Source organism: Lupinus angustifolius, unplaced genomic scaffold (assembly GCF_001865875.1).
Source record: "Lupinus angustifolius cultivar Tanjil unplaced genomic scaffold, LupAngTanjil_v1.0 Scaffold_182_17, whole genome shotgun sequence".
Classification (NCBI taxonomy): Eukaryota; Viridiplantae; Streptophyta; class Magnoliopsida; order Fabales; family Fabaceae; genus Lupinus; species Lupinus angustifolius.
In genome coordinates this window covers 1-62,168 of record NW_017726703.1, presented here as the reverse complement: position 1 = coordinate 62,168, position 62,168 = coordinate 1, and the positions used below count along the sequence as shown (strand labels likewise).

At 31.9% G+C, this 62,168-nt stretch overlaps 2 protein-coding genes across 3 annotated transcripts; one reads left to right on the top strand and one right to left on the bottom strand.

The window, feature by feature from the left end:
• Positions 1-8,854: 8,854 nt before the first annotated feature.
• On the top strand, positions 8,855-17,147 carry LOC109340508. Its single transcript, XM_019578220.1, has 4 exons — positions 8,855-9,294; positions 12,515-12,589; positions 13,066-13,206; positions 16,603-17,147. Exons 1-4 carry the CDS (start codon positions 9,031-9,033, stop codon positions 16,903-16,905), a joined length of 783 nt encoding a protein of 260 aa, XP_019433765.1. The 5' UTR covers positions 8,855-9,030; the 3' UTR covers positions 16,906-17,147.
• Positions 17,148-39,128: 21,981 nt separating this feature from the next.
• On the bottom strand, positions 39,129-47,573 carry LOC109340509 (eukaryotic initiation factor 4A-3). Of its 2 annotated transcripts, none has more exons than XM_019578223.1 (8): positions 47,152-47,573; positions 42,474-42,714; positions 42,289-42,369; positions 41,351-41,458; positions 41,148-41,267; positions 40,832-40,999; positions 39,714-39,800; positions 39,129-39,533 (listed from the first exon to the last, which is right to left on the bottom strand). In XM_019578223.1, exons 1-8 carry the CDS (start codon positions 47,451-47,453, stop codon positions 39,420-39,422), a joined length of 1,221 nt encoding a protein of 406 aa, XP_019433768.1. In that variant the 5' UTR covers positions 47,454-47,573; the 3' UTR covers positions 39,129-39,419. The 2 variants fall into 2 exon arrangements, with proteins under 2 accessions (XP_019433768.1, XP_019433767.1); XM_019578222.1 differs by lacking the exon at positions 47,152-47,573 and adding an exon at positions 44,229-44,650.
• Positions 47,574-62,168: the final 14,595 nt, after the last annotated feature.

Genomic DNA, 62,168 nt, shown 5'->3' with positions numbered 1-62,168 from the left:
TATATATATATATATATATATGTCTGGGAGCATGACTATATATTAACATTTTATTTTTTATATTCTTTATTAATCAGTTATATTTTATTTTTCATCTACTAATGAACAAATTAGAGTGTCAATAGCTCTACCAATGGGAGCAAGACTATACATATATATACACAAATTTAATAAAATTAAATAATGTCATGACCAAACATATAAATTCATAATTGATAATTATTAATTCTCTATGATAACAAGTCTCAATAATATCAAGAAACATTATATTATAATGTAAGCCTTGCACATTATCGATAGGGTGAGAAGCTCCATATAAATACATGGTTGCCTTGAAGGAATTTAGAAGATCTGTTGTCTAATTGTATTGTTCGATATTTGTGGAGTGGTCCGGGTGGCTAGAAGTCTGAGTATCATGATCGCAATAGTAAAATGATGTTTTATATCGTATTCGATCGGAGGTTTTAAGACTTTCAGTTTTTAGGTAGATTCTTTGAACTTTGGGTTTATTGGTTTGTTGTGTGGGCAGGATTTGTCGTCAAATTTGACCTCGTAAGTTTTTAGGGTATTTGTTCTGCTTGTTCTTGACTAATGAAACTCACACAACATTTGTCCATGTTGCTAAATCAATTTCTCTTAATGTTTCTTCATGGCCAAGAGTTGTTGGGTAATAGGCAGAGATCAACCAATGGTGATGGTGTGTGTTCTGAACTTGACACTATGCCAGAGTTGTAGTTCAACAATACCTATTTTAGATGTATAACAGTGTTTTCGTGCGCTTTCTGTTTGACCGCAGTAGTATATTACCATGATTAACAGCGCTTCTCAAACGATGTTAAATTGAATATATACCACAACGCATTGATGTCATATATTGCATAAATACAACAGAATATCGTACACACATTGTTGTCATATATGCCTCACATAAACATCGCATTTTATAGGTATTAATAGTAGCGCTTATTGTTCTGTTATTGTATTGCATATATATAACAACGCATTATCCGAAAAGCGTTGTTGTATTATTCATAAATGTTTTCAAACAACAACTTAATACAACAGTGCAGCACACATATAGCGATGTTGTATTAAGCATGTACAACATCGTTGTCCATAAAAAACGTTGTTGTATTAATCATTTAGAACAGCGCATGTCAGGGCTTCTCCTAGAATTCGCTGTTAATTTGTAGAAATTAATACATGCATATACATTTATTAGCAGCATAGACATTTATACATTATCAACAACACATACACATTAATACAGACCAAAAGTTTGTTTTATTAAAATTAATACAATACAAACTACAAACAATGAATATCATGTCAATTATGTTTTGACGGAGTGCATAATTACAAATAAAAAAAAGTATGCAAATTACAAAGAAACAAAATTATACAAATTACAAATAATCAAAATTAAGCTATAATTATACATAGAACACTTGCATATACTTTTCTTTGATTGTTTTTGGCTTGTAAGATCATCCTTATTTGGAGAAACATATTGATTCACCTAAAACCTTTCATCGTGATCATCTCTTGTATATAAATCATCATTTGTAGTTGGATTGAAATTGAGGGTTTAATTAAGGGTGACAATTGGATGAATTTGGATGTATATGAATTTGGATCATAATGGGTTAATGGAAAGTCATCCACCAATCCATATGAATCCATAAAGTCACATTTCTAAACTATCCAATCCATCTATATACAATGGATTCCAGTCGATCTATTTCATCCATGTATCCATTTTAATTGATTGGATAGATATCCAATCCATTTTTTTTAAATTTAACTACAACACTTTTTTGAAGAAAAAATCCTTTTAAAAATTATTATTTAATAAAGAATTTTTAAAAACAAGTTAAAAAACATTTTTAAAAAGTGTTTTTTTAAAAAAAAAATTAACAAAATCTATTGGAGAAGAAAGCTACCACATTTTACACATTTAATATATGTGTTTTATTAGTTTTTTAATTAGTTTGTTTAGGTAAGTTTGTTACATATTCATGTACTATAAATAACGTCTTATGTCTTGATCAAATAATGAGAAAAATTCACAATATTCATTTTATGCTTCCGCATTATTTTCGCAATATGGTATCAGAGCATTCATCCTGAAAGTTTTGGTTACAGTTGCGTATTCTCTAAAATTATTATCTTTCTCTTCTATGATTCAACAATTAATCATCGTCAACAATTTAACATGTCAAAGTTGAAAAAAGCTGCGCATTTGAAGAAGCTGAAGGGATACCAAGAATTGTTTTTCATTGTCTCATTTATCCTTCCATCTAATTTTGAAGAGGTGGCAACCATAGTACTGAAGGTGGAAAACTCCTAATGATCAGATTGGTTCACTTCATGAAGATCTTCCACCAATCTTTGCAATTCTGTTTTCTCATTGCAATCAATTCAAGGAGAGGAAAAAGAAGACTAGATACAACAACAATAACAAGATTAACAAGATCAACCACAACAACAACATCAAGTGATTGAGAAAATCCAATCACATTAGGATCGAGATTCCGATCCATTACATTGTCATAAAATCAAATTGAATTATCAAGCTGTAGTCAATTGACATTTACCCTCCAGCTTGAGGGGGCTATTGGAGATGAAAACTACCACATTTTACACATTTAACATATGTGTTTGATTAGTTTGTTAATTAGTATGTTTAGGTAAGTTTGTTACCTATTCATGTACTATAAATAAGGTCTTATGCCTTGATCAAATAATGAGAAAAATTCACAATATTCATTTTATGCTTTCACATTATTTTCGCAATATGGTATTAGAGCCTTCATCCTGAAGGCTTTGGTTATCGCTGCGTATTCTCTAAAATTATTATCTTTCTCTTATATGATTCAACAATTAATCATCATCAAAAATTCAACATGTGAAAGTGGAAAGACGCTGCGCATTTGAAGAAGTTGAAGGGATACCAAGAATTGTGTTTTCATTGTCTCATTTATCCTTCCATCTAATTTTGAAGAGGTGGCAACCGGAGTACTAAAGGTGGAAAACTCATAATGATCAGATTGGTTCACTTCATAAAGATCTTCCACCAATCTTTGCAATTCTGTTTTCTCATTGCAATCAATTCAAGAAGAAGAAAAAGAAGACCGAATACAACAACAACAATAATAAGATCAATAACAACAAAAACAAGATCAACAACAATAACAAGATCAAAAAGATCAATAACAATAAGATCACAACAACAACAAGATCAAAAAATCCACAACAATAAGATCAAGTGATTAAGAAAATCCAATCACGTTAGAATCGAGATTCCGATCCATTACATTGTCATAGTATCAAATCGAATTATCAAGCTGGAGTCAATTGACATTTACCCTCCAGCTTGAGGGGACTATTGGAGAAGAAAGCTACCATATTTTACATATTTTACACATTTTACACATTTAACATATGTGTTTATTAGCTTGTTAATTAGTTTGCTTAGGTAAGTTTGTTACCTATTCATGTACTATAAATAAGGTCTTATACCTTGATCAAATAATGAGAAAAATTCACAATATTCATTTTATGCTTCCGCATTATTTTCGCAATAAAATCTCAGCATTTAAATTTAAATGTAAAAGTTATGAAAGATAATAATGTAGGTGAGGTCAAAGATATTTTATTATGCAGTCGTGCGTTTTTCTTGTGCTCAATCATGACACAAAAATGTTATATAAATCCTTATTAAAACTTTTTGAAAGAATGCATTGATAAAAAGAATAATATTGTTGATGGAATCCTTTTGTTAGAAAGATAATAGTTTATATCATTGATATCAAAACTGGTTCGTGTCGGTCAGTCCAATCATTTAACCGATCTTAATACCACTATGATACAATATTTATACCGACCATACAATTATACTAGTAAAAATTGGTCATACCAGCCAGTTTTTAATCGAAGTGTACCGATCATACTGGCTAATTTCATTTAAAATTATTTTTTCAATGAAAATAATTTATTTTTACCAAAATATTGGTATGAATGTTCAAACACACAACTGCTACATTTTTTATACATATAAAACGTGGTCTATAATATACATTTTTTAACAACTAGTATAAATAAAAATAGTTATTGTCTTATTTATTGATTTTTCAATATTAATATTAGTATAAAATATATGTATATTTAACTTCACTGAAATGCAGTTTAATTAGTGAACCACTGGTTGAACCATCATACCACTATATTAGTACTCTGATCGGTTTGATAACCGGCACGGTATTAATAACATCGATTTATATTTTGCACCTTGGGTTCGTATAGTAAAGTTGGGTCTGCATGTTGCTTTATGAGAAAAAATATTTTTGTTTTTATTTTTTGGATGGATTGGGTATCCAATAAATATGATGGATGAATTTGAATCCATCCATTATCAACATTATTCAGTTGATTACATCCATTAGCTCTAATGAGTTAATTTGGATAGTGTGAATATTTTGTGAATAATTTTGCCACCTCTAGGTTTAATGATGGAGCATTTTGGTGAGGAGAAAGATTGATATATGCTCCATTAATATGGCCATGAGGGTGAAGTTGATTTCTCGTGGTAACCTTGTTGTGATTAAGTTATAGATGGTGTCAATGTTATTCAGTGTTGAAGGGGTTGTTAAAGATGGATCTCCATGATATATCTGTGCAAGTCGACCTTGGATCGCCTTGGGTTGGTTCCTGAAAAGGGACTTTGACACTCAAGTTAATATTTATAACCGTATGCTTTAGAGGGAGAAAGTATAGTGAGAGTGTGTATGTTTTTCTTATGGGTAGTTTCACCTATTTATATTAAGGCGAAGTGGTCTACACTCCAACGAGAGGTTTGTCATCATTGTGGGCGCCATGGCTTTGTCCTTTCTCAACCTATTAGACTGACATTTTTTGTAGATTTAGACCACCTTTGTCATATGTGCAACGTGCACCTACATTGCTTAGGTTGTGTGGCCTTGTTTTTGGCATGAAGGAATATTTTCATATGTAATAGGTGTTGACTTGACCATGTCTTATCATCGTTGTCTTTTCCATGTACTAGGTCGGATTCCCAAGCATGATGGACATTCACTAAATCATGCATACTTAATTATTAACCTCATTCGTAATGGTCTGTCAATGTTGACCAGTCTTAAAACTTAGTAACTATGCTCATAGCATAAAATACATCACAAGATGATACAGTAAGTTGTATATTTTCTTACACCATTATCATATTAAATTAAAACTTTGCATGGCCAAATACTCCTAAACAAAAAAACGTATTAATAAAATAATTTAATATGCCTTTTTAATAATTAATATATTATAAATGTTTTTTAAGTAATAGAAGTTTATTTAATTTAAGAAGAAAAAGAAATTCCAATGTTTTGATCATTCCAAAAGGATAATCAAATTGAAGTTTATTAGGGATGATGAAAAGAACAATTTTGATTAATTAATTTTAGGGCGTCTTAATATTCTTTTAAAACATTGTTTTGACTCTTTTATTTTACAAAACCATTTATATACATATTATTGGATATTGAAGGAGGTTATTAATCCGATTCTTTTAAGGAACATCAACTATTAACTATTGAATATTAATTATGAAACTCATTTTTTCTAATATTACAGTTATAATGATATAAAATTAGGTAAAATGGAGTAAGAATATAACACTCACAACGTATCGGGTCTGAGTCTGTATTATTATGTTAATTAGACCTGAGATTTTGAGACCCGCTGTTGGATGAGTCTGAGTTCGAATAATGAGGTACCCAGATCAGCGAGTACCCACTCGCTATTCCTTCTTAAATATATAATACATATAGCAACATAATTGTAATATTATGTTAATTAATTATAATTGTAATGTTATATTGTTGATTCATAATTGTAATACTATATCAATTCATAATTGTGATTGTTATATTGTTAAACAATGATATTATATTATTACGGAGTATGATGCGAATTTATGTTGTTAATTTATATGAGTAATCTAATGTTATGTTGATTAAACAGTTCTTACTAAATCAATTTTATATCATAATGGTGAAGTAGTCACTTTCTTTTTTTTATGTTTGATCGAGTAAAATGAGTTATGTTTAGTAGTCAATTAAATTGTTTTTAAAACTTTAAATTATGTTTTATAATTATTCTTTTGTTAATTGATAACATGTAAGATTGTAGAAAACAAACACAAAATTACATAAATTACTCACAATTATTTTTTAATATTTTGAATTTATGGGTACCTGCAGATCCGTTAGATACACAAGGATCAATGGGTAGCAGACACAGCAGGTAGCAACACGAGTCTAGGGTTGGTCTGGGTCAAAAAAGAATACAATGGGACGGGTCTGGATAATACACTACCCATACCCATTGCCATCCCTAATTAAAAAGATGAGAGAATAAATTCTTCCAAGTAGGGATGACAATGAGTCTGATAGATCTGGGTAGTGCATTATCCAGACCCACCTTATTCTATCATTTTTGGACTCACATCCGCCCCAGACCTGTGTTGATATTCGCTAGGTCTGCTACCCACGGGTCCTTGAGTACCCCGCAGATCTGCGAGTACTCACAAATTCAAAATATTAAAAAATAATTATGAGTAATTTATGTAATTGTGTGTTTGTTTCATACAATCTTACATGTTATGTAGGCAATTAACAAGAGAAAAAATTATAAAACATTATTTAAAGTTTTAAAAACAATATAAATTGACTATTAAACACAACTCATTTTACTCAATCAAACATAAAAAAACAAAGTGATTACTTCACTATTATGATGTAAAATTGATTTAGTAAGAAATGTTTAATCAACATAACATTAAATTACTCATATAAATTTACAACATAAAATCACATCAAACTCCTTAATAATATAATATCACTGTTTAACAACATAATAATCACAATTATGAATTGATATAATATTACAATTATGGATTAACAATATAACATTCCAATTATAATTAATTAACATAATATTACAATTATGTTGCAGAAGAAATAGCGGATCTAAGTACCTCATTACCTGGATCCAGATCTATTTAACAACACGTCTCAAAATCTTGAGTCTAATTATACATGAGTCTAAAAATATGGATCCAAACCCGACCCATGTGTATTGCTTGTGAGTACCCGCAGGTCTGGGTACTCATTGCCATTCATAATTTTAAGAGGACATCTGAATCTTTGTAATTAATCATAATCTTTATTTTCTGTTTCATAAAATTAATTATGGCAGATAAAAATATATGAATAGATATTTGACAATGTCATCAATGATTTTAGAATCAAAACAAAAGGAATAAAGAAGAAGAAATCCATGCACCAGAGAGAGGAGAACAATTTTTTGAAAGAAAAATAATATATTAGAGCAATTATAATGGTTTTTCATAAGGCTTTTCATAACACAGTAAAACTTACTCTGTTTTAACTGTGAGATTATTATTTTTTGAATTCTACTCTTAAATAAGAATGAAAAAAGAGAAATAAGAACAAGGAGAAGAACAAAAAAGTAGACGTTTGGTCAAAATAATGAGATAGCTTATGAAACCCAAATAAGAATAAGAACGATGTTTGTCATTGTCAGAACAAAAAGTAGATGTTGTTCTAATTTCATGAATTGTAATAAATTATAAAATAATGTGTGACATCCAAATATGAATAAAAATATTTTTTTGTTATTGTGTGGTTGTTCTTATCATACCCACAAGAATTGACATATGTGATAAAGTATTTTTGTTTATCAATATTCATTTTACAAATAACATATTTTTATGAGAAGAGAATTTGTAAGATGATTAGTAGAAGAATATATGATTATTCCTTTCTTCGAAAAAGAAAAGTTTGGAGGCTTAAGTGAAAAGTGTCATAGTGGAATGCAAAGGCAGTACAGATTGATGGGCTGTCTTCCCGCCATTAAAACCACTAGATATCTCCACCAAACCACTCAATTCTGTCACTCTTTACTTCCCCTTCTGCAGTCGAATCAGGTTAAGCTGTTTCTAGAGCTTATCATCCAAGACAGATTGGTCATAAGTTGATTAAATTAAAATTTCTTAAACATACTTATTTAATTTAACAACACAGCTTTAGATTATCTGAAATATCCATTGAAACTAACAGATTAATTTAATTAATTATATTATATATTACAATTTATATTATATATTCAACTAAAATTATTATATAGAAGTTTTGAATATATTATATAAAAATATAATTTAATTTTTACTATTAGATAAATATACTTCAAGATATTTCTATTAACTTATTTAAACACAAAGTAGTAAACTATTTAGAAAACTTATAACAGAATATACTTTTAAATAAAGGTGAAGGGATGTTCAAGATCGAATATTGGATTCCTGAAAGCCACACTTGTTGAGAGGGACAGTCATGAACCTTTAAAAGATTAGTTCCTTATCCAAAGGTGAAATAATACTCTTGATAGTACCCAAAAAATAAAGTATGAGACTTGTGAACAAGAATCACCTATCTCAAAAGTTCTCGTCTCCATACCTAAATCAATTACATTTCAACAAGTAACATACCAAAATTATTTTATGTTTTTATGATTATTATTTTTAATTAAATGACAATCTTTAATTTCAACATGATTGAGATACCTAATGACTATCTTTAATCTCCATCCGAGCCTTGTTTCAGAATCTCTTCCCTCGAGGTGTGTATTTTTTATCATTATTTTTTTTGCTATTTTTTCCTTTTAAAAAGAGAGTTATTATTGTCTTCAAATTTCTCTCTCTGGAATTCTCCCCTTCCTATAAATAGACAGAATAATAGAGAGGTGTTATAAACTTTAGGGTTCTCATCTAAAAAACAAAACAAAACATTAAAATATATATATAAAAGGAAATCAACATCAAGCATGAGGATATGGGTCAAGTCCTATCAAATATCCAAACTATAACATAGCAATTAAGAGAGTATTTGTATGTGTTATGTTTAGCTACAAGGTTTGAAGTAGAAAAAGAGAGAAGAATAAATGGTAAGAGACATGAACATGATGAGTTACAACAATAATGATAACAATAATTCATCATCATTTGTAGAAGGGTATGGTGGAGAAGGAAGAAACATGAATGTGAAACCTGCATGGCTAGAGAGACTTATGGCTGAGACATTCTTTGGTGGGTGTGGGGTCCACCAAAACCAAAGGAAGAACGAGAAGAACATCTTTTGCTTGCACTGTTGTCTTAGCATTTGCCAACACTGCTTCTCTTCACACCGTTCTCACCCTCTACTCCAGGTACTAACTATAGATTAGTTCCATCAATTTTAATTTTCTTGTTTTCTTTTGATGCAAAAAGATCTCATTTTTATGGATATATACACTCTTTCTTTATGCCTTACCCTTTCATTTTAAAAGGGTAATTAAAAATTCACATGATTATGTTTTCAAGTTGACTATTTGCTTGTTCATGTTTCTTTTTATGTCCTTTAATTGCTTCATGGGTATCTAGAATTTCTTGGACTTTTCATCTCTTCTCAAGTCTTTCTACACTTTCCCACAATTGAGTTATTTTTGTATAATTCCATGGAACTAATCTCTTCAGTGTGTCACCACCAATCGAACCATTATTCTTTTACAGGATCTAGTTGGGTCTTACATCTCAAATGAGTTTTGTTTGTTCACTTTGAAAGCCTTATGGTTGAGTTCAGATGCAGCTATGTTCTGGATCTCTAAGGATTTTATCAAAATTCTCTATTTTTCAATATATATCACTCTCTTGATTGTTGCTACCTTTAATTGTATATATATTTTCTCTGACATGCAACTTTGGAGGATGTATGGAAGTTTCAGTTTTCTTTTTAATCAACCTTTCCAACATTGAAGATGGTTTACTCAGCTCCTCTTTTCTGGTGAATTTTTAAGCAATTCCCCATAAAATGGTTATTCAATGATTTTCAGATAGTTGTAACTTGCAATTAATCTGCTAAGAATAAAGAAAAACAAAATTGAATTTTATTGAATTAAATGAGGGGTTGATGGAGAACTCAAAAGGATAAGTTGAAATTCTTGGGATTTTTCTTTTGAATATCCTGTAGAATTTGTCAAGGGGTTGAGATAAGATAATATCCACTTTCATGATAAGTATCTTACAACTCTACCTTGCTTCATCAATTCTAGTGGTATGGCACTCTCAAACCTGTATTGTACTATTGATGCTTCGTTGTTGAATAATCATTATTTAAAATAAAAAATAAAAAATAAAAAACTGAAGATAGAATTCGTTAGTGAGTAAGTAGGATCGCAATTTTAGTAATTAATAGTAAAATTTAAGAAATTCTTTCTTGAAAGTTGTATGATGTAATTCTTGATATACTAAATACTATATATTTAAGGTAAACATAGTAATAATATTTTAGTATAATTTTGACTCTAGAAATGTTATGTTTGTTAGACAGTTTTAATAGTATGTAACTAAGTAATGATCCTACTCAACATAAGTAGAATTACCAGACAAACAAAAAAACATTTGTTTTAGGTTTTCTTTTGATACATTTTCTTTCTTCCAAATACGAGTATATTTTTAATCGCAAAAGTGTTACTACTTCATGCGTCACTATTTATGATTAATGAGAAAAATACTTAATTATTAATTTTTAAGTTAAATACATTTTTTCAATCAATCACACATAATTGTATATATTTTCTTAATAATTACACTTATCATTAATTAATTACATTTTCTTCTCTTTTTAAAAAATAAAAATGTTTTATTTAAAATATATTATTTTTAAATAACTTTAATGTGCCCATTAATTTAAATAACGGAAAATGTATTTTTTTACCGAGAAAAAATCATGCCATGACACATGATTCTTGTTGCTATATACATTCAACTATTTTTGAAATTTTTTGCTTTTTTTTGTGTTTTTTGTCTTCTTAAATAAAGAAGCCTGTGGACTGTGGTTGTCTCATTGAGTAATTGTCTAATTAAATTTGGTGTTGCCCCATATCTATGTTTTATACATATTTATATATTGTTTCCTGAAGGTTTCACAATGTCTTCATTCATTCCTACTTTTTGGTTTTGGTTTCTTTCCCATTAATGGAAGATCTCTTTTTTATCCATTTCTCCCTGCAAAGGTTTCTCACCTGTTACTTTCATTGAAAGTGAAAGTTTGACCCATTGTTTACCAATTCATGTTGTGTTTTTTTATTTAATTATTCACACAGTGACCCACCACTTTTACTAAATTATTCATCACTTCTCACTTCATTTAATTTTTTTGTCTTTCTCTTCAATTGATGGAAGGTTGGCCTGCCTAACTATTCAAATAATGATTTAGAATTTAATTCCATAAAAATAAACAAAAGTTTAATATTTATGTACTATTAATATAAAAATTTATGTACAGTTATTACATTATTTATCATTTATTTAGAATATTTTTTGAAGAGTTAATTTGATATTGTATAAAACTCATATATTGTGAATATATTTTTTTTTTCTCTAAACTGAATACATTTTTCCATGGTGAGATGGTTGGCAAGATGACTCACTCATAATTTAGAGGTAAATAAAATAGAATTTTAAGTTTAGTTCAAACATTTATTACTTTAATATTATTGGAAATTGTACTTTCTCCTACATATTATCTCAAATTAAGTTAGGATGATAAATAAAAATACTAATAATTGCACATATTATATGGTTTGTAATTGGATAATGAATTAAAGATACATTAAATTATTGACTTATTACTGATTAATTAGTTTATTAGAAAAACATTAAAAAGGTCTTCCTTTAATTGTTTTTGACTTTTAAAGTTGGGATGTGCTAATAAGTGTTATAAGGGTGCTAGGATGTGGGAACTCCTTAATGCATCTTCCTCCTCTAGCTAAAACTAAGTGCAACACTTTCTCAATATATATTTAGTATCTATTACTCATATTTTTATGAGGGAAATAATCTATATAATGAAAGTTTAAAAATTTATATAATATCATTATATCATATATTATTTATTTGTATTATTTTTTTTCTGAATAGTTGATAATCATTAAAAATAAATGGTTGATAATAGTCTAATAGTATATAAAACTTTTATATTATCATTGTATACATTTTTTTACTTTTATTTGTGATTGAATGTTCTTTAACTAGCGCTATAGGTTTCAAAAGGATGATAAAAAAATGTAAATAAAATTATTCAAAAAATAAATTTCTTTTTTAGGACAATGGTTGTTGTACACTGAGGCTCAAGACTCAACGTCTTTACTTTTACCCTATCATATAATGATGTAGGGTAAAAAACAATTGTTTTGTTAATGTATGTCCATGAGCATGTTTTAAGTTTGAATTAAAGTAATTTTTGGCTCTTAGGATGTTTGACAAATTGTTACCAGAGGGAATAATTGATATAAAATAAATCTGATAATAATGTAAAAATGATGAAGTAGTAGTGTACACCAAAACCTCAAACATGTGATTGTGGTGAATAATGAACACATGTCACAGGTACGAAGGTATGTTTACCACGATGTTGTCCGATTGGAAGACCTGGAAAAGCTCATCAATTGCTCCAACATTCAGGTCAGACAAAATTATATTCTCGTTACAAACAACACTAGTATTCATCAAACATATTTTATTTATAATGGACTTGCTATAGCATTTAATTTTCGTGTAAAGACTATTGTGGTCCCTCAAAAAATTTTACATGTACAAATTTATTCTTCTGGTAAATTAAAAAATTTAAAACAGTTCACAAATTGTGAGTGAAATTAGTTTTAAGTATTTTTATAACCCTTGACAAAGAATATTCTGATCAACATTTTTAATACTTGAGTATTAATTTAGACTTTTATTTTTAGAGATTAAATTGGTATATGTGAAAATTTATAAGGACTACATACTAGCATTATGGTAATTAATAATTTATATAAAATTAGGTAGTTAAAATAGTTATAACCTATTTTTTGGTAAAAGAAAAACAAAGGAGGATATATAAGTATAGTTAAGAGTTGAAAGTGAAATTGAGTTTATTCTTTGTTTGTATTGGATGGCAGCCCTATACCATAAACAGTGCAAAAGTGATATTCTTAAATCAGAGGCCACAATCAAAGTCTTGCAAAGGCACTGCCAATGCTTGTTACACTTGTGACAGAATTCTTCAGGAGCCTTTCCTTTTCTGTTCTCTCTCATGCAAGGTTTCTCTATCTTTTCTCACTCTACTTTCTTGTTTTGCTCCTTAATTTATACAACCAAATCATTATAATTTTGTTAACAAACTTCTAATAATAAAAGGAAACTATGGAAAATATGCATAAAAACATTCTAATTAGTAGATTAGAGAAATTTTAGAGGGATAAACTATAAAGGTTAATAATTAGTACAATACTTATGCAAAAAGTTTTTGAAATATTCAAGATAGGATATTCTCTCCATACGTCACTACAAAATTATGAAATATATATATTTAATATAGATTCAAAATATTTGGTAAAAGAAAACATATTTTATTGTCAGAGTATAAAATAGTATAATGTCAGAGTATATAGGGGAAATAAAACATATTTTATTGTACCTGAAATAAAATGTATGAGATAAAAAAATGTTTAAACTATTAAAGACAAATGTGCTAAAAATTTATATACATATTCAGTACATCATTCACCTTTCATTTAAATTACTTTTTTATTAAGAGTCAATCATGATGGAAAATGAATAATAAATGATACAATAACAATGTAAAAAATTTAAGTTGCTGTACATCTTTTTCTCTTACTCTTAAAAGAGTACGGTGAACATGTTTATATTGGTATAATAGAACATTAATACTTTGACGTTCCCGGTTTATGAGTTGTTGAATAAACTAGTGTTTTGAGAGCTGCATCAGAATATATGGTTCGATTAATGACCATACTTGAAAACAATTTTAATTTATAGTCTTAATCAAATGAAGAGTTGAATCGCTTTAAATCGAAATTTATTTTATCGATCGTGTTAAACTCGGTTAGACTGCAATAACCCGATAAATAAATTGAACGGTTCCCTTAAATTTTTTGAAAGATAGATCACTAGTCTAATGTTTTGTTTTACTCTGGTCCAAAACATGCATAAATATTACTTTAATAGGTTATAAGGGTGCTAGGATGTGGGAACTCCTTAATGCATCTTCCTCCTCTAGCTAAAACTAAGTGCAACACTTTCTCAATATATATTTAGTATCTATTACTCATATTTTTATGAGGGAAATAATCTATATAATGAAAGTTTAAAAATTTATATAATATCATTATATCATATATTATTTATTTGTATTATTTTTTTTCTGAATAGTTGATAATCATTAAAAATAAATGGTTGATAATAGTCTAATAGTATATAAAACTTTTATATTATCATTGTATACATTTTTTTACTTTTATTTGTGATTGAATGTTCTTTAACTAGCGCTATAGGTTTCAAAAGGATGATAAAAAAATGTAAATAAAATTATTCAAAAAATAAATTTCTTTTTTAGGACAATGGTTGTTGTACACTGAGGCTCAAGACTCAACGTCTTTACTTTTACCCTATCATATAATGATGTAGGGTAAAAAACAATTGTTTTGTTAATGTATGTCCATGAGCATGTTTTAAGTTTGAATTAAAGTAATTTTTGGCTCTTAGGATGTTTGACAAATTGTTACCAGAGGGAATAATTGATATAAAATAAATCTGATAATAATGTAAAAATGATGAAGTAGTAGTGTACACCAAAACCTCAAACATGTGATTGTGGTGAATAATGAACACATGTCACAGGTACGAAGGTATGTTTACCACGATGTTGTCCGATTGGAAGACCTGGAAAAGCTCATCAATTGCTCCAACATTCAGGTCAGACAAAATTATATTCTCGTTACAAACAACACTAGTATTCATCAAACATATTTTATTTATAATGGACTTGCTATAGCATTTAATTTTCGTGTAAAGACTATTGTGGTCCCTCAAAAAATTTTACATGTACAAATTTATTCTTCTGGTAAATTAAAAAATTTAAAACAGTTCACAAATTGTGAGTGAAATTAGTTTTAAGTATTTTTATAACCCTTGACAAAGAATATTCTGATCAACATTTTTAATACTTGAGTATTAATTTAGACTTTTATTTTTAGAGATTAAATTGGTATATGTGAAAATTTATAAGGACTACATACTAGCATTATGGTAATTAATAATTTATATAAAATTAGGTAGTTAAAATAGTTATAACCTATTTTTTGGTAAAAGAAAAACAAAGGAGGATATATAAGTATAGTTAAGAGTTGAAAGTGAAATTGAGTTTATTCTTTGTTTGTATTGGATGGCAGCCCTATACCATAAACAGTGCAAAAGTGATATTCTTAAATCAGAGGCCACAATCAAAGTCTTGCAAAGGCACTGCCAATGCTTGTTACACTTGTGACAGAATTCTTCAGGAGCCTTTCCTTTTCTGTTCTCTCTCATGCAAGGTTTCTCTATCTTTTCTCACTCTACTTTCTTGTTTTGCTCCTTAATTTATACAACCAAATCATTATAATTTTGTTAACAAACTTCTAATAATAAAAGGAAACTATGGAAAATATGCATAAAAACATTCTAATTAGTAGATTAGAGAAATTTTAGAGGGATAAACTATAAAGGTTAATAATTAGTACAATACTTATGCAAAAAGTTTTTGAAATATTCAAGATAGGATATTCTCTCCATACGTCACTACAAAATTATGAAATATATATATTTAATATAGATTCAAAATATTTGGTAAAAGAAAACATATTTTATTGTCAGAGTATAAAATAGTATAATGTCAGAGTATATAGGGGAAATAAAACATATTTTATTGTACCTGAAATAAAATGTATGAGATAAAAAAATGTTTAAACTATTAAAGACAAATGTGCTAAAAATTTATATACATATTCAGTACATCATTCACCTTTCATTTAAATTACTTTTTTATTAAGAGTCAATCATGATGGAAAATGAATAATAAATGATACAATAACAATGTAAAAAATTTAAGTTGCTGTACATCTTTTTCTCTTACTCTTAAAAGAGTACGGTGAACATGTTTATATTGGTATAATAGAACATTAATACTTTGACGTTCCCGGTTTATGAGTTGTTGAATAAACTAGTGTTTTGAGAGCTGCATCAGAATATATGGTTCGATTAATGACCATACTTGAAAACAATTTTAATTTATAGTCTTAATCAAATGAAGAGTTGAATCGCTTTAAATCGAAATTTATTTTATCGATCGTGTTAAACTCGGTTAGACTGCAATAACCCGATAAATAAATTGAACGGTTCCCTTAAATTTTTTGAAAGATAGATCACTAGTCTAATGTTTTGTTTTACTCTGGTCCAAAACATGCATAAATATTACTTTAATAGAATTATACATAATTATTAGTTATATAAAATTTTACATTTATATATAAAAAATTATTAATTATATATGTAATCATCTGGTCCAATAGAACATTTTAACAGTTTAAACCTAATATGATATTTATTCTGATTTGATATCCTACTTGAGTTACAAATGCTTAAGCCAAAATTAATTGCAGGTTGATTACATGGTGTTAGAAGGTGAAAGCTTGTCCACAATTTTACATAGATTCGATGATTCTGACTTTTCAATTTCCCAATTCGAGGGTTTAAGGGTCGATAGTTCAGAGGTTATTGATGAAGATACCCAATTTGCCCCTACCTCCTCTTACTCTAACACTGAGGCTACAAGCAATTCCGTAATTTCATGTGAACCTCACAACATAAGGAAGAAGAATAGGACGAATAGGTTCATCCATGAGATCGTCCTCCCTCTTGGAAGCAGAAGAAAGGGTGCTCCTCATAGGGCTCCCCTCTCCTAAATTATGATTATAATATAAGTGGTAGATTTTAATACATATCATTAATTAGTATGAAGTTGTGGTCAAATAAAAATTCGTTTTAATTTTTATTTATGTCTATGAACAAATATTATATATGTAATATGTGATTTCTTTAATAGCTTATAAGGGCATGGTTGGTTAGTTTCTAAGAGTTTTTTATAATGACAAATTATGGTATGTGCTTGCAATGGAAATTTAGTGTATGTGATGTTTATGAAATATGTAAGGATTATGGTATATGCTTGCAATGATTAGATGCTATAAGGAGTTCGGTTGCAGCCGTGTTGTTCTGAGAAAGGAAGGAAAACATTTTAATATTTTTAGTAGTTATTTTTTAGTATTTTTTAGTATTTAAACCCTGTTGGGGATATTACCAGAAATAACATAATATTTTCATTAATAAAATTGAAGAGTTTTCTCTTTCTCATAGATTCTCGAGTTTATCTGTTAGGTTTGTCGCTTTGCAAATTTGTGTTTTCCTTCTAGGTTTGGCGCTTGCCAATCTTATGTGACTACATCATGCACACCTCTAGGCCATTCACATGGAGGTGAACTCTAACGACCCTTTGAGGAGGTTTGTAAGTCGAGTCCCATTTTGTCTTCTCATGTCAACTTGTAGAACTTGTTGTCCCAGGTTGCTCGGATGATTCTCATGGGGCTTCCCCACCATTTTCATCTCCATAAAAAGGGACAAACCACACGATAGTCCATAGGTTGGTCACTTGGGTGCATGATTTTGTTGGTCATAGCATGCATATTCGAATGAGTTTCAAGGTTCCATCACGTATCTCTTCCATCATTTTTTGGGAGATGCACTAGCAATCCTATCTACGATGTTTCATATTGCTGGAGACAACTTACCCCTCTTCTAGATAGGGGATAATAATGAGCCAAATTATTGTCGTGCAATTTAACAGGACTAATGACAAGCCATGATACCATGATATAAGGGAATACTTAAAAAATCAAGAATATCCTCTCAATGCTTTAGAGAATGACAAAGATGATATATACTTAAAAGGCTAACCATATAAATTTATTTTTGAGCAAAGACGTAGTTAATAAGAGGAATCTTGATATGTTGCTCCTCCGATGCCTATAACATAGGGAAGTCCATAAAATGGTGGAAGAGGTACATGAGGGAAACTTTGAAACTCATGCCAATGGGCATGCTTTAATTTGGCTAAGAAAATCATGCACCAAAATTTGGAGTCGCTATTACATTTTTACGGTAAAAATATTGAAAACCCTTTTTCATCCATTGTTGGAACACATTGAGATCTTTGTAGTTGAAATCATGGTATGAGAGTCGGTTGCATATCGAAAAAGGTACTAACACCTCATCCACTCGTTTAGATGGTACTCTCGTTGATTGCGTATACTAATTTTATACTGAACTTTGTTTGATTATTTACTTTATTAATTGGAAAAAATATTTTTATTTTTCTCTTGTAGTAGTTTTACAAGATATGATCTTGCTCATATGTATCCTTATTTGTAGGATCAAGACTTCACAATTCTTTGGTAGGAAATGATTTGTTGGTTTGATTTATTTTTATTTTTTTAAGAAGAAGTGATCGAGACTTGAAGATTTTAGGGTGCACATCTGTTGATTGAAAAAAAATATTTAAATTTAATTTAATTTTTGAAGATTTTAGGGTGCACATATGTTGGTTGAAAAAAAATATTTAAATTAAAATTTAATTTTTAAGTAATTTTTTTGACTAATCATAACTTATGAAATGACACTCATTATGAAATAAGAAGATGTGTTCTCATGCTTTTTATCATCTTACTTAAATGAGTGAACAACACTAATTTCTTGCATGGCTTTATTTGTTATCTTTCATGTTGTTATATTTCTTTTGTTCACTTAATATGTTATTAGTTTACTTTTATGTAGACCTGTCATTCCTTAATCGGGATGGTAAGGCCCTTGAAGCTGAATTGGATCAAAGGCTGCGCATCATAACACATCTGAGGGATACTTAATCAATATCTAATCTTCTTCAATATTTAAAGGTTTTTTAGATTTATTATAAGATGTGAGATGATAATAATTTATCATCTATTAATTATCCACCAAGAAAATGTGACAGGCATGATTCTAATTGTTGCTATTACATTATTTTTTGTATTATTTTTGCCAAAAAAGAACCAAGTTATTTGCTCCCGTTTTTATTTATAGGATGAAAATTAATTAAGATATAAGTAAAAAAATATTAATTATTATAAAAGGTAAATGTTGAAAATTACTATTATGCAAAAAACGTATATTTGCTTTATATTAATTATTTCATATTCGTTCGTGCTTTACTAAAGTTAATTATTATGAATGTTGCCATTTATGATTTATTATTATTAACATTCTTATTAATATTACTATTATTATTATTATTGGTTTACTATCTGATTAGTTAGTGTTTAAACTTACTGCACATTCTGGTATTGTGAATTTAAGTCACAAGTGAAAAGGTAGTGTAAATTCATAAGTTGATACTCTGTGTTACAACCCATTTAAAAAAGCAATAAACCCTCTAATAAATTCATAAGTGAGAAAACTTACATGTTGCTAGAGGAACAGATGCTGGTTCAATTGAAATCCTGCTAATGAGTTCGAGGGGAGAACGTGAAGATCCATAGATATTCTCTTCTTTTTTATTGAATTTTTGTGATTCTTTGGAAGTCAAAAAGTAATATGATGATTAAGATGAAAGAGTTTAAGAAATAAATAAATAAAATCGAGAGTTAAAGTCTCATCATAACAAATACCGATATACCAATAAAAAAACTGTTAAACTAAAAAGGTAAAAAAGTTTATTGATAATTGAACATGAGTGTCTTGAAGATACAGATCAACACAAAAATCTAGTAACAGATTTTTATTAATTAGTTTTTTTTAGAGATATTCATGAATTCAAATAAACTTCTAGATGACTAATATTTTATAATTTTCGAAATAGATTAATTTATTAATTAAAAAATACGTAACAAATTGATAAACAACCTTATCAATTGTTTATCTAGTCAGTTTTTATTAAAAAAGTAAATGAATAAATATTAACATTCTCCTCTTATTTTTGAATTAAAAAAACAAACTCATAAACAACCTGGTAGCAAAAAAACTAATGCTTCAAAGTAATGTTGATAAAAAAGGTTTCATGCAAATTGTAAATTATTACCTCCTGTCATTTTTATAGAAACTTATAAGTATTTTCAGGAAAATGAATGGGTTAGTTAATATGGTAAGTTCAATTATATATTTTCAAAGAAATTTTAACAAATACTTAAAAATTTGGAAAGGATTACACAAAGAGAATCAAAATCAATCCTTAAAAGTTTTCTTAAAAAGGGACCAGAGTTATTGCCATGCAATAGCCAGAGGACTGAAAATTCTCTTAATTCTAATTGAAACAATAAATAATAATAATAAGCAACTTTAAAAACTATCTGAAATATTTATATTTAGGGTTTTGCGTTGGGAATCCTTGACTCAATTATTGTCGTGAAGGACATGGTGTTGTTGTTTTTCCTGGTGACTAGTTGAGGTAACAAATACAAAGGCAAGTTGAGTAAAAAAAGTAATGATATATTTCTATAAATCCATATATACTACAAGAAAATGATATATATCATTTGTAAATCAATCATTAATAAATTAATAAATAAAGTATCATATTTATAATAGAGAAAAAGATGTATATACCGACAATATATATGTTTTATACATTATTATTACATCATTCATCATTGATGTTCCATTATTGTTGATTTTTCAAAAAGATAATATAAATGAATGGCGGATGATAGAGTATATATGTATAAATATTTACATTGTCAGTGTATAATTTTTACACTTTGTTCCAGCCTGGTCATACTCGGGCTACCCCCTTACCCCGAGAACTGTTCCAGTCTGGTCATACTCGGGCCATCCCCCACCAACCCAAAGATTATGCCAGTCATCTCTGACCAACCTAATAGACTGGAGGCAACTGTTCTAGCCTGGTCATACCCGGGCTGTCCTCCTTCTATTTTGAGTATCTTGTGCAACATTTCGTATATCCTCGTTACTCGCCTTAGATGGGTCTACTCGTGACAGATGTCATAAATGCTCCTGATGCAACATTAATGTATCTGACACGCTATTTAATGCACCTTTGACATACCATTTAATGTGTCGCTGACTCGCCAGCAATGTCAGACAACAAACCGCCTATCACACCGTCTGCACATTTTACCTGCCGCCGACAATTCGACAATAGCAGATCCGCAGGTCAAGCAAGGACGATCAGAGTACATCCCTTGTACCCGTTAAATGTTGGCCAATGACCATATGTCATCTCAGCATTTCCTAAACTCTATAAATAGAAGAGACCACACGTGAAATATAATTAATTCTTCATTCCCTCATTTATTGCTACACTTATTGCTCTAACTTCTCTCTTATTTACTTTCTTTATCGCTCTAGAATACTCAACTAACTTTATCGTCAAAGAATCTTTTCATGTACCTTCTCCAGCGAGTCCAGACGACATTCTGACCAGATCCCCTAATCCTTCACCTTGAACCAAACCCTCATTATCTATCACTCTACATCAATCTCCCAATTGTTTCCTCTTAATATAAAAGAACATACTCTTTATAATATATGTTATTTTTAGAGTATATAATCTATACAATAATGTAAAGATTTATACATATGCATTCCATCATCCACCATTCACTTGAATTATCTTTTTTGAAAAGTTGGTCATAATTAATATCAATGGTAAATGATACGATGACAGTATATAAAACTCATACATTATTTGTGTATACAAATTTTTCTCAATTTTTAATTAAGAGTATATGTCATTTTTATTAAAAGTTGAATAGAAATTGTACCCCTAAGAGATTGACCGGGTTACCCAGAAAATCTGACACTGTTTTAGGCATGTCTCAATAGTTGACCTATAATAAGGAATTAGACTTTAAAGATGGCGGATCTTTATAGAATCCTTAGGATATAATTCTGATTTCATACTTGCTTCGATCATTATTGAACAATTTATTTAGTCTTGATATTATAAAAATTGGTTCATGTTGATTAGTTCAATACTGGTACGATACAATAATTATACCAGTCTTGTAATTATAACGGTCAAAACCGGTCATATTGACCAATTTTTATTTAAAATTAATTTTTGAATGAAAATGAAAAAGTTATTGGTTTTTTATAGATTTTTCAACATTAGTATTAATATATTATATATGCATATCTAATTTCGCCAATATGAGATTTAATTAGTAAACCACTATACCAGTACCCTAAACAATTTGATGACCAATACGTATTTAATACTATTTAGTCTAATAAAATTATAATAGTTCAGATTTCAACTTAATTTTAAATAAATTCATCATTTTAAAAATTTATTAAATCCATTCTTTTTTTCATAATCTAGTACTGGAAAATGGAAATGATTTGAACTCTCAAATAGGTGGTACCCATTGAACTGTTACCCTAACTAGTAACTAGGTACAGTATCATATGCATATGCATGATAGTATCGTTAGAGGTATACCTTGCAAAACAACAAAACTGGCTGGTAGGTCATGCAACATCCTAGATTCCTACACAACACACTAGGCACATGCATGTCTCTGGTTCTATTTTTGAGACCTTCTATTAGAATAATATATCGTCGTTTCTTTCAAAAATTTAGAGGTCACCTTTATTCCATATTCTATAATATAATAAGTATATACTTGTCGCGTTCCAATTATCTGTTGAACAATAATGGGCAAAACATAGTTGGGGTAATGAGAAATCAACCGGGGAAGAACTCACTTTATTATAACAAGAATAAAGTATCTTTTCGTATAATATAAGAGAAAGACTTACATGAAGATGCATGTATATGAAGATAAATAATAAAATATTGATAATATATTAAATATTTAACTAATTAAAATTTAGTCATTAACAATAGCACAAAAAAATTAGGCATGAGCGTGTGACATGTTGAGACGAGTTAAACATATCTCTCACCCGTCCCTAAATGTTGATTGGATCAATTTTTGAACCCGAACATGTTCCTAATTAAGATTGTCCGCGTGAGGGATGAGTCCAAAATAAGACGGGTCAAGATTGAGACGAGTTTGGGCCGGAAAAGGACAAAATGACAAAGATATATTTTTTTCCTCAAATATTTAAGCATGCACAATCAAAATTATCACAATCTGTATATAAACTCAACTAAAACCTGCAACCCACATACATCACTATATAAACAAAAACTGTAAATTGCATCCTTCAAACTAAAAATTATCACAATCATGTGACTGAAAATTATAGAAGACGTTGACAATTTCAGAACAATTTAAACTGTCAAGTGTCAATATAAATTGAAGTGTTCTTGTAAATAATAAAAAACACATAGAGAACTGAAATGACAACAACATGTCAATACTCAAAAGTTCACACAAAAAATAATACAATAACTAGCTATTAACTGAAAAATGAAACTTAAATTGTAAGTATTTAAATTATGTAGGCTGAACATAATGTGTATTGATATGTATTTATTCAACTATTCTTGATATGTAACTATAGGGACGAGTCAGGTGATCCGGACATAGACCCAAACTCGTCCTTTTTTATGACGGCATTGTCCCTTTTAATAAATCTGTCCTTTTTTATTTATTTGGACGGGTCAGACCCGTACCTAAGTCATCGAGTTGAGACATGTCTATGGGTCAGACCAAATCTTGCTCACCCCTAAAAAAATAAAAGTACACTTGTATCTAAATATGTCGTATTATATAAGTCTTTATGCAAGTTTTTCTCATAAGGATATAAATTATATCTTCCAGCCATTAAAATTATGACGTGTCTCATTTAATCATTTTCTATAAAAAAAATATTTTCAAAACTAAACAAAATAGTACACATGTCATATGTTTAAGTTTAAATTTAAGTTCTGGTAAAAAATGAACTCCCTTGACTCTGGTCAGAATTTAGTCAAACTAGAATTTGGAGTTTAAAGTTGAATTGTTTTTCGGTAATAATAGTCGATGTTATAAAACTCGAGCTGAATGTCAAATCGGAAGATGTCTTGTATTAAGTTTAACCGGTTTAAACAGTTAAATCGTTTAGTCTGACCGATTAATTTCATATATAATTAATGATTTTTATCTGTAAATATATAATGATATATAAATGTAAATTTTTATATAATTAATAATCATGTATAATTATATTGAAGTAACGTCTCTTCATCTTTTTGGGACTAGAGTTAAACAAAATATTAGAGTAATGTTCCATTTTTTTAATTTTTAAGTGAACCGTCCGATTTACTTCTCGGGATAATCCAGTTTAATAGGTTTAATGCGGTTAGACCATAATTTTTCTGGTTTACAGCGGTCCAACCCTGACTCGGATGAGACGGTAAACTAGAGTCGTTTTTAAGTCCGATCAGCTATCAAACCAGTTAGATCGTTCAGTATGGTTCGGTTCTCACAACACTGATAATAGTCCTCGCTTTGTACAATAATAATGTATTTATACATCAAGAGGACATTAAAAGGACTATCTTCCTTTTTAGTAAATAAAAATAAAATAAATAACAATTACATTTACATTTTCACATAAAGTTGTAAAAGTCAATTAATATTTGATTCGATAAACAATGTACCTCTTTTCCTGAGAGTATGTTGAAAATCTCACAATATTACATTTAGATCACTCTCTCTTATTGGTTCAATATGGTGGTCAAGTTGACAATTTTCAAAATATATCATTTAGGTTCTATGCGACTTGGATTACTCAAAAGGACTTTAGGAACTTAGTTCAACAAGCTTGGCATTAGGAGCTAATAATGTTTTTAATGGTTTGTTGATGGTTAAGGAGGAGTCCATTAATAAAAACATTTTTGGGAATATCTTTCATATGAAAAGAAGAGCGGAGACGAGAGTCAAAGGTGTCCACCAAATTCCAGAGAATATTGATGATCATGACCTTGCTAGATTGGAGGTTCAGTTGCAATGTCATTATAGCAATATTCTTATACAAGAGGAACTTTTGTGGTTCAGAAGTCTAGAGAGCAATGCGTTAGGTATGGAGACCGAAAAACCAAATTCTTTCACACTCAAACCATGATGTGACGGACGAGGAACAAGATTAATGTGCACTGATCCTGAACTATTAAAGGGTGATGCAAATATGTATTTTGAAAATCTCTTTTGTGATACTAATCGGATTAATCTTGAGCATTGTGCATTTATTACACCTATTCTCTCTCAAAATGGGGTAGAAGCTCCAACTGCTCCGCTGACAAAGGATGAGGTGACCAATGCTATCATGAGTATACAATCTTTTAAAGCTCCAAGCCTATATGGTTTTCAGCCAATCATTTTCAAAGAATATTGGCAAGTGGTGGGGGAGGATATTTGGCATATGGTATCTAATGTGTTCAAGTTTGGTTATTCTACTACCCGTATTGTTGAGACTTTTATTGTTCTAATTCCGAAGGTCAACAATCCTACTACATTGAAGAATCTTAGACCTATTACTCTTTGCAATGTGGTTTACAATATTATTACTAAAGTCAAGGTGAATATGTTGAGACCCTTTCTGGATGAGTTGGTTGGACCATTGCAAAATAATTTCATTTCAGGTAGAGGGACTACAAACAATATCATTTTAGTTCAGGAGGTGAGGCATCATTTACACAAAAAGGAAGCTAAAAAGTGAGTCATGTCTTTTAAAGTGGATATTGGGAAGACTTATAATAGGGTCAACTAGGATTTCCTCTAGAACACTTTATTGGAATTTGGTTTCCCTAACACCATTGCTGATCTTATTATGTGGTGTGTTTGCTCAAGTATGGTTTCTCTCTTGTGGAATGGTCCTCAGGTAGATGGGTTCCATCCTCGCTGAGATCTTAAACAGGATGATCATATATCTCTTTATTTGTTTGTTCTGTGTATGGAGAAATTATCTCTCCTTATAAATCATAAAGTTGATCTTGGCGAGTGGCACCCTATTCATCTTTCAAGATGACGACCTTCCATATCCCACCTTTTGTTTGCAGATGATTTACTTCTCTTTTGTAAGGCAACTACTTCCCAAGTCAAGACGATTTATGATACCTTGAGGAACTTTTGATCTACTTTGGGTTTGAAAGTTAATGAGGCTAAATCTAAGTTTTTTTTTCTCGATGATGGTTTTTAGACAAAGAAATAATTCCTTCATGGATATATTTTCAACGCGTGTGGTGAGTAATTTGGGTAATTATCTGGGCATTCCTCTTGTCAAGGGTAAGGTTGGAAGGGATGTGTTTAATGAGTAATCTGAGTTATTATTTAGAGAAAGTCCAGAGGCCAATGGCATATTGGAAGGCTAGCCTTTTGAACAAGGTTAGGTGTCTATGCCTTGCTAAGTCAGTCATTTCCTTTATCCTTATTTATACTATGCAGGTTATGTGGTTGCCCCACCATGTGTGTCATGGTATAGATAAAATGACTAGAAATATTTTGTGGGACGAAGATGCTAACAAGAGGAGTCTTAATCTGGTGAGCTGGGATGTTATCACTAGTCATAAAAGAGATGGTAGCCTAAGGATTAGGGATTCAAGAACTTCTAATATCTCTCTTCTTAGGAAATTGAGTTGGAATATTATTCGTGTTAGTAGATTAAAGAAAAATATAATCAATTAAAAGGAGTTAAAGTAGCTAAACTCCCAGGATTTCGGCTTATTAATCGATTATGCAAGTAATTAATCGATTAAGTCATAATTGAAAATCTGTTTTCAAGAAACACATTAATCGATTAAGATGCCTTATAATCGATTAATGTGAGTTGCAATCAGTTATGAACAAAAACTATTATTTGAAATAGAACAAACCAGTTTTTAAAAGAGAAGTTTTCACACTTTCAATCAACATAAAAAATATCAGAAAGAAAGAGAAAACCAAAGATTCATAGTGCTTAATTTTCAAGGCTATCTTGTTGATCTTTGAGAAGTTCTTCTTGCATACATTTACAAGAGAGAAAAGTGAGAGAAAAGAGAGAAAGTCTTTTCCAATGTGCTAAATATTTTCGTTTAGGTAAAAAACCTTGCATGGTTTCCACATTTAGTTTTAGGGTTGTTTGTGAGAATTTCTGTCAAGGGTTATAGAGCCGAATTCAGAATCTATATCCGCACAATTTTGTGTGCAAAGTAACTCGACGAATTTTCTGTTATTTGAAGATAATTCTCGTGATGTTTGGTATCATCACAAGTTGAGAATCGTTTGTCTTGACAAGGCATGGGGTCTTGAATCGAGCAATAGTTTCAGTTGAGGCCTAATTGCGTGAATGGTATGGTATCCAAGTAGGCGTTGATAGTGGTCAAATCGAGCTTGGTGGCTCAACGGATTCAAGAAAGAACTTTCTTTCTAGAGTTATTGGAAGTGTGATTGTAATTGAATATACATTTCAGATAGTGAAGAAAAATGTCTCAGATCAACTGGGAGGCCTTGATGTAGTTTACAAATGGACCCATAAATGAACCAGGATAAAAATCCTCGAGCACATTTTCTCTTTCCCTATCTCTTTAGATTTCTGACTTTACATGCTTTCTAAGTTAATTTACATTTTGTGATTAAGTGCTAATTATTTTTAATCTGTTGATAATCACGAATCAAAATTAAGATAGTAAGTATCATGATTCTTCGCTGTTTTCAAAGCAAGAAAAGTCTATTTTTCAACCATAATCGATTAACACAATTGTCTTTTAATCAATTAATCCTGTTGATAATCGATTAACTACAACAGCTTTGTATTATGCGCAAAAATCAGAAAAGCGGAATTAGTGATCTGCTACACCTATTCACTCCCTCTAGGTGTATTCTTACCTCACTAGTGCCTAACAAGTGGTATCAGAGCTAGTACAAAGGTGTTAGATTGGCCGCTTAATTCTATGATCATAGGGATTAATCATTATGCGAATCTTTATTGAGGCAATCAACATGGAGATTTGAGACTCTGTTGACAATGGGCCTTTTACTCCACTAGACTTGGTCAATGGTGAGCCCAAAGAAAAACCAAAGGGATTGTGGACTAACGAAGAGAAACGTAAATTCCATCACAATCTCAAGGAAAAGAACATAATAACCTCTGCCTTATCATACGATGAATTCTTTCGGGTCTCACAGTGCCTAAATGCAGAAGATATGTGGGATATTTTGTGAGTAACCCACAAAGGCAAAAGTGAGATTAAGCGCACAAGATTGAATGCGTTAACACAAGAATATGAGTTGTTTCGTATGTTTCCAAATGAATTGATTAATGAAATTCAGAAAAGATTCACTCACATTGTTAATCATTTAATTGCTTTAGATAAGAGTTTTGATATTGGTGAACTTACTAACAAATTGTTATGTTCTCTTGATAGGAAATGGTAGCCCAAGGTAACAACAATAGCGGAGTTGAATGACTTAGACGCAATGCCTCTAGCAACTCTCTTTGGAAAACTCAAAGAGCACGAAATGGAGTTGGGACGCTTAATAATGCATGAAGATTCAGACCGAAAGAAAAAGGGAATCTCTCTAAAAGCTACATCATCACAACAAGAAGAGATAGATGATGAAGATTCCGAGTCTGAATTGGATGATGAAACCTTAACTCTCATAGTTAGAAAATTTGGCAAATTTCTCAAGAAGAAAGGAGGTTCAAGCGCTTTCAAAAGAAAGAGGCGAGTGATTCAACCAGAAGAGACAAAGTTCCAAAAGATCGCCTCATTTGCCATGAGTGTGGCAAACCGAGCCATATGAAATACCAATGCCTGAGTCACCTCAAGAAGGTTGAACATGATAAGAGCATCCCCCTGGACTTTAAATCCAAGAAGGCCTACATAGTATAGGATGTACCAGAGGACGAAACAATAAGTAGGACATCTGATGAAGAGGAGACCACCAAATTGTGCTTAATGGCAAATACTCCATAAATTGGCAGCACAAGCGATCTGGATGATACGAGTGAGGTACAATATTCTGACTCTTCTTCGTGTTTTGATGAGTCTCCTACTTACAATGAATTTTATAGTGCATTTGTTGAGTTACATGAGGAACTAAAGAAACTAGCAAAGGTAAATATAGATAGGAAACGAATCATCATGTTGCATGAAAGTAAAATAACTAAAATGCAAGAGGAATTGAATGAATTAAAACTAGAAAATGAGGCTCTAGATCTTATTTACTCTTCTGCATCATGTAGTTGCGCCACTAAATTAATTGAGACTCCTATATGTGACCAATGCGATGTTCTGAATGCTGAAATTTCTAATTTAAAGGATAAATTAGCAAAGTTCACATATAGTAGTTATAATCTGAACAACCTATTTGTTGCATCTATAAATGTAGATAATCATGAAGGTCTAGGCTATAAACCAAAGAATAAGAGAAAACCATATAGAATGCAAGTAGCTCATATGCATAATAGGTCTAATCATAGCATGCCTACTTGTTTTTATTGTGGTAAATATGGCCATACATCTATATCATGGTATTTAAGAAAATATGGAGTGCCTAGTGACACAAGTAAATTGTTTTGTCGGTATGTCTTCAGACTCAAGGATAAGACTGATACTCGGACAGTAGATGTTTGAGGCATATGACGAGTGATAGATCAAAGATCCTGGATCTCTCGCTCAACGGTAAAGGTTATGTCACTTATGGAGACAACAATAGAGGAAGGATACTAGGCGTCAGAAGAACTGGAAATGTTTCACAAGCCATAATTGAGAACATGATGTATGTTGAAGGACTAGAGCACAACCTATTGAGTATTAGTCAGCTGTGCGACAAAGGTAATAAGGCATCCTTCGACTTAAACTGTTGCGTCATTCGTGACGGGGTAAATAATAATGTTAAATTTTTAGGGATGCGAATACACAACATCTATATGATCTATTTGGATGATGTCACCACTCTGTTTTCAAAATGTTTTATCACTAAAGAGAGTGACATATGGTTGTGGCACAGACGAGTAGCACATGTCCATTTAAAACATCTAGCTAAGTTATCATCACATGACTTAGTTGTAGGACTATCAAAGCTTGATTTTAAATCAAAAGACTCTGGTGACACTTATCAAAAGTGTAAACAAGTGAGGAGTTCATTTTCGTCAAAAAATGTGATATCCACAACAAAACCTTTGCAGTTACTCCATATGGATTTGTTTGGACCATCACAAATAATGAGCTTTGGTGGTAGCTACTATGTGTTGGTAATTGTTGATGATTTCTCTAGATATACATGGACTTTGTTTCTTGCTCTAAAAAAGTGATGCTTTTAAGTCTTTTAAAAATATGGTCAAACAACTACAAAAACAATTTGATCACAATATAGTTTATATTCGCAGCTATAATGGTGGAGAATTTGAAAACCACCTATTGGACAAATTTTGCGAAAAACATGAGATCCTATATCAGTATTCGGCTCCTTGAACCCCTCAACAAAATGGAGTTGTTGAGAGGAAAATCGAGTATTAGAGGAACTAGCTAGGATAATGCTAAATGAAAGTAAAGCTCCTAAGTACTTTTGGGCCGATGCAGTGCATATTGATTTCTAAGTAATAAATTGAGTACTACTTAGGCCTACACTCTTAAAAACGCCGTATGAATTATTAAAGGCCGAAAACCTAATATTTCATACTTGCATGCTTTTGGATGTAAATGCTTCATATTGAATAATGGTAAAATATTACTAAGAAAATTTGATTCGAAATCTGACGATGGAATATTTTTGGGGTACTCTGTTCATAGTAAAGCATATTGAGTCTTTAATAAATATACTATGCATGTTGAAGAGTTTGTCCTTGTAAAATTTGATGAATCTTCTCCGAAAGACAAGAGGAAGGTTTTGTGTGATGATGATTCAGGTGCCCTGGAAAATGCGTACACAAAGAACATGGAAATCGAGAAGGAGGCTCAAGTTGACCAGAAAAGAAGTTTAGACAATCAAGAAATGTCAATGGTGTGGAAGACAAAGAAAGATCATCTGCTCGACAAGGTTATAAGTGATATCTCAACAGGAGTGGTAACTTGTATCTCTCTGTGAAACTTTTGTAATTTTGTAGCATTTGTATCTCAAGTCGAGCCTAAGACCATAAATGAGGCTATATAGGATGAACACTAGGGATAGCCATGCAAGAAGAGCTAAACCAGTTTGAGCGTAATAACGTATCAGACTTGGTCCCTAAACATAAAGATCATCCTATAATAGGCACTAAATGGGTCTTTCAAAATAAATTGGACGAATCTGGTTTGATTATACGAAATAAGGCACATCTAGTTGCCAAAGGGTATAATCAAGAAGAAGGTATTGACTATGATGAAACCTACACCCCTATTGCGAGGTTGGAGGCTATCCGAATGTTACTAGCCTTTGCATCAATAATGAACTTCAAATTCTTTCAAATGTATGTAAAGAGTGCCTCCTTGAATGGCTATATTCAGGAAGAAGTATATGTAAATCAACCGTCCGGCTTTGAAAATCACAAATTCCCTAATCATGTATACAAACTCAAGAGGATGCTATATGGTCTAAAGCAAGCTCTTAGAGCTTGGTATGATAAATTGAGTAATTTTCTATTAGAAAAGGGATTTGAAAAGGGAAAAGTTGATACAACTCTCTTTATATTAAAATAAAAAAGTAATGTCTTGTTAGTATAGATTTATGTAGATGATGTAATACTTGGTGCTACTAACGATTTACTTTGTAAGGAGTTTTTTGATCTTATGAAAGGGGAGTTTGAAATGTCGATGATGGGAAAGCTGACATTCTTTTTAGGATTACAAATAAAGAAGATGAGCAACAGGATATTCATTCACCAGACAAAATATTGTAAAGAACTATTACAAAATTTTGAGATGGATAAGTGTAAAGAAACGACAACACCCATGGCGTCATCCTACCATCTCAACAAAGCTGAAAAAGATAAAGCAATTGAGGTAACAAAATATCGTGGGATAATTGGTTTATTATTGATCTAACTGCTAGTCGCCCCGATATAATGTTTAGTGTATGTATGTGCGCAAGATATTAAGCCTGACCTAAGGAATCTCATTTTAGTGTTGTAAAACGTGTTATGAAATATCTTAAAGGAACATTGTCTATGAGTTTATGGTATCCTAGGGGTGCTTCATTGTACTAGCGAGATGCTTCATTTTGATTCTGAATTTGCGAGTAGCAAGTTGGATCTGAAAAGTACTAGCGGGACTTGCCATCTCTTGGGCAGCTCCCTAGTATCATGGCATAGTAAGAAACAAGTATGTGTTGCTTTGTCTACCGCCAAAGCGAAATATTGTCGCCAACATGTGTTGTTCTCATATTCTATGGATGAAGTAGCAACTATCAGACTTTGGCTTAAAACTAGTAAAAATACCGATAAAATGTGATAACACTAGTGCCATAAATTTATCAAAGAACCCTATTATGCATTCTAGAACTAAGCATATAGAGATTAGACATCACTTTTTAAGAGATCATGTACAAAAAGGGGATTGCATAATTGAATTTGTTGAAAGCTTGAAGCAATTGGCGAATATTTTCATCCAAGCCCCTTCCATGGGATATATTCTTTGTGTTATGCAGAGAACTTGGCATACTTGATGAAGAATATCTAAACTAACTTGCTTTAGCAAAATTGTGTGTCTTTGCTTGATCTTGAATATTTGCTTATAAATGATATATGTTATGAATGCATGCTTCCTTGTTTAGATTATCTTCATGAATGTTTTTATGCTTCTTTAGTGGGTCAAAATCCTTTAGGTTTATGTCCTAGCAATAACACTCTTGCATAATAATAAAAAATCTCTAAAATGCACTAAAATCTGTGTTAAGTTCTGTCAATAACCGATTGTTCTATGCCTTAATCGATTAATTCGAGTTTGAGTAACCGAAATAAATTTTCATCTTGTGTTTTAATCGATTATCACACGACTTAACCGATTACCTAGGCTCAATATTTTGAAAACCTGAATCTTTTTTTAGTTTAATCGATTATTGTGTTAGTTAATCGATTACCTGGGCTCCAAAGTTTAAAAGTTTGAAAATTTTAAGTTTGTTAATCGATTAACCACTGAAGATAATCAATTAACGACAGTCTTATATCAGATTCAAGTGTCATTTTCACTTAGAACCCTAAACCTTCTTTGCTTCCCCTCTTCTGAATCAATTCTCAAAATTGAATGCTCTTATAGAAATCAATAGCAATTTCGAATACTATCTCATAGTTCCACCTTCCTACAACCCTCAATCTCTACAAATCCGACTCCTACACCGTTTTCCTTCTTTAGAAACCCTAAACCCCAAACTCGGAAAATCGATTATTGAATCGATTAAATTAGTGTTACACCTGCAACTATGAGTGAACCACGTAATATGAGAGTGAAGCATAGTGCCAAACGTGCCAGAGGCAGGGAAAAAGGCTCCTTGTCTGCTCAAGGTGGAAGAAAGAACCAAGGTGACCTCTATTACTCTCCCATTCTTGAAGAAGATAGGTTATCCAAGTTCCAAGGTCGAAAGCAAACATACATCCGGTATGCGGATGTGGAATGGCTGGTTGAACAAGGTGTTCAATTCCCACAAGGTTTGGAGAACCAAGGAGTGAATAAGTTCTTGGAATTAAAAGGTAAAATCTATCCTTCGCTCATTCGGGAATTTTACAGTAACTTTAGGTTTAATGATGAGGTTTATTCTTCAATGGTTATGAGGAAAATGATAGAATTGGACAAGGAACTGTTTCTGGAAGTTAGAGATTGTAACAATGAGTCGTGGGACTCATTTGATGTTGTTGAGATGTACAGATCATGCCTAAGAGGGCCTCACTTGTTTGTGCAAGGAGAATTGACCAAAGCAGGGTGATTATATGTTGAAAATTGGCTCTTACACTACTTGATTGCATATATTTTAGTTTAGAGGAATGCTAACCACGCTCAACCAACAATCAATGATCTGAAGCTTATGTTCTCCATTAGGGAAGGCATTGCGGTAAACTGGCCTTCGGAAATCTTGAAAGTTATGCATGGCATAGATTTGTCTTCATCAAGATTGCTTGCATATGAGTTTCATCTCCCACGTCATTGACTATTACGAGATTGACATGTCAGATGTGGACACTATCACTACAAACTCTCGAGAGCACCTTGTAGGTGATAATCTTATTCACAATATGGGCATTTACAAGTATGGTAATGAATGGAAATATCAAGAGGATCAGAATGCCAGAGTGAATGAGGTCTTGCCAAATGAAGACAATGTTGTGAGTCCTAGTGAGCCTAACCTCGAGCAACCACCAACCGAGGCATATGTTGAGCCTCAAGAACCATATTTTGGACTTGCTCACTTGGGTGCTATGGAACAGCGCCTCAATACACGTATTGATAGTCATTTTCAGACTATGAGGGATTCCATGGCAGCTGAGTTCCAGAATCAACAACAGAGGTTGTCTGGAGGCCTTGAACGCACCATGTTCATTGTGCGTGCCACACATGGCTCATCCCAACCACCACCTCCTCAAGATTAGCCTAGATAGGATTTTCTAGAGTGTCTAGGGTGTCTGTGTTTGCTTTGGAGATTATCTTTTAATATTGGTTATATTTTGGTAGTATTTTGCTATTTTTCTTTTGAACTCTTATGTACTCGCTGCACTTACTCTTGTTATGTCTTGTAAAACTTTGTTATTAACGTGGATTATGTTTTCAATTGTTGTGTGAGCCTTTGATTTTATCTACATGCGTATATCTACTATTGAATGGTTAATATGTTTTGTATGTGCCTTAATCATAATCATTGATCATTCTATGAAATTCATGTCAAACTTACACAAATAGATATATCTCACAATTAATTCATGTCATAATCTGTTTTTATTATTGAATAATCGATTAAATCCATATAATAATCAATTAATGCTAAACTCTGTGAATGTGTTCAATTATTTCTAGAATGCTTAATTGATTATCATTGATTACTTAATCGATTAAGACCAGTAAATTTTGTATAAATCTTTCCTTGTTTTTGGCTTTTAATATGATAAATTGTGCGTGCCACACATGGCTCACCTTCATTGTGTGTGCCACACATAGCTCATCACAACCACCACCACCTCAAGAATAGCCTAGATAGGATTTTTTAGAGTCTATGGTGTGTGTATGCTTTTGAGATTGTATCTTGGTGTTGGTTGTATTTTGTTTTGAACTTCCTATGTACTTTGATCCACTTATTACGTAAAATCTTGTAATCTTGTCGTTAACTTCGATTATGTTTGAATTATTGCTTGCAACTTTGACTATATCTAGCTTTTGTGTCACATAAATTGAATGGTTAATATATGCCTCATGTGACTTATCTTATATAACATTAATCATTATATGTTACACTTGCCAAAATCACACAAATGGATATATCTCGTAATTTATTTCTGCCATAATCTGATTTAATAATGTATAATTGATTAAATCTATGCATATAATCGATTAAATGTTAAAAATTGTGCTCCTATTTAATTCTTCTAAGACTGCTTAATCGATTATCCTTGCTTACTTAATCGATTAAGACCAATAAATTTTCTGAATATCTTTCTTTGCTTTTGGCTATTACTATCATAATATATCACAGTTTTTTTATCATGCCAAGGGGGGGGTGTTGTTTGAGCTGTTTTGCAAGTTGCATTGAGCTTCCGCATGAAATCTTGAATGTTACCCTTGTATCACCTCTTACATGGTTTGAGGGGGAGAACAAAGTGAGAGGAGCAGCGCATTCTGACTCAACCATTGCAAACATTCTGTCCAGCATCAAGCCATCAAACAGAAGATCTGTTTCAGAGTTTGTCATCATAAAAAAAAAGGAGATTGAAATGACAAATAGTCAAAGGATGTCATCAATGATTAACCTACTTAGTTTTGATGAAGACAATGATTTAAATGAAAACTTGAAGACTTGGACATCACCACAAACAACATGCCGAAAACTCAAGGTCAACGTCATAGAGATTAGGGTTGCTTTATTTGTTTAGAGTCCTAAGATGTTTGCCTAGTATTGAGTTTAGGTTAGGTAAACTCAAGATAGAAGTCTAACAAAAAGTCTAAAATAAAAATCAGATAGGTTGAGACATTCCATCTTAGTATATATATTTGATAAGTAAGACTCATGCATTTGATAATCGATTAAGCCATAACTGAAAAACTATTTTCATAAGCACGTTAATCGATTAACGTAGTATATAATTGATTAACATTTGTTACAATCAGTTACATATAAAAGTTGTAATTTTAACAAATATGCACAATTGATAGATTCCAATTTTTACACATTAAAAAAACCAAGATTCTCAGAGTTGCATTTTCAAAGCATCTTGCTTATCTTTGAAAGATTTCTTGCATAGTTTTCATAGAGAGAAAAGAGAGAATTTCTACTTCATTGTGCTGTAATTTTCATTCATTTGAAAAACCCTGCATAAACTTCACAATTAATTTAAGGTTGGTTGTGAGATTTTTGTTGAGGGTTGTAGAGCCGAAATTAGAGTTTCAATCAGCGCATTAAGTGTGCAAATAACTCTGCTATTGTACAGTTGCATATGGATAGTTCTTATGGTGTGTTTAGTATCATCGCATTAGAGAATTGGTTGTCTTCACGAAGCAGGAAGTCTTGGATCAAGTGATACTTCGGCTGGAGCCAGATTTGTGAACGATGTTAGTATCCTAGTAGGCGTATAGAGTGGTCAACCCGAACGTGTAGGCTCAACGGGATCAAGAAAGAAGTCTATTTCTAGGTATGTTGGAAGAGTGCTCGTAATCAAACATTAATTTTCGATAGTGAATAAAATTCTCCCAAGATCAGAAGAGGAGGGTCTGGATGTAGTTTGCAAGTGGATCCGCAAACGAACCAGGATAAAAATTTTTGAGCACCTTTCTCTTTTCCTATCTCTTTTACGATTTTGTCTTTACATATTTTTCTGTTTCAATTGCATTCTGTAATTTGTGTTAGTTGGTAACAATAGTTGTATAATCAAGAATAGTTTAGAACAATGAAGATCATCAATCATCATTGTTTTCATTGCAAGAAAAATAATTTTTTCAAAGAATCAGGAATCAGCATAATCGATTAACACTAACTATTATCAATTAAGACAACTCTCAATAATCGATTAATCATGTTAATAATTGATTAACTGCAACAGTTTTCTATTCTGCGCATAAATCGGAAAAGCGAAATTAGTAATTTGTTACACCTATTCACCCATCTAGATGTGTCTTACCTTACTGGTACTCAACACCTATTTATAGACGAAGCTGGGCCAAGGCCACCTCTCATGGCCCAACTCAAAATACATCATGCCCATCGAAAAAACATTCAAGTACGATCCAACGGAGACCCAAGAACCAAGATGAAAGGCGGCAATAAATGAATCGATGAGCCACACTCAAGTACTTTGCGCCGCAAAATGGTCCGATAACCAAAATAATGTCAGCCAGCCATGTGTCGCGCAACCCATAGGACTAATGACACTCTACCGATGCACCTAGAGTCTACCAGCATTCTTGCCTACCGAAAATATTACGAGACTGTGATTAATTGTTCTATCTCGGACATCTGGATGTCTTAACTGCTCGGGATAGTCTCTCATTTAGTCGAACAAAGAATGGGTATAACCAATTAAAAGGCTTGGCCGAACTCGTTTCCTTATGCTAGACATCCCATGTCAAGATCATCTCCGTCTAACACGCCGCCTACAACGCACTACCATGCCACCTACTATCCCACTTACCCCCTGCCAACACGACAAAGACATGCTGCAATACGGCTACCACATCTACCACAGGCTACAAGTCAACTATGCATATATTATGGTCCTGCCAAAGCCGCCTGACATGGAAAAAATAGCTCTCGACAAGCCAGGATGGTCGACTATGCCAACAATACCCTCTGGAGCCATGTCATCCACCTTAAGCATTATAAATAGGGGTCTCCCCCCAATAAGAAGTATCACTTAGAACTCACCACTTGTCAATAGTATTCTCTACTTACCTCTCATATCTCATTTATTACTCTAATGCATTACCTATGCAGTCTTACTGACTTGATCGTCGAAGAACCTTTTCAGGTACCTCCACGGTTGAGTCTAAGTCTACCTTCATCCAGATTCCAAAAGAACTCTAGCCTGAATATTTAAGAAGGCTTACCCAATCCTCTAGTCTAACCAAACTTGTTCATCCACAAAAGAACAGGAGTTGTGTTTTTTAAGTAAAGGATAATTTAGTATTTTACACATTTATTTTAACTTTTAGTTAATGGTGTTACAACAAAGGGAGGTATGTATAAATACAGAAAGAGGAAAGATAATATATATAGTTTCATTAAAACTCATGGAAGTCTGTGTAATTTACTCTAATAACAAAAGATATGAAGTGCACGAACTCATAACTACCAGAGTATAATTGGATCCTCTCCATCAGTTTTTCTCTCCAGCCTCTCTCCAATGTTCATCTTAGCCATTTACTACATTCAATGATGGTGTCCATAAATCTCTAAAGGTTAAGCCAAAATAAATAAGTTTTTATCATCTTCCCACAATCCAACTTCGCAAATGAATAAAAGAGCCAACTAATTCTGTTATGGACTTGGATTATTTATAACATATAGATAGCTGGCCGACAATGTTACAAATAAATACAAATTTTGAATCTTTTGATGCGTTTTAAAAATTTTAATGTTTTGAATATTTTATTGTTTTCATATATAAACCAGTTTTGGTCGATACAATACAAATACAATTCTAACCTCTATTTTTCAATTTTGGCCAGCTTAATTGCATGTTCAGTATTATTGTTATATCACAAATAAGCTATAAAAGAACTCTTCTAAAAGCTTCCAAGCATTGCACTAAAGTTTCCTAGTTGATATAGAACTTTTCAACATGTATGCATACAGTTGAAATTAATCCACCAAAAAAGTCAGTATAGAGAAAGTATGAATGACTGAAATTCAAGTGAATGTGGGCGTGAACCATCTTAATTCGATTCAGCTAGTAGCATATGATAACCACGTGGAGTTATATATTTTTTTTGGTTTCACACAGGTATCCTCGCACTGGAAGCAATTCTGTCCGAGCTGGGAACATCCACAGGTAAACAAAATATATATATATATATATATATATATACTGTATATATTAAATAAAACATCAGAACCTAGTTAAGAGACCTGTCATTTGATTCCTGAAGCTGTAAAGCATAGAATTACAGATTCACACATTGGAGAAAGCAACTCAACAATTTACACATTAATCTCAACTATGTCAGCAGATTCACAATCTCTAGCACTATAAATAGCAAAATTCTAATTTGACCAAATGTCGATGACTACAAGCACATCACATAGGAAAGAAACGATTTAAAAACTACTCCCTAATGCCAGAAGGTATAACAGATCCACTCCACCCACCACACCACATGACAAAAAGCATTTCATATGAGATCAGCAACATTCATTGGCATTTCATCAATCTGAGTACTGTAATATTGCTCAATATCTCTCAAGATCTTGATATCATCACTCTTAACAAAGTTTATTGCAACACCCTGCAAACCATGATCAAGGCCAGCTATCAGTATATAATACTCGGTGATAGAAGGACAATGGAGTCAACAAAAAGCATCTCAAACCTAAGTGCATAATGTAGTTTCTAATGTGAAAAAACAGAATAAGTGAGACTATTCAAGAGTCAACATAGGTTTAATTAGTGTACATATTCCAAATACCTTGCGCCCAAAACGTCCAGAGCGGCCAATTCGATGAATATAAAGCTCTCGATTATTTGGAAGGTCATAGTTGATAACTAGAGAAACCTGAAAACATAAGCAAATGTATGCATCAATATCAACAATTCATTCTTCAACAAAAGGAATTAACAGAAGCATTTCTCAATGAATTTTTTTGGATAGTTAAATTGATTATAATTTTTTTACCATCTGAATGCATTTCTTAATGAAAGACAAATTTCTATTACATTAGTCCATACCTTCACACTGCCCAAGGCATACAAACAGACTGAATGAAATTAAAACCAAATGACAAATATCTAACATTCTAAGTTCTAACTAAAAGAACATCCACCTCATTTCAGACAAGTTTCTATTACATTAGTCAATACCTTCCCACTCTGTCGTTTTTTACCTCATTTCAGTCCACACTGAAAAACCACTCATCTGCCCAAGCCCTTGAGCGACAATTAATTAAAGCTGCCTGTGAAGGTGCAACCTGCAATGGTGCTACCTGGAAGGTAGCAGCTAGGTGGGATTCAAAGTTTGCTGTTGTGGATTTGTAGCAGCTACAGGCGACGGTAGTTTTTCAAATTCTTGATTTTGGTTACTTCATTCATAATATTTTCTTTGGCTTTGTTTTCATCTTCTGTTTTTTGTTTGAATTTCGTTGTCGGTTGCGCTTACATCTCTGTTTCAGTAGTTTTGGTCTATTTTTGCTTAGTTGTGTCATTACATGTCTATTTTCAACTCTACACTTCTACAGATATAAATTTATATTCGTAGCAGGATCTTAAAATCCATTTTGTGATCCCACATTTTACATGTCTCCTGCCCCTTCCGAATTCCATGTAGTTGTTTCATTACATGTCTATTTTAAGTCTTCAGATATAAATTTATATTTTTGATGATCCTAAGATCCATTTTATGATCCCATGTTTTATATATCCCATGTCCTTCTCAATCCTATGTCAGATCTCCATTTTAACAACCTTGATGTTGCAGCCCATTAGCAGCCTCTTAACAGTATTACTTTTAATGAAGGAAATTAGAGATAGGAATTCATTATAGTTTCAGAGGCATGGATAAAAGAAAGAAATATAGGTTGAACAACTTGCCTGCTGTACATCCAGGCCACGAGCCCAAACATCTGTTGTTATTAGCACACGGGTTGTACCAGCACGAAACTCAGCCATAATTGCATCTCTTTCTTTCTGAGGCATGTCTCCATGCATTGATGAGACAGTAAAATTATTGTTACGCATTTTTTCAGTTAACCAGTCCACCTGTTCCAAAGGATGTAAATCTTAGCACAAATGAAATGACATTGACAAATAGATAACAATGAGCAAATACAGAAAGATAGTACAGAACCTATTAACACACTATTTGCTATATCTTAGCACCTATGAAGCCTTGGCAGTTTTCATTTACCTTTCGTTTAGTGTTACAGAATATAACAGCTTGAGTGATAGTAAGAGTATCATAAAGATCACATAGAGTATCAAACTTCCATTCCTCCCTCTCAACAGCAACAAAAAATTGTTTGATGCCCTGCATTTCGGGATGTTACAATTACATTAGTACCTTTCTAGAACTCAATGCACCAAGATAATTAGAGAGAGAAAACAGCTCACCTCCAATGTCAATTCATCACGTTTTACAAGGATCCTTACTGGATCTGTCATGAACTTATTTGTCATCTCCAGTATTTCATGAGGAAGGGTAGCAGAAATCAAGACCACCTATACAGGAAGAATTCAAAGATTAAGAACCAGAGAATCAAGACTACAAAACATGTTTTTCATAATACCGTCAGACTGAGAGGCTATAGCACAGCAAAGTATAGCAAGTAAATACAGACCAGATTTTCCACAAGTCTTACGGCAAGAGCAACATGCATACTGATTACCTAAGCAACTAGGAGTAAGGACACTGAAAGGATGTATCCAGTTAGGTTATAAACTCAACCTCTAAACTGAACTTTTGAGTAATTAGGGAATCCTAATTTTATATTCAAAACAAAGTGTACAAGAATTCTAAATTCAACAAAAGAATCCCATCCAGCTATTTCATCTAAGAAGGCTGCAGCAATTAAACGATTAGTCCTGCTGGATGCTTTTTACAGCTCTATTGTTTTGTCCAATCAAAACATAGACATAAACTCTCATGCCAACGATTTTAAAGTGCATTATTTAAAACTTGAACTAATCAAAACCGTACACACAAGCCTTCAAAAGGCCTTCAAGAGCCTTTAGACTTTTCATATTCCTAGTAAACATAACTATTTCATGGACCTTTAGATGATGTGAAGCCACTACTAAATTCAATTTTCACAAAAACTTCACTGTTCTCCTCATTCATTAATGAAATTCTTGTGATTTAGAATTCTGCCTGTTTCAAAAATATATTTTTTAAGTTCATTGTCACATCTTAAACTATATTCAGTCACTAAATCTACTTGCCGAAGACTTGTGATTTATACATCTCAGTTTGAATTAAAATACACATTTTAATTGCAGAAATTTCGTTCCAAACACGTTAGCATAGGTGAGTATGTCAAGGGGGAGAGAACCTGAAGGTCTGGTGGGAGATATCTATACACATCATAAATTTGATCTTTAAATCCTCTGCTCAACATTTCATCAGATTCATCCTGTCATTGAAAAGAAACATTTAACAGTACTGGACACAACCAAACCATGAAAACATAAGATAATTGATATCAAGTATCGGGAAGTATAAATATAACGTACTCACCAGAACTAATAACTTGATAGCTCTTGTGCGCAATGTTCTCCTTTTGATCATGTCACAAACACGGCCTGGAGTTCCAGATACTACATGAACTCCATACTCAAGCTTCCTTATATCTTCTCCCACACTTTTACCACCAACACATGCATGTGCTTGTATATTTATGAAGTCCCCAATAGCCAGTATAACCTTTTCAGTCTGTGAAGCCAGTTCCCTTGTAGGCGACACTATTAAGGCTTGCACCCTGTACAAAAATTGTAAAATGTATATCATATGATAATAAAATAATAATAAATATAAAAGGTTCTATTTGGATCAAGGAAGCATGGATACGAGCAAGGCACAAATATGGTATGACAATGACATGGGCACGGGGATAGGGAAATTATATGATATGGCAAAGATACAATAATACAATGCATAAAAATAGTATAAAAGTAACATAAAAGTATAAAAACACAAATCATAAAATAAAAAATAGAGAATTTGTTTTGAAGTTAGCATGAGTCATTGTAAACATGATTAAATGCTAACGTCTACCTAATTATTATGATATTTCCATCTATATTGGTATAAAAATTCATAAGTTGAAGTAAAAATTGTACAACACAGCTCATATTATCTGAAAGTGTCCACTGTCCATGATAAGGATATGTGTTTGACACAAACACGACGACTAATTTGAAATGTTTATGCTTTGTAGGTTTGAGTTGAATGGCCAATACCTTCAGGGAATGGCCTTCCCACTAAAGTTGCTTAGGGATAGATATATGCTCTTAGCTTCCCTTATTAAAATATGGTTGTATACTTGCATTTGAGTCTGTGCTACATCTCATTAAAATATGTTGCTTGTTTTATAGGTTGAGAGTTTTCAAGGATTTCTTAAATCTACAAAGAACTTGTCATCATAAAAAGTGATAAAAAGACTTGTACAAACATAAGGTTTTCATCTCAATAAGACTTGTTCACATAAAAAGTTCACTAATGTGTAAGTCTTAGTGGAACACTAAGGTTATTACCTAGTAACATGGAGTTTCAAATCTTAAAGCAATCTCTCTACACTGGGATCAAGATAGAATAAGCTATCCTCCCCAGACTGCACGTGGCAGGAGCCTCGTCCACTAAGCTGCCCTTTGTGTGTTTGGAGTAAGCTTATTTTGTGTCAATAAACTATGATCAAAATATCACTAAGAGGGATTTTGAGGAGAAGATATTTCTTCCTACAGTTTAAGAAAATCCCATCATCCTATTTTGCTTAAGAAGAATTAAAATCCCTTCTTAATGTGCATTTGCATTAGCATATTCCAAGGGCCAATTTTCCAACAAAAAAGTAATCATTTTAAAAAGAAAAAATCAGTTCGGAGTTTTGACGCTTAAATTTGAGTTTAGCTAGGCTTTTATGAAGGTTAAACTCAGCATTAGTAAGAAGCTATAACTTGGACAAAAGAAGAGAGGTAATGTAAAAAAATATTTTTTCTAAAATAATTGTATCCAAACACAATACAGCCTATGATTTACCTAAAACCTATTCAAACAAAATCACATATTCGATTCGAAAAAAGCCATAAAGAAAGAAAAAAAAGTCTTCCCGAAAAAACTAACCTAAACTAGACATACACTTGGCCTTAGAAAAACCCTAATCAACAATTTCAACTCAAGTTAGTTCTTCTATTTTCTGTATCCCAAAAGCTATAACAAAAAATACAAACACATATTTAAAAAATCGAAAACGAATAGTAGTAACAAAAAATAACGTACTCTCGAACGGAGGTATCAACGATTTGGCAAACAGTGAGAGCAATCATGGAACTTTTTCCGGTACCAGACTGAGCCTGAGCGATGACGTCACGGCCCTGAATAATTGGCATCACTGCCCGTTGCTGAATAGCTGAAGGTTTCTCAAAACCGTATTGGTAAATCCCTCGAAGCAAATCGTCTTTTATTCCCATCTCCTCGAAACTCGCTATCGCTTTTACTCCTTCCGTCGTCTCGAAATCCGCATCCTCCGGTTGCAACGCCGTCCTCCGCCGGTTCGCCGGGACCACCGACGTTGTCGCCATTAAGGAGATTTTTGTGGTTTGCTTAGAGGGAAGGATGGGTTATGTGAGAGCAAAAGAGTAGATTGTCTTGTGCGGGTTTTGAATTTGGGGTTTTTGTGCCCTAGAAAATGGGGAGAGAAAAAAACTGTGCATATAGGTTAGGCTTGAGGCCCATAACATATCCTGTTAGGGCCTGTAAATAAATAAAAAACCAACACTAAGGTGTAGCACTTTTTGGTACTATGAAGGTTATCGCCTCACATTTTCTGGTAAGGAATTAATCTTTTGCAAAGTTCATGAATGTCATCCTAAAAAATATCACTCTTAATAATCAAGTCATCGATCTTGAGGATCTAATGTGACATTATACTACTAAACCAACGTCTTGTTGGTAATGTGTAGCACTTGAAAGGTAGTGGTATTTTTTTAAAGTATATTATGGTTAAATTGCTCCACAGAAATCATCACTAATTTATATATACATATTATACTAACTATTCATGTAGAGGATATGAGTATAATCTTTTAAACAAGAAAATGGATGATGAGTATAATTTTAAATTAAACTTCAATTAATATTATTGTAATATTCGCTCTCAAGATATTCTATAAAAACATGAATATCTAGTATATCTTGAATTATGTGTAAAATAATATGATACTTATTCATTTGTCTCTCGCCCTTTGAAAAGGTCAAATGGATCATCATCAAGTAATTCCAAAAATACCATCCAAATATCTATGGAACTCAATATTCTTCATCACGTTGAGGGAATAAGAAATATTAAATGTAAATGTTTGGTAATTTTGATAGTTACAATGGAACTTGTCTCTCCCCTGCTTTCATTACCATGTCTTTCACTTATAGTTTTCCATGCTGGTAACCAACTCACCATATTTAGAATATAACATTCATAATATTACTTTTTTACTTCCAAGTACATCCACAATGCATAATTGTAAATGTATATATTATAGAATTACTGCATTAACAAAAACTCTTGTATATGTCAACTTGGTTTCACATTATTTGTAATGTGTAGTCTACATACTATAATGTCAAAGATAATATATTGTTTTAGATATTGTAACTATTAGATTTTGTTAATTAGTTCAAAAGCTATTTTTAGTTGTTATAGGATGCATATTATAAATAGCATTTATGCATTATATTAGAAGTAATGAATAAATGAGAATTTGTTGAATCTATTCACACTTCTTCCACAAAATTGATTCTAATTTCCTCTCCGGTCTTTCGTCTTCTGTAAGTGCGAGTGAATTGAGGGGACTGAAGTGAGGTGTGTGATCTATTTTTCTCCAACAAAATGGTATCAAGAGCACAAGTTAGATCCGAAGGGCCTTCACTCCTCTATTACCTTCTACCTTTCTTTTCCTCTACAATCATCACTCAATGGGACATTCAAGCACAAGTTTCATAGCTAGTCTTCATATTCTTGATGGCAAGAATTGGAATAGATGGAGTATTCAAATGAATCCTATCATGGGGTTTCAAGATATTGCAGAAATTGTTGAAGATGGATATGCACAGATTGATGCAGACTCCACGGGACAGCAGAGAGTGATATACAAAGAAAATAAAAGAAAATATTTTAAATCCATGTGTCTTATTCATCAGTGTGCTGATAAGACACACTTTGAGAAGATTGTTGCAGCACAATCTTCACAAGAGGCATGACAGATCTTGGAGAAGTGCAACAAAGGGGCAGAACAATTGAAGAAGGTTAGACTATAAACCATGAGGCGCCAATATGAATTGATGCAAATGAAGATGAATGAAAGAGTGGTTCAATTCTTCAATAGGGTCATTAGTCACACAAATCAGATGAAGGCATGTGGAGAAGCAATTAATGATCAAACAATCATTGAGAAGATTTTAAGAACTCTAACCCCAAACTTTGATCACATACTTGTGGAAATTGAAGAATCCAAGAAGCTTGAAGAATTGAAGTTAGAAGACCTTCAAGGCTCCCTCGAGGCTCATGAGAAAAGGCTCATTGAAAGTTCCACAGAAAAATCAGTCAATCAAGCCTTTTAGGCTCAAACCTTCAAAAGAGGAAAGAACTATGGCAAGAGTGGAGAAAGAAACCGAGGAAGGGGGAAAAGTATAAAGGAAGAGGCACAAATTCTCAATATCAAGAACAAGAAATATTTGATCAAGATCAGTCAACAAGATTCTCAAGAAGGGGTGGTTTCAATGCTGGGAGAGGTGGAAATAAGAAGGTAGATAGAAAGAGGATCAAATGCTTCGATTGCAATAAGATTGAACACTTCTCTGTTGAATGTCAAGCATTTCCATAACTTGGACAAAAGAAGAGAGGTAATGTAAAAAAATATTTTTTCTAAAATAATTGTATCCAAACACAATACAGCCTATGATTTACCTAAAACCTATTCAAACAAAATCACATATTCGATTCGAAAAAAGCCATAAAGAAAGAAAAAAAAGTCTTCCCGAAAAAACTAACCTAAACTAGACATACACTTGGCCTTAGAAAAACCCTAATCAACAATTTCAACTCAAGTTAGTTCTTCTATTTTCTGTATCCCAAAAGCTATAACAAAAAATACAAACACATATTTAAAAAATCGAAAACGAATAGTAGTAACAAAAAATAACGTACTCTCGAACGGAGGTATCAACGATTTGGCAAACAGTGAGAGCAATCATGGAACTTTTTCCGGTACCAGACTGAGCCTGAGCGATGACGTCACGGCCCTGAATAATTGGCATCACTGCCCGTTGCTGAATAGCTGAAGGTTTCTCAAAACCGTATTGGTAAATCCCTCGAAGCAAATCGTCTTTTATTCCCATCTCCTCGAAACTCGCTATCGCTTTTACTCCTTCCGTCGTCTCGAAATCCGCATCCTCCGGTTGCAACGCCGTCCTCCGCCGGTTCGCCGGGACCACCGACGTTGTCGCCATTAAGGAGATTTTTGTGGTTTGCTTAGAGGGAAGGATGGGTTATGTGAGAGCAAAAGAGTAGATTGTCTTGTGCGGGTTTTGAATTTGGGGTTTTTGTGCCCTAGAAAATGGGGAGAGAAAAAAACTGTGCATATAGGTTAGGCTTGAGGCCCATAACATATCCTGTTAGGGCCTGTAAATAAATAAAAAACCAACACTAAGGTGTAGCACTTTTTGGTACTATGAAGGTTATCGCCTCACATTTTCTGGTAAGGAATTAATCTTTTGCAAAGTTCATGAATGTCATCCTAAAAAATATCACTCTTAATAATCAAGTCATCGATCTTGAGGATCTAATGTGACATTATACTACTAAACCAACGTCTTGTTGGTAATGTGTAGCACTTGAAAGGTAGTGGTATTTTTTTAAAGTATATTATGGTTAAATTGCTCCACAGAAATCATCACTAATTTATATATACATATTATACTAACTATTCATGTAGAGGATATGAGTATAATCTTTTAAACAAGAAAATGGATGATGAGTATAATTTTAAATTAAACTTCAATTAATATTATTGTAATATTCGCTCTCAAGATATTCTATAAAAACATGAATATCTAGTATATCTTGAATTATGTGTAAAATAATATGATACTTATTCATTTGTCTCTCGCCCTTTGAAAAGGTCAAATGGATCATCATCAAGTAATTCCAAAAATACCATCCAAATATCTATGGAACTCAATATTCTTCATCACGTTGAGGGAATAAGAAATATTAAATGTAAATGTTTGGTAATTTTGATAGTTACAATGGAACTTGTCTCTCCCCTGCTTTCATTACCATGTCTTTCACTTATAGTTTTCCATGCTGGTAACCAACTCACCATATTTAGAATATAACATTCATAATATTACTTTTTTACTTCCAAGTACATCCACAATGCATAATTGTAAATGTATATATTATAGAATTACTGCATTAACAAAAACTCTTGTATATGTCAACTTGGTTTCACATTATTTGTAATGTGTAGTCTACATACTATAATGTCAAAGATAATATATTGTTTTAGATATTGTAACTATTAGATTTTGTTAATTAGTTCAAAAGCTATTTTTAGTTGTTATAGGATGCATATTATAAATAGCATTTATGCATTATATTAGAAGTAATGAATAAATGAGAATTTGTTGAATCTATTCACACTTCTTCCACAAAATTGATTCTAATTTCCTCTCCGGTCTTTCGTCTTCTGTAAGTGCGAGTGAATTGAGGGGACTGAAGTGAGGTGTGTGATCTATTTTTCTCCAACAAAATGGTATCAAGAGCACAAGTTAGATCCGAAGGGCCTTCACTCCTCTATTACCTTCTACCTTTCTTTTCCTCTACAATCATCACTCAATGGGACATTCAAGCACAAGTTTCATAGCTAGTCTTCATATTCTTGATGGCAAGAATTGGAATAGATGGAGTATTCAAATGAATCCTATCATGGGGTTTCAAGATATTGCAGAAATTGTTGAAGATGGATATGCACAGATTGATGCAGACTCCACGGGACAGCAGAGAGTGATATACAAAGAAAATAAAAGAAAATATTTTAAATCCATGTGTCTTATTCATCAGTGTGCTGATAAGACACACTTTGAGAAGATTGTTGCAGCACAATCTTCACAAGAGGCATGACAGATCTTGGAGAAGTGCAACAAAGGGGCAGAACAATTGAAGAAGGTTAGACTATAAACCATGAGGCGCCAATATGAATTGATGCAAATGAAGATGAATGAAAGAGTGGTTCAATTCTTCAATAGGGTCATTAGTCACACAAATCAGATGAAGGCATGTGGAGAAGCAATTAATGATCAAACAATCATTGAGAAGATTTTAAGAACTCTAACCCCAAACTTTGATCACATACTTGTGGAAATTGAAGAATCCAAGAAGCTTGAAGAATTGAAGTTAGAAGACCTTCAAGGCTCCCTCGAGGCTCATGAGAAAAGGCTCATTGAAAGTTCCACAGAAAAATCAGTCAATCAAGCCTTTTAGGCTCAAACCTTCAAAAGAGGAAAGAACTATGGCAAGAGTGGAGAAAGAAACCGAGGAAGGGGGAAAAGTATAAAGGAAGAGGCACAAATTCTCAATATCAAGAACAAGAAATATTTGATCAAGATCAGTCAACAAGATTCTCAAGAAGGGGTGGTTTCAATGCTGGGAGAGGTGGAAATAAGAAGGTAGATAGAAAGAGGATCAAATGCTTCGATTGCAATAAGATTGAACACTTCTCTGTTGAATGTCAAGCATTTCCAATTTTGTTGGTAATTCCACTATCACTTGATAACTTGAAGAAAAACCTCCCTACTTTTGACTCTTTCTGGTGTTGCGCTTCTTAAAACGAGGGTCCGTGAAGGTAAGGATTGTTTTCAAAGGTAATGCACGGTCAGGATGATGGTATAGCTTGATATTCATAGCAGCCAACACCATGATGAGGCACATATGTTGAAAGAAGAAGATGAAGGTATTGGTGATGAAACACCTATCCTATTGATGATGACCACAAGTCAAGGGAACAACAATGAAGAGATATGGTATGTGGACTCAGGTTGCTCTAATCACATGACAAACCATAAAGATTGCTTGTTAACTTTGACTCCAGTAATAAAAGCAAAGTGAAGTTTGATGACAACAGAATAATCCAGGCTGAAGGGATTAGAGATGTTGTGATCAAGAGAAGGGATAGCAGAAATGCTATGATTTCTAAGGTACTTTATGTGCCTAGTATGAGTCACAACCTGGTCAGCCTTGGCCAATTACTAGAGAAAGGATTTTTAGTGAGTATGTTGAATGGTCATTTTGAAGTCTTTAACTCAACAAAAAGGAAGATCATGAGGGCTCCACTAACTCATAACATAACCTTTCAAGAAAACCTCAATACAATGGAGTCTCAATGCCTTAGCACTGAAATCTTGACTGATGATGTGTGGTTATGGCACATGAGACTTGACCATCTCAACTTCAAGGACCTTAGTCCAATGAAGATCAAAGAAATGGTTCATGGCCTACCTCCAATTCAAGTGCCTATGAAGGTATGTGATAGTTGCTTGACAAGCAAACAAATCAGATCATCATTTAGTAACTTCACTGCATCAAGAGCCAATAGCCTATTGCACATTGTATATTTTGATGCATGTGACCCATTTGAGGTTCCTTCACTGGGTGGAAACAAATACTTTGTCACCTTTTTGGATGACCTTAGTAAAAATATTTGGCTCTATTTGATTAAAGTCAAAAGTGATGTATTCACTACCTTCAAGTGCATGGATGAAAAACAATCTAAAAATTCAATCAAGATATTGAGGATAAGTGAGGAGGTGAATTCACTTCCAAGGAATTTGAGTTGTTTTGCACTGAAAATGGAATCATACATGAGGTCATTGCACCTTATACTCCTCAGCATAATGAAGTTGCTGAAAGGAGGAATAGAACCATACTAAACATGGTGAGGAGCATGCTAAAGACAAGAAACTTACCCCGTGGCCTATGGGGAGAGGCTGCAACAACAGCGACCTATGTGTTAAATCACTGACCAACGAAAAGATTGGAGTTTAAAGTGCCTGAAGAAGTCTGGTCAGGGAGGAAATCTTCAATCAAACACCTTAGAATCTTTGGGTCAGTATGCTACAAACACATACCTTATCAAATAAGAAAGAAGGTAGATGATAAGAATGAACCAATGATTTTTGCAGGTTATCATCCAACTGGATTCAATAAGCTTCTCAATCCTAAAACTCACCAGGTCATGTTTAGTAGAGATGTGTACTTCAATGAATCAAGTTCTTGGAAAGAAGAAAAGACAGAAGCAGATTTTGCCTTTTCCAACTTGATCTCTAAGGAAGTGATACTTCCTTTCTATGTGCTTACTTCTTCCATGTGCAATTGGGTTCTTTGCAATGTTGATGGCTGACTTATTGTCTACTAAAAGCTCCACTGTTCCTTCAAATCCAATCTTCATTTCTTCAAGTAGTGAGATCATCCACAATGCTTGACAGGCAGCATGACAATCTGAGACATAATCAGCTTCACAAGTAGACAAGGTCGTAATATCTTGTTTCTTTGAACACCGTGAGATAAGAGTTCCACACAGCAAGAAGACATACCCCATGATGCTTTTCCTCTCAAGCAAATCTCCATACCAATCAGATTCAAAATAAGCAGTAAGTTGCAGTCTGCACTTCTCTGTATTATTGGAGAATAACACACCAAAATTTAGTGAGCCACTTAGGTACCTTAGAATTCTCTTGACTACCACAAGGTGGGGTTTCTTTGGATTGCTCATGAATATGCTTACTAGTCCAACACTGAATGAGATCTCTGGTCTGGTATGACAGATGAATCTCAAGAAACCAACCATTTATCTAAACAATCTACCATCCACTACAGACTCATGATCACCCTTGTCTAGCTTTAGGTTAGTTTCTGATGGTGTTTATGTAGAATTGCAGTTGACCATGTTGAATTTGTTCAGCACATCTTGTGTGTAATTCCTTCGATGCATAAAGATGCCTTCATCAACTTGTCCGAACTCAATTCCAAGGAAGTAAGTCAGTCTCCCTAAATCAGACATCTCAAATTCTGATTTCAAACTCCGCTTCACATGTTCAATACCATCTAAACTACTTCATGTAATCAGTAAATCATCAACATCTAGACAAATGATGAGTATATCGTTTCTTCTTGTTGTTTTCACATACACACCATACTCTACATCATATTTTCTGAAACCCGAACTTGAGAAGAATGCATCAATTATTCTATTCCAAGCTCTTGGTGCCTGCCTTAGTCTATATAGAGCTTTCCTCAATCTATAGACTTTGTCCTTACGTCCTTTGATCATAAATCTTGGAGGTTATTTTACATAGACCTTTTCTTCAATAGGTCCATTGAGGAAAGCAGACTTCACATCAAGCTGTCATATTTCCCAATTGTTCTTAGTTGCAAGGGCCACTATTAATCTAACAGTTTCCAATCTTGCAACAGAAGCAAACCCCTTCAAATCCAATCTTCATTCCTTCTGCATAAACCCTTTTGCCACAAGCATTTCTTTGTGCTTGGAAATGGAACCATATGAATTCAATTTGGTCTTGAATACCCATTTTATGGCAATGGGTGTTTGATCATCTAGAAGCTGCACTAGTTCCCAAGTCTTATTTTTGGTGATTGACCTCAATTCTTCTTGCATAGCTTCCTTATAAATTCTGCTACTCACAACCTCATCTATAGTTATTGGTTCAATGTTTATAAACAAAGCAATATACTGAACTAACTCTCCTTCATCTGTAATCACATCATCTTATGAAATTTGACAATCTTTGAGTCTATCAGGTAAGTTTCTCATTCTAGTTGGCCTACTTCAGTTAAGTATGTTAGTTGCAGCCTCTGATTGAGGCTCAACTTCACCAGGATCTATTGGTTCTTAACTAAGGTCACTAGGATTCCATTCTAAGGATTCCATTCTCATTCAGTGTTGGACTAGTAAGCATATTCATGAGAAATCCAAAGAAACCCCACCTTGTGGTAGCCAAGAGAATTCTAAGGTACCTAAGTGGCTCACTGAATTTTGGTGTGTTGTTCTCCAATAATACAGAGAAGTGCAGACTGCAAGTTACTTCTTATTTTGACTCTGATTGGTATGAAGATTTGCTTAAGAGGAAAAGCACCAAGGGGTATGTCTTCTTGCTGTGTGGAACTCTTATCTCATGGTGTTCAAAGAAACAAGATATTGTGGCCTTGTCTACTTGTGAAGCTGAGTATGTCTCAGATTGTCATGTTGTCTGTCAAGCATTATGGATGATCTCACTGCTTGAATAAATGAAGATTGGATTTGAAGGAACATGGGAGCTTTTTGTAGACAATAAGTCAGCCATCAACATTGCAAAGAACCCAATTGCACATGGAAGAAGCAATCACATAGAAAGGAAGTATCACTTCCTTAGAGATCAAGTTAGAAAAGGCAAAATCTGCTTGAAATATTGCAAGACAGATTTGCAGATTGCTGATATAATGACTAAGTCATTAAAAGTTTATAGATTTAGAGAATTAAGAAGATTATTAAGTGTTGTGTGTTTGTAATAAGTTTTTAAATTAAGGGGGAGTATTAGATTTTGTTAGTTAGTTCAAAAGCTATTTTTAGAAAGTCTATTTTAGTTGTTATAGGATGCATACTATAAATAGCATCTATGGATTGTATTAGAAGTAATGAATCAATGACAATTTGCTGAATCTATTCACACTTCTTCTTCCACAAAACTGATTCTAATTTCTTCTCCATTCTTTCGTCTTGTATAAGTGTGAGTGTGAGTGAAATGAGGTGTGTGATCTGTTTTTCTCCAACAGTAACTAAGGGTGGTAAATGAGTGGATTTGGATGCTAATGATGGATGGAAAACTATCCATCAATCCCTATCAATTATTTTAAACTATATTTTAAGTTATTCAATCCATTCATATCCAATGGATTCCGATCCATCCAATTCATCCATGACTCAATTATAATGGATTTGGATAGATGAATATTCAATCCATTTTTATTATCTTATTGGAACTAAAAATACTATATATTGAAGAAAATCATTATTTTAAAAAGAGTTTAAAATCTATGCACTGATAGTGTAAAGTTTTTTACACTGTCAGCACATTATTCATCGTTGATTTGTATTATTTTTGTTTGAGAGTTAATGATGTTAACAAATCAATGGTTGATGATTTGCTCACGGTGTAAAAACACTTACACTGTTAGTGTATACATATTAAATCCTTTTAAAAATTACTATATCAACTAAATATTTTTTAAAATCACCTTTTAGAAAAACACTTCTAAAATCATTTATAAAACACTTTTAAAAATCAATTTTTTTGAAAAAGTGATTTTTTGAACTTTTATAGATTTTTTTTCCAATATTCTACAAGCATGTGATGTTTAAGGTTTTGCGTGTAAAGTTTTTAACAAATACTTATAGAGTGTAATATCTATGCACTGTGAGTGCAAAGATTTATATATAATCACTACATCATCCACCATTCATTTGGATTACTTCAATAGTTTTATTGAAGAGTCAAATGATGATTAAATATAAATGGTGGATGAAGCACTAACAGTGTATATTGTATAAAACTTATGCATTATCGGTGTATACATTTGTTCTCATACTTATATATGTTATGCACTTAAGAATAAAATTTTAATATTAACTATATATTTATCTCATATAATTGATATCAATTTAATAATATATTAGGAGTGAGAATCATAGCTAAATTTGTTTGAATTTAGTTTTCTTAAATATTAAACGAAATTCCAAAGAAAAGAAAATCATTTTTGAATTTTGGTTTTTTTGGATGGATTGAATATCTATCCAAACATATATATTCATGGATATCCATTGGATATAATGGATGAATTTGAATCTATCCATTATCAATTATATCCATTGAATTATATCCATTTAAATCCATTAACTCTAATATATGAATTTGGATGGATTGTGAATTGTAGATAATTTTGTCACCTTTAATTGTAACTTTTAGTTGAATATATTCGATTGGGGTGATTCTTCAGTCTTATTTTAAAAAAAATGAACATTCCAATGATTGAATTACTCGCAATTGTCTTTGTAAGTGAAGTATATAATTGGACCATAATCATTGAAATAAACTTATCATGTTTAAAATGTAACATGTAAGATTGTCCTAAATTTCTAAAATCATGAATTGGAACAAACATAAATAATTCCTTAAAAAAAATAACTCAATCGTGAAACCGAACTGAACCACATTTTGTGGTTTGGTTTAGTTTGGTTCCACCGGTTTCACCCTCTAAACCGTTATCACTTACACCCCTAATTTTTAGGTTATATTAACGTTTTTATTTACATTTTTATTTTTAAGTTCTACATTTTTTTAACAATAGTTACAAAATTATTTTTAAAGTTTTTAAACCGTTAAAAAAAGGCCAATAGACCCTCCAAAGAATATGTTTTTAAATTAAAAGAACTTGTGACAATGATGTTCACTCAAAAAAATATAAAGTCGAGGTGGTTGTAATTATTTATATAAATGTGACGAATAATTTTTGAGATATATGATGACACATAAATGAAATTGAACGAAATTGTATATGTTCAATTACTTGAATATTTTTTAGAATATTTTTCATTTATATAATAGTAAGGGCATAGTAAGAATATAAAAATTATGTTCACCCAATTACATAAATATTCTTTAAATATGTTTTGTCTTTTATATAATAGTATATATATATATAATAATTACTTTAATTTTTTGATAATGTTGAAAAACATGATATTTGAGTCATATAAGGTATGGGTATTTTGATAGTCTTGTTGTGCATTTTGTACACCATAAACTAGAGAAAATTTTAAAATAATCCAAGAATTACAACAAGAACTTGAAAATTGTAGTTGCTCACTGAATACATGATATCAATATTTCCAACAATAACATCTCTAGATATAAAAAAACGAGTTGGTTTAGTGAAAGAGACTTCTACTAAGTAGAGTCTATAAATGATAGATGTATGTGATTTTACCTCAACAACAAGTAGATAGGTTATTTCCATATGCATCCACCAACGATTTTGATCGACATATAAGCCTTGCCACCACGAATCTTAAAGCAAAATTGGCACTACCACAAAGTGACATATTTGAAAATAACTATTTTGATCTTCTTTTAATGATATATAAGCATGGTGTTATGACATAGAGAAAGACTTGTATAAAGACATATGTATGTAGATACAACAAATAAAATTTTGACAACACATTAAAAATTTAATACTAGTTAAAATTTAGTTATAAATAATAACACCAAAAAACATAAATACAATTGTCTACAAATATGACATGTTGTATGTGTCTCTGTACAAATTTTTTTCTATGAAGTATAGCTTGGACCGACCTACTCAATCAAGAATTGGGTATTTGACCAATTCGAACCGCTCATTTAGTCGACCTTGCGTCCAAGTCGAGATGATCCGGTGGAACTCGATCAATTTTAAACCTAAAATCGATGAGTCGCCTGGTTGGACTGACCAGTCAATGTTTTTTGAAAACACCAAAACCACACCATTGTAAGAGGAAAAAATGGTGCATTTAACTCATATATAGTTTTGTTCCTCAATTGTTAGGTTATGTTGTAACAAAACATTAGTTGTTTAAATAAGTTTTAAACTTATTTTTACATTTTTGATGCGATTAAAATATGAAACTTATATTCTTTGATGATATTTGAATTTATCTATGATCATTTATTATAGTAAAATCTTTCTTTTGTTTATTTATGTACTTGATAATATTTTAAATTGGAAGCATAGACTTTTAAATAATGTTGAATAACATTGTTTATTTTTTAAATTTTAATGTTTTTAATATAAACCGAGTCATCTGAACCAAACAGTAATTTATTGGTCTGACAATTGACGTGTTTGAAGTTGATTGTCTATCTAAAAATGTTGTTACCTAAATGCAAATTGGTTGTCCTCCATGAATTATATTATCTTTAACATGATAAAAATGAAATAAATAAAAAAATAGAGTGTGAGAAAATATATTAATTTTGTGTGTATTGTAATCATAATTGAGTATGAAATATGAAGAGAAATACATGTCAAAAGTTTTGAATAATTTCGTTATAAACAACATTTGTTTGTTGTCGTGTTAGGATTTGACCATCTTTATCATGTATTAATATCTTTAGTCCTTTTTTGTGAAATCTTGACATTGTCACTATAATTGACTTTGACTAAATACACGTTTAGGTAAGTATCCAAGAATTTTTAATGATTGACCTTGAGATTTATTAATTGTCATCACATATGAAACAATTTCAGGAAATTGTCTCCCGACGAGCTTAGAAGGGCATGTAGATTGGGATGAAGAGTTGATGTTGTATTATAGTTGTCAAATTGTTCTTATTCTAAATTGTATTGAAAATCTAATTATTTTAAGTATAAACGAAAAATTAATTAGTAAGTATGAGCATTATCATTAGTTTTTATAGTTGAGAAGTCGGGTAACAAAATATTATTTTTATACCTTCAACGTTAACTTCTAGTATGTCCTCTTTATCAAGTCATGTTTTTATTTATTAGTCAAATTATAATGTAATGAGTCGGGTAATAAGAATGTGTCTATTAATTACCTTAATGTGTCTATCAAGTCATGTTCTTATTCATTAGATTTACCGTAATGATACAAAAATCTCTTTTTCATTCTTGAACAGTCATGGCTTATACTTGGTTGAGTATGATTTTTTAGAATTTGAGCCTAAAATACTATTCATCTTACCATAAATTTGAGATCTCTAATTTGAGCATGAAGTTGTTGTTTTAATTATTTAAACGTTTTAGTAATTAATTTGATATAGTTATCATATAATGAAGCATATAAATTGTAGTAATAAACTACACATGGTTTGATAAAAACGACCATGAAAAATATTGAAGGTAGCTTGCAAAATAAGAAGTTTATGTTCTTATCTTCAATAATAAAAAATGTGAATTAGATAGGCTAAAGTTTACCACAAGCACTAATTGATGTTATCAAAATATACTATTCAGTTATAGGTTAGATTGGTTCAATTCTCTTTAGATTGACAAATTTTTTTTATCTTCAACCGTTTTCCTAAATTTTAAAACAATAAAACGCATTCTTTTTTCATTTGACATGCTACTTCAAATCCAAACAATATTCATAAAAATGTTCAATAGAACCATTATCATAAGTGCAATATAATTTGAAAAGTGGATATAAAAAGTGCCGAATAAATATTAGAATGCAATACTAATTATAAAAGTCACGTATTTATAATAATTTATTTTATGTCATGTAAGTGAATAAGATTATTTTGCGTGCTCACCAAATATTTACATTTAATAACAATGTGCCAATAGAATCATATTATAAGAATCAAGAAGATTGAATGCCAAATTTAATTAATATGCTAGGGGGATAACTGCATAAACATGTGAAATACAACAACTAGAGTGGAAACAAGTCACACCGCCTACCACGAACCTATTACCTGGCCTATAATAGGCTAGATCAGACCAGACTTTTTTCGTAAATAGACCAGACTCAGGCTTTTGGAAAAGCCTATTTAGTTTAACAAATCAGGCTTTAGGCCATCCAAATGACCTATTAAGTCTAACAGACCAACATTTTTAGTTATTATGTAATGATGTTCATATTTTATAATAATTTTAATATATAAGTAATTTTATTATATACTTATTTTTAATATAAAAATGTATAAAAAAATATAATTTAATTGTTAGAGTTATAATGGTCTAGTTAAAAGTATGTATATTAGCCTATTTAAATATAGACATTATCACATATTTCAAGGTAATATAATATAATATGCCTTTAAATAGGTTAACAAGTCAGACCAGACTTTAAACAGGTCAGGCCTAGGCTTTAAAAAAAATTAAACAGGCTAATAGGCCAGACTCAAACTCCTATATGCTATACATGCTTGACCTGTTTAAGGCAAAGTCTGATATGATTTGCTCTATTTCCACCCTTAAATAGAACTAATGATGTAAAAACCGTACCGTATCGGCCGGTTCAACTGGAAAACCGGTGAACCGGACCCCTAACCGGTATGGTACAGATGTTGAACCGCTCAAGTATCAAAACTAATCAAAAACCGGTCAAAACCGATGAACCGGTCAATATTTGACTAAATCGGTCGGTTTATACACATATTTTTTTTTGAAAAAAACTTGAAAACTCATTACAAGGTGACCCATCTTTCCAACTCTTCTTCAACACTTCAAGGCACATGCTTCCAAAGCATACTTAGATACTTAGATTACACCTTTTGGTTCCTAACATTTATGTGTAATCTCAGTGACATTTGTGTAATTTTGGAGTACTGTCTGAAGATAGGATTTGGTGAAAAAATATAATATCGATATGAGACAACTTTGACTACTTTGTGTTAAATGTTAAAACTCTAAATTTATTTGTTTTGTAGAGTGAGTTGTGAACTTGTGTCATTTATTTATATTTTGCGGTTTATATATATATATAAAAGTAGGTATGTTCGGTTTAACCGATATGCGGTTTAATTATTGAACCACTCTACCATTATACTAGTACCCTGACCGGTTTGATAATCGGTACGGTTTTAACAACATGGAATAGAACCATTATCATAAGTGTAATGTAATTTGAAAACTGAATATAAAAAGTGCTAATAACCTATGAAGCACGAATTTGCCAAATACCCTCGCGTGTTGGTGTCCGATACGTACCCGACATGGATACGCTCAGATTCGCGAAGGATACGTGTCCATAGAGTATCCAAAAATAAAAAAAATATCAAGACACGTATCAGATTCGTTTTCAATAAAATATAGGGTATATAGATTCGTTTTCAATAAAATATAGAATATATAGATTCGTTTTCAATAAAATATAGGATATATAGATTCGTTTTTATGATAAGATAGATTTGTTTTCAATAAACACTCACTTATTTAAAGGTCACATCATACCAACTTACCATCACACAATGACCCTCGAATAGCTGGTACTTTCCGATCCATAACGTCACCGGCCAGTGCTTATTGTTACTGCCTCTACCGCCATAGGTATGTTGTGAAGAGCAAACAGAAAAAAGGTTTACCTTTCTTATTTCTTAGTTTCTTTTCGCTTAGTATGTTTATAAAGAGAAGATGATGTGTAAGTATTAATAGAGAAGATAAATAAAAGGCTTATCTTTATTTCTTAACATAGAAGAGAAGAAAGAGGGTAGGAGAGAAGAAGAGGATTTACACTTATAATTTTATCATATTTTATGTATTTTTTTATTAATTTATACGCGTATCCCTAAACGTATCGTATCTTACATTTTAAAAAAAAATGCGTGTCGACTATCGTATCTGATACACGTATCCGTATCTATGCTTCATAGCTAATAACTATTAGAATGTGATCCTAATTATAAAAGTCACATATATTATAATAATTTATTTTATGTACATGCAATAATAAATTATAACAATTGAGTGAATAAGATTATTTTGTGTGTTACCAAATATTTGCATTTAATAACAATGTGTAAATAGAATCATATGATAAGAATCAAGAAGATTGAATGCCAAATTTAATTAATACCAAAATAATAATAACAAGGATATTGCATACCAAAATAATGACATACCAAAATATGTGTAATGACAGGGATGAACCTAACATGTAGGATATGCACTTTGGAAAAGTTTTGTTATGTATAATTGTGTAATAATTTTTAGCTTACTCCTCTATTATGCTAAATAAATGAAATTGTTCATTATTCAAACATGATAAAATGAAATAGATTGGAGAGACAACCAGTTGTGGACTTGGATGGAGAGATTTCTTCCTTTTAAGGTAAAAATGTCTTGACGAGAAGCACATGAAGTAAAACTAATTTCCACGATAATGATCAACCTATCTACGCAAATCACATCAGAAGAAGCATAAACACAGAGAAAGAGAAAAATTACCAAGAGAAATTAAGGAGAGACAAAGAAAAGAAGAAGGATTACAATGATATCTTCTTTTCTGTATAGACCTCAACCACTTTCTCTCTCTTGCCATGCTTTAGCATTCTATTTCTTTTTATTCCAGCCCATTATATTATATTAAGATAGTAGGAATTTTTTAATACCAATTTTATGTTAGGACAAAAATACAAAATTAAGCCTTTTTTTTGTTAAAAAATAAGAAATTTTTAGTAAATTGAAGTATAATACATTAGAAATTTTTTAATACGCAGTTTTATGTTATAACAAAATTAGGCCTTTTAAATTGAAGTATATAAAAAATGGAGGTATCTATTTTTAGTAAAAAAAACACCATTCTTTCTTATTCATATTAAAAGTTTAAAAACCAACTGGCGTTGGTTCAAGTGGTATATACTTGATTCCCCTTAAGCAAAGTTTTAGATTCGAGTCTTATGTGGATGAAAAAATGTTTGCTGGGAAAATTAGCCCATATACCTGTGGATGTTTCCGGCTCGAACAAGATTGCCTCAAGTATAAGGACAGAAAACCAAAAAAATAATATTAAAAGTTAAAAAGCAGTAGATGTGATGTACACAAAAAATCTCTAATAAATAAAGAAAAGATTTATTGTTGACAGGGAAAGAACTTGACAGGGAAAGAACTTGAAAATCCCAACTAAAAAATCTGAGCTTTGGAGTGCCGAAATGATGATTAAAGAGCAAGAAAACCATTATCAAAAAGCCACGTATACATTTCCTTCCCCATCTTCTGTTCCCACTACTTACTCTCTCCTACAACTCTCTGTACAATAGCCATTGGTTTTTTATTCTTCGCACCCTCTTTCTCTTTGAACCTTCGTTTTGAGGTATAACAAGGACTCTTCATTTTCCCTACACTTTTAATGGGTCTTTCCTATATTTCTGAGTTCTTCATGTCTATATCTCAGTTTGTTTTATTTACATATAGTTTGTATTCTTATTGATTTTCTTTCAATATTTTTTACGATTGGAGTTGTTAATGGTGGACCCTTTGGGCTAAAGATTTTAGTTTTGAACCTATATCTTTCCCCGAATTGAACTTGCTTTGTGCTTACAATATTGGAAATTCTCATTAAGGCATGTACCAATTGCATGTTAGTTCTCATATATATATATATA

Coding starts and splice junctions, on each gene's coding strand:
- LOC109340509 (XM_019578223.1), bottom strand. CDS start 47,453: ATGGCGACAACGTCGGTGGTCCCGGCGAACCGGCGGAGGACGGCGTTG. Junction 42,370..42,473: donor CTATCAAGTTATTAGTTCTG/GTGAGTACGTTA, acceptor TTTCAATGACAG/GATGAATCTGATGAAATGTT. Junction 41,459..42,288: donor ATCTCCCACCAGACCTTCAG/GTTCTCTCCCCC, acceptor CTTCCTGTATAG/GTGGTCTTGATTTCTGCTAC.
- LOC109340508 (XM_019578220.1), top strand. CDS start 9,031: ATGGTAAGAGACATGAACATGATGAGTTACAACAATAATGATAACAAT. Junction 12,590..13,065: donor TCAATTGCTCCAACATTCAG/GTCAGACAAAAT, acceptor ATTGGATGGCAG/CCCTATACCATAAACAGTGC. Junction 13,207..16,602: donor TCTGTTCTCTCTCATGCAAG/GTTTCTCTATCT, acceptor AATTAATTGCAG/GTTGATTACATGGTGTTAGA.